We start from the raw sequence: 72089 nt of genomic DNA, 5'->3' as shown, positions 1-72089 counted from the left end.
TTGGGATCTTTAGAAAAAGGACAGAGCAAACTACATAGAAAAAATGGGAATTGTGGGAACAATATATGCAAAGAAGGATCGAGGTTTAAGAGGCAGGATTTGAATGAGCCATGTAATGCTTAACTGACAATGACTGCATAGATTATAAGTGATGTATAATGTTTGCTACTACAGCTGTTTCAATTGTGTCTGTGATGTATAATGTTCACAACTAAAATGGTGTCAATGCTGTTTGTTTTTCATTTATATAAATGTAAGATTGCCTATGTCCTACGTGATGATTTAATAAAGATGCTTATTGACAAAATAAATCAGACTGGTATGACAAAATGCTGAAAACAGGAAATATTTTAAATGTTATGCCTGACTTTGGTGCACTAAATAACTCTTTTAACCAACCTTATTCTTTATCCTGAAATAACATGTTTAATGTACTGTTTTGCAGAAGTCAGACTTTTTTTATCATACAGAAACCAAACAATTATTTTCTTGTATAAACAAATTCTTTTCCATTTGTTTATTCTTGGGGCCGTTATTTGAAAACATCAAAACAATAACAATGGGTTGCAAATGTGGTCATTATACCAAAAGAAATGGCAGCTTGTGAAACATTGCAGTTTATATTTTACATGTTCAAATTCAGATTTTGATAAACACCTGAACTTTTGCAATAACAAATGTGAATAAACTTGACATTTGCAGTCTTGGGCTTCTTTAAATAATGCAGGCCATAAGAATGCGTGGGATGAAGGTTTCTTAATCATTTATTCTTATTTGTTTCCTAGTCCGATATGTTTAGCCTACTAAAAAATGAAAAAGGAATGAAAAAGGCAGTATAAATCCAGCTGAGGTTAATGGAAAACTAGTAACAAACAAAACATCACAACCACTCTACCTTCACAAAGTCATTCTTTTTTAACACCTTTGCTGAATTAATACTTAAACCATGGGCAAATATACAGTTATATAAAAGAAAACAAATTATATGAACATGTTCACAGTTACAAACATTATATTTCACATATATTGTTTAATACATTTATCATCAAACCAACATTGCATAAATTGCTCAATTTATCTCACTCCTCCAAAACATTATTCTGCATGTATTGCTCCCACAATTTCCATTTTTTCTATGCACTCTGCTCCTACCCATTTCCAAAGATCCAAGCTTCTAGTTCTTTTATCTCTGGCATACTATTCACTATTTCAAATACAGTTGGTTTAGACTTTGGTTTCCATTTTTAGTAATTGCTTTTTGGCAGCCACCAAAATTAAAATTAACAAGGCCTTACTATGTCTAGGCAATTCAGATCCTGTGTCCCCAGCTCAAAAAATCATTTCCTTTGTTAAACCCAGTTTGCTCACCCATATTTCTGACAGCTTACTCTACAGGGTATTTTTAAATTCTGCCAGCTCATTACACTCAGAAAACATTTGTTCCCAGTTATCTCTTATCGGTTCATAGGTTGGTACTAGGCTATCAGCCCTAAGGCCTATACAAGCCTAGCTATAACAATTCCATGGCTATTTCTTCCCACACTATTTACTTCCCTGGACCCCTGTCTAGCAGGGCAACTGACGTGATCCCTGGGGTGAATTTCCTTTCCCCCATCCAGTCATCAAGGTTCCTTTTGAAGAGGCCCAAAGAGGTGCTCTGCTTGACATGTATGGGCAGTCTATTCCGGAGTCTGGGGAGTCTCTGGGCCAGGAACCTATCCCTCCAGCATTTTTTGTTTATTGTGATGACAAGGTTTAGATCCCTGGAGCGTGTGGCTCTGAGGGATTGGGATTTCTTTAAGTATATCATGTCCAACAGCCCTGGGTTTGACATGGCCTTGTATGTTAAGCAGAGATCGCCTCGGAGTAGTCGCTATGCGACAGAGTATAGCTGGAGTTTTTTAAGGTGGTCAGCATAAGGCATCTGCTTTAGGTCTGTGATTCTTTTAGTGAGGTATTTCTGCGGCCTTTCCAGTTGTTGCAGATGTCTGAGAGGTACATACCAAATGGGGCATTGTATTCTATAATGGGTCTAATGAGGGATGAGTACAGTGGGACAATGACCTCTTTTTTCTGGATGAAAAGCCCTTAGTGATGAGGTGTGTCACATAGAAGGATTTCCTGACTGTTGTAGCAATGTGGTTATTGAAGGTGAGACCACTGTCCACCTGTGTCCCTAAGTCTCTTATCACACTTTCAGTGTTTAGTGTACTGCCACCTATGTGGTAATTCACGGGTACATGTTTTTTCCCAAAGGGGATAACTATACATTTCTTGGCATTGAGCTTGAGCCCATGGCTTTAGCACCAAGCATCTGTTTCTGTAAGGCCCTTTTGTAGAGTATACACATCATTTGGGGATTCAATAATGGCTCCCAGTTTGCAGTCATCTGCAAACTTTGTTAGCCAGAGTCCCTTAGTGTTGGCCTGTACTTTAGAGAAGTATGTAACAAACAAGAGAGGTCCCAGGACTGAACCCTGAGGTACTCCACTTGTCACTTGTCTGGAGCTGGATTTGGAGTCAGCTACGTTTACAGTGTGGGTTCTGTCAGTAAGCCAGTTGGAAACCCATCGAGTGATGTAGGGATTAATGCTCAGCTTAGTAAATCTATCTATGATTCCAGAGTGAGGGATGGTGTCAAAGGCCTTGGCGAGGTCAAGATAGGCTGTGTGGACTGCCTTACCCTCGTCCACGGCTCTGGAGATTGATTTAAAGAAGTCAATCAGGTTCAGGAGACAAGATCGGCCCTTCACAAACCCAAACTGGGTGGGGTCCAGTGTTTTAAGGTTGCCAATGTCTTTGTTTATAAGTTCCATGATAATACGTTCCATGGCCTTGCAGATCAGGCTTGTCAGACTGATGGGGCGGTAGTTCCCTGGATCCAAGGTGGATCCCCCCTTGTGGAGTGAGATAACTGTAGCTGTGCGCCACTCAGTGGGCATGAAGCCTGAGGTGAGGGTATAATTAAACATGACACTTAGGTGAGGTGCCAGTTCATTTTGTAGTTCATGTAGTACGCAGCTCAGGATGTCATCTAGTCCCATGGATGCTGTATTCTTAGCTTTGGATAGTCCGTTTTTTACCTGTGTTACTGTTATTACTGGAATTTGGCAATCTTCCGGTATTGAGATGGGCCATTTAGGGGGTGAGAGGGGGGTGAAGTTGGCACTGAATCGATCTGCCAGGATATTGGCAATATCCTTGGGATCAGTATATTTAATGCCATTCTGTTGTAGCTCAGAGCAGATCTGAGCATTGCCATTTAGATTCTTGACATAGTTATAGAATGCCTTGTGGTTGTCTTTGGAATCTTTGGCAAATGTATTTTCTTTCTTCCTCATTACACCTCCAACCTTTGTCATCTACCTGAGAGAAAATTATTTGGAGTCTGCTTGGGGTATAAAAATATCTACACAAATGCTTCCAAGCAAAAATCCTAAATCTTTTAGACTTTGTTGTATATTTGAGAGGCATACATATGTCCTCCCATTGTTTCCTTATGAATTGCATAGCCAATCTCTCTTCTCAATGTTTTGTAACCTCCTCTGATGGTTTCTTATTGGTATCATGCAGTATTTTATATGTCCTACTAATTATCCTATTTTAGCAGAAGCTTCTGTTCTAGATTTGACTAAATACCATAGCAGTGCTTTCATTTAGGATTCCCCTATCCTTTTCTTTTTGCCTATTTTCTGATATCAGACCCTGCTACAGAAGGCTTTCTCTAACATCTAGTAGAAATGTCTTCTTGGCCTCTTCAGATTCCATTACCTTTCTCTCTTTCTCTCTAGCTATCTGCTCCCAATCTTTAAGTTCCTTTACCAGTTTTCTCCAGTAAATTCCAGCCCCAACCTTGCCTATTCTCTGTACTCCTAATTGCAGTCATCCCTATCTGCAGAATCTCCTTTCTCTATTCCCATGTTGGTTTTGTTCTTAGAATACTTTCTGCTACTTTATGAATATAATGTTCTGTATTACTGTCGTTATTCTCCTTAAGGATATGCATCCAAAATGCCACTCTCTCTTTATTTCTTAAATTTCCCTCCACTTCGTCATCCCTTTATACTTTGACTTATATCTTTCTAATTGTTCACAAAGTCCTTCTAAATAAAAAAGCTTACTGCTTTCTTCTAAACAAAACAACTAGACTGCTTCAGAATAAACATACCTTCCAATCACAAACTTAATAACAATGGCCATGTGATGCACAACAACAAATGAAGCTGCATGCACAATTTACCCACCTACTAATGGAATTTCCCTAAACTTTTATGCAACAATTTATCATCATTTTTCCATTGAATGCACAGACAATATTTAAACTCACAGAATTCATTTTCTATATACTTTTTACTGAAATGTTTGTACCTGCAGTGTGAAAGCACTAAACTTTCTAATAGTGGTTGTGGAATTCTGTCTGTTCCTTAAAAAAATTACCAACTTTTAGGAGCAATTGAAGCTTTTAACAGAGTTTGAGTTTGCTTATTACGAAGCCTATTTTGTTAATAGTTAATGGTATAAAACGTAGGCCAATTATAACATTAACAAATTCAGTGGCTTAGCAAGTTGCATACGTAAAAGTAATGATGCAAAGATCAAAAAGCTGTGGACTCTATTCTTACAGCTAGTGTTTATGTCTATATCAGTACTGGCACTGCATTGCAGTCCTTCAGATACACTATAATCACACATAGGCACAGGCTAGACCCCTTGCAGTCTGTCCACCCACCACAACAGTAGGCTCTATATAAATGTTCAAAGCAGCTGTAAAGGGCCCCAAATTGTATTATTTTTTATTCTTTGGAGTATGGGGTTCCATTTATCAACCACCCTTTCTGTATTTTATAGTTTCACAGTGCCTTCAAATGTTTGATCAGTCTAGCTACAATGTAACAAACCTTAATACAGTTCTAGGTCACTTTACAAACATTTTGCTAGAATTGCAGGAATAGATTGGGGGGCAACTTCTGCCCGTGGATAAACAACAATTAAAAAAGATCAGGAAAAAAGTTGAAGCAGGACCTCACAAATGATCGGGCCGACCAAACTTTTCTAGAGCTTAGAAAAAAAGGCAGAATGGCCATCAATGCTGTCATGTCTTAATATCATAGATGAAAGCATCAATATCTTCCCTTCTCACCCTTATATATCTGTAAGGCTCTAAAGTAACTAACAATACAACATAAAGATGCCTTAAAGATGCCATCTTTGCAGATGGCAAACCAGTATGTCACAACTTTTGCAACCCTAAAGACTTTCCTGCTTAATATAGTATAATATTTAGAGGATATTCTCTACTCAGAGACATTAATGCTGAAGAGCCCCATTAACTAAAACACTTGGCTGAAAATTGCCTGACATTCTACTTTAGGAAGATTATCAACTAAGGAAACAAAAGAACAACTTACTAAGCTAAATATCAGTCTTAGAATAATATTTGAGAAACTACACCCAGTTTTCTTATGAAAAGCAATGATCTCCAGTGCTAAACCAGTTACTCACATCTCGGTTTTCACTCATTATCAGCATTGTCCCTTCATCTTTCAAACACTGTGTTATAATCCCCCTATCCAAATACCATCCCCAAAAGAATGTAAAGATTACAGGTTAATATTCAATCTATGTGCAATAAATAAGGTATTTGAAAAACTGTTGTAGAAGCAAATCTATGACCATATATACAACTATAGTTTCCTTTGTGAGCAATAGTATGAATTTTACAAAGCCTTCAGTAATATAACAGCACTGTATATATCTGCCAGTGCTATTTACAGCAGTTTGAACAATGGTGTTCTCATCGCTGAAAAGGCCATCTGAGACTGGTAATTTCATCTTACTCATTAGCAAAACAAATTCATCTTTGGTTCAGTGATTGTACAGTAATTTAAAAATTATGTATAAAATTGAACCCTTCAGGTCTACAGCAATGCTTTCCACTCAGATGTAAGAATTCTTAATTTGGATGTTTGCTAAGCATCTGATTTACGTCCTTTGCTATTTTCTGTTGTTTATATGTGATATAACAATGGCGTCCCTCACCTCAGTATATTCATGTATACATATGATCTCCTACTGCTAACCTCTAAGAAAATCATAACGGAGAAACAAGACAACCGTTTCAAATTTTGTAACTCGAATACTACCAACAGACAAAATCCTGTAGAATGATATTTGCCACCCCACAACAGCTTAAAAATGTTGGCATTGCCATAGTAAAAGATAACTTCAATATCTCAATCCCTAATGTAACACAGCCAAAATATCTTGATATCCTGCTAGACTTATCCCTATCCATTACATAACAGACATATAACATGTAAGCAAAACATTTACTCATTTGAAACTGCATTATAAAATCTCTCATCTTCCTTCCCTTTGTGCCAGCCAGTCACTTGCTAGAAATATAATCATTCCAAAGATCAAATATACAGTCCATCTTCTTGCATTTTTTAAGAACAAATGCTACTTCAAGCAGAGGTACTACATTTCAATTGGAATTTGTATAATAGCCATGTAACAAAATGTTCATATTAATATTTAGCACATATATGCTCAATAATGTAAAATAAAATAAATTCCAAAGGCCACCAATGTGTTTACAATACAGGAAACAAGAGGTAAAGATTATTCTCTCTCCAACCTTCAATTCAGCCACTGACATTTGGATTCCCGTGCATATGATATCAAGGTCTTTGCACACAACTTTTGTAGAGACAAGACCCATATGAAATTACACTACTCCATCATTAACATCTAACATTTTCAAAACATCAGCAACATCTGCTCAGTCGTCCATGAAATAAAATTAGCTTATAACTGTAGAATGCCATAACCCTCTTCAGTTGTCCGTTTCATCAAGCATTCCGTTTCTACTTAGAAATTTGTTTGCTATAATCACAAAGAAGGCAGGCCACCACCATGTTTCTGAAGACAGTACCAAAACTCTGTATAGTATGTAAGGATAGGCAACTTTGTATTTTGTTAAGTGAGCCACGTTTTTGTTTAATCTTTTGCAATTCTGTGATATGACCTTGGAATGTTATTAAATAGTCTTAACGTCTACATATTAATAATGTTGTACAGTATTAGTCAAGTGAGTTCATTTTATATAAGTGTATTTTGATGTATCATTTCTGGACAGTCAGTGGTTAAAACTCAATAGATGAGTTTTCTTGCCATTGATTAACTCACTTTTGTTCAGCTGTGAAAAAAAGAGCATTGACTGATTTTGTGATAGAGATTGTATAAATTAAAATGCTTTTCCTCAAAATTATACTGTGTGTGCAGTAAAAGAAAATATACAAGGCCAAACAGCAGTTTTCAAAAGAATATGGCTTGCTTTGCAAGAGCAGTTAAGTGATGATCTTTTATTAAAAAAACTATCTGAAAATGATCAGACAGACAGTCTAAATAGCATGACAGAAAAAAAACAAAATAATGTTTTGGTCAGGCAAGATGTCATGCTGAAGCAATTCCGTCAGACAGTTAATGACATTCTGCAAAATAGAGATGCAGCTTAAAAATCAGTTTCTGCCAGACAGATAGATACAAACTCAGAGATTACATATTTCAAACTCCACCTAAAACAAGACAAAGCCAGAGTGCTAGTGAGTTTAAAAGATGTACGCAGTATTGCAAATGCACAAAAGAAATCTGCAAAACCAGCTTGTAGACTACAAAAAGCAACTTGATGCTTTAAAGTCTAAAGACATAGTTATTGAGAGCTGTGTGAGCACAAGGCACGCTGATGGGATAATCAGCATGTTACATCAGTTTTATACACCGGAGTTGTGCTGTGGCGACCCCTAACCGGGAAAAGCCGAAAGTCACATCAGTTTTATACTCAATCAATTGTTATGAGGAACTTATAATAAAATACTACATTATCTGGTTCTTAATCCTCCATTTTTTTGTTGAATCTTTGAAGTTCAAATCGCGGAACTCCAGGAAACGTTGGGCAAGTGTATTGGTACATGAGTAGTTTTCCAAGTTAATGGAAGGGTAGTTGAAGTTGCCCAGTATGAGAGTGTTAGGTTGGGCCCTAATATTCTCCAGTGTGCTTAGGAATGTGGAGTGTGAGTCTTGAGACATGGCTGGCTGTTGAAACCTCAGGGTTCCTTGCTTCCTTGCCCTTAGTCCATCTGACAGCTGGCTGTTGAATCCTCAGGGCAACTTGCCTACTTGCCCTTGAGCCATCTGATGCCTGGCTGCTGAATCCTCAGGGCTCCTTGACATGTACAAAACTGGGAATAGCTCAGAGACATTGGGTGGAGGAAGGCTGAGGCTTTTGTTTTTACTTGCCCTGAACTCGAGTAACATGTTGAATGGGGATCTCTAAACACTGCCAAAGAGTGAAGCATGACTTGGAGAGGGTCATCCCTGCTTAATGACTGTACTTTTGGATTAGAGCACTTATTTTTCAACCAGTAGGCAGGATCTGCACCCTTATACCCAGACTAGGGTCATTTTCTTTAATGTCAGGTCAATGCATCATAAACATTCCATTGTCTCCTATCACCCTTTTGTTTACAATACAACCTTTTATTATAGAGCCCTAGTTGGTGGCAGGGTTCATCCACATCTTGAGGCTTCTATATATGCAAGTTTCCATGTTATTCACTGTTCTAGGAAGGGAAAAATACATACCCTATAATTGGGGTCATGATATGCATTCTTTCATCTTAGATTTGTTCAAGTAGAAGCTGGAGCATCTAGCTTCTCTGAATAAGCCTTAGAGTCATGAGTGACATGCAGATTTCTTTTGGTACATTATCCATCAAGTTACACTGGGGAATTTTTACAAGAGTTCACCAGTTTCCTCTTCTACATAATTCATAGGTCTCAAATGAGGTTAATCCTTTATGACTTTAATCAATTGTCAACAATGATATAGATGGTTTTGAGATAGAATGTCTTGCCTTTTTAGAGAGGTTCAATTCAGTCAGATTGCTTTCAATTTAGCCAATACATTTTGTCAGTATTTGGCTTTGATGTTCCATTGACTTGAAACTAGGAATGTGGTGGTGGAGCTAGGCTCCTTGACTAACCAACATCTGGACGATTTTAGACTTGGCTTCCCAAAATTGTCGCTTTCTGAATTGGAGGCTTGACAAATCTGAACAGAGAAGGTAAACAATTTGACTATGTCTCCCTTACTTTATTAACTCATTGAGGGATCTTGTGCAGAGATCAAAATCCACCCATAGCAACCTAGATTTCAGTCATTGTGGATGCTGTGGATATCCTTGTAGCAGCATGGATGCCTCCCAGGTCAGCTGCAATGAATGACCATAAGCTGCATTCATAGGTTTGGATGCAGGTTGAAGCAAAAGTAACACAGCATCAGTCTTCTTGGTACACAATTAACCTGGACTAGCATTACAGAATATTCCAGTCATGGATTTCATGTAAGAAGGTTTTCAGGTCCAGTGAAATATCTGCTACATTGAACAACCAGGGTGCATTTTCTTGGGGATGGGCTGTTCACTGTGCAGCCCAGTCTGCATTACTGCTTTGAGAGTTTTTAGCTCAGATTATTGTGATGAATTTGCATGGTTCTTTCTGGACTATGTTTACAGGATAAGTCAATCACTCATCACTGATTCACATATTGGGTTTTCTAGTATTTCAAGTGAATTTTTTTTGGATGGATTTCAGCTATGGGAACTATGATGAGGCCATTAAAATTCTCCTGTGCATCCTACATAATGCCAGTTGTACCTTGTCCATACAAGTTGTTTCTTTTTTTTTTTTTGTCTGTCATGAGTGAAATTGTGAGATACTCTTTGTGACTCAGGGTGCTTCCTACATCCCTTAAGGAGGCATCAGTCACTCCTGTTCTAAAGTAACCAGTGTTGAATTCAGAATGGAGAATTACAACTTGGTATCTGACCACCCATTCACTGCAAACATATTGAGAAAGTTGTGCACATACAAATATAGTCTTATCTATGTCTCATGACCTCCTAGACCCTTGTTAGTCCTGTTTTAGGTCAGGTCATAGTACTGACAGTACCCTACATGACAGTACCCTCTCAGAAGCATTTATTATTATGGAGCTAGGGATCTTTATTTGCCACCTGAAATCTTGTTTTTTATTTCACTTTATTTATATTTACTTATTTATCGTTTTTAGACCAGATTAGTTTCACAGAGGTAATAGCTTCTTTTCAATAGAGACCCAAGACAGTATTTATACTACTATGAGAAATTTGTTGAGGGAATTGGGAAACTTCTCCCTAATCTTTTTTATATGCACTGTGGGATTTTTACATCCACTTGAGCAACCAACGTCTCGGTTTAGCATCTTATCAGAAGAATGACAAACTCAGCAATGCAGCACTGCCCTTATATTGCACTACAGCATCAGCGATCAATCTACATAGCATGGGAATAGAACTCACAGCCTCCTGCACCAAAGGCAAATACTGTTGTACCACTTGTTGTGGTTCTTCATGGATGTGCTGGAGTAGTTTTCCACGTAGCTCTTCTTCCACTTCCAAAAGATGGTGTCTACAGTTAATCCCACTATTCATTTCTCTCTGGAGTGCAAACTGCTCCAGGGTTCCATTCTGACTCTCTCGTTACATGTTACTGTTGTGGGAGGTCATTATATTGAGAAGTATTATTTCTCAGTCATATAATGATACTGGGTGATGCCAATCCTTTTTTATTTATCTAATTTATGACTTTATTACATTTTTGGATAGCTTGGGTTCAGTAGCTCAATGATTCCACATGACTGTTCCTAGGCTTGAACTGTCAAAGATCAAGGCCATGCTGACTCATGCCACTGTTTGCCCATCACATCTGCCACTACTCTTGCGTTTACTAACATATCAGATTAAAATAATGGAATTCATGTTTTATGTGTGAGAGTTGAGTGACAAGCTGTCACTAAGAAACAGGGTGTCAGCACCTGTCATGATATCCCACTTCCATCTTAGGAACAATTCCTGGATCAAATCTCTTATACCATCTTCAAACCTGGCAACAGCTGTAAGTGCACTTGTCACCTCATGCTGGATTAGTACAATACCTCCCACCTTGTGTTCACAAATGGTGGTTTGGTGTCATTGTGGCAGCTGTAAAATTCTATGGCCAGTTTATTTCCTGGCACTTCTTGGGCCAATCACATAACTTTGGTTCTGTAAGATTTGCCCTGGCCTTTTGTTGCTTCAAGATGTATCTTTAAGTTCTTGAACCTTAACTACTTTTCTCTTCACAACCTGGAACCTGCTTACCTGATAGAAGTAGTGAGATCCTATGTTCTGGCTGGACATCACAGGTCCTTTGGTTGAGGGGCTGCTCACCATTCCGTGAACTAGAATAAAAAGGTCTGGCAGACTTCCTTTCACTTATGTGGCTCTATGGCTCTAATCCTGTGGAATCTGCTGCCATCTATGTTTCGGGTAAGTCAATCTGGAATTTTGTTTTTAGTAGGCCCCTTAAATTTAACCTATACAGTAGGATTTATTTAAATCCACATAGGGCAGATCCAATACTTCTAGATGACTAAACATCTAATAAGATTGAATATCTAGATGATTTGCCTGCTGTCTCCTACATATTTATATTGAACTGGTTTCCTGTTGTCTTGTTTCTAAGTAAGTTGTTTAGGTTTAACCATTCGAATACTTGTAATACATAAATAAGTAAATAACTCAGTAAGGGATACTGAGAAGTAAAATGAAATTGGACGTTACATTGATGATTCAAGACTCTAAAGAGATGTCCAGCAGCTCATCTGTTGTGTTAAAAGTGCATTTGCAAGAACTGTTATAGATCTAAAGTCAGCAAATGTTTTTTTCTCTCTTTCCTTTTGTCTCTTCACAGCTGACCATTGACTGCCTCTAAACCCTTTCCTCTTCCTTTAAGCTCTCATAGGTTGATAGGTTGTTACTAAGGTAATGACCTCTAGGGCCCTTACAAGCCTAGCTTCCTACTCACAACCATTTGGTTCCCAAGTATCATACAGTGGGGCATGTTCATAGGCAAGGAGCTAAGGATTTATAAGGGAGTTGTTAATTAGGAAATTACCTTTCTTATTGATGACTGCTGTCCATAAGGGACATGGGGGGCCAGACTGGGGGTCAAGCTATGACTTCCCATCCAATCGTCAATGTTTTGTTTGAAGAAGTCAGAGATGAACTCTGTTTTACATGGATGGGTAGTCTATTCCAAAGTGCAAGGTTCTTTTGGGACACATATCTGTCTCTCCAGAACATTCTGTTTATGGTTTATGTTATGTTATGCTATGTTTTTCTCTCATTTCTCCATCATTGTGTAGAATGTCATTACAAAAATAGTGGAAGGGAGTGGTGGGATACTGACCAACTGTATGCGTCAGATAAACACACACACACGCGCAGACACACACACACACACACACACACACACACACACACACACACACACACACACATATGCATGCACAAACGCACACACACACATACACACACACGCACGCGCGCACACACACACACACACACACACACACACACACACACGAGCGCGCACACAGGCAGACAGAGAGAGAATCTGGAATCATGAACTCTTTTATCTTAGTAATAAAGGGACAGTCTTAAGAAAGAACCTAGATTCTGTAAATTAACTGAAGTATGTATGACATCAGTAGAACTGCTATAAGTCTTACTAAAATGTTAATGCAGTTTTAAAGAAAATGTTATGAAAAATAATACTGACATATATTTTGTTATTTTTAAATATTTATCTATTACTCTAGATCACAGCAGATTACCTTTACTGCTTGTATTTTTCTGCTAATGCTGGATAAGTGACAGCATTCTGCTCAAGTCTGTTCTCAAAAAATTTTATTTGGAGTATGAATAGGTGTTTTAAAAATTGAAAAGTTACTACCTTGGTATAGCATCAGAACATTTTGTATTATTACAGAGAGAAGATACAGTTTTCCACTTAAAGTTTATAAGTAAAAGTAGACCCACCTAAGCATGGCATACAAAATGAGTGTGCAATGTGTGCTCTCCTTTACCGTGTTGACAACCTATAACATGCACACTATTTATACATTCATAGGTGCATGTTGTGTGTGTGCATATATACATATACATATGGGTCTACTTTGATTCACTGAAAATCATTTCACTGAATTTCAATTCACCCTCAAAAATTTGCTGAAAGCTCAAATCACTGAAAACTCATTTCAGTGAATCACATTTCACTGAATGTAAGTACTGTTGGGCAAATAAAACATATATGCCCTTTTCCCCACTGTAGTGTGATCTTGGAGTTAGTGTAAATAGTTAGGGGGGTGTGGGGGGCATAGCCCCCACCTACTTAGCTTTTATATTTGTGAATCTCATTTCACTGAAAGCTAACAATATAAAACCAAAAGTAGGTGTGGGACTGTGCCGCCCACACACCCCCTAACTATATATACTAACTCCGGGATCACACTGGGGAAAAGGGCATATACATTTTATTTGCCCAACAGTACTTACATGCAGTGAAATGTGATTCAGTGAAATGAGTTTTCAGTGATTTGATCTTGTAGTGATATGGTGTGTGTTTAGAAATTCAGTGACATGACTTTTCAGTGAATCAAAGTAGACCCATATATATATATATATATATATATATATATATATATATATATATATATATATATATATATATATATATATATATATATATAGAGAGAGAGAGAGAGATCTGTATATACACTGGGGGAGGCTGCAGTTAGTCATTTTCTACCCTGGTAAGCAAAACACAAATAAAAAAATAAAATTATCATAAAAGTATTATGCAATGGTGTACGATGCTTTGATATATGATTGTGTTTGATATCTTGACCTTTAATGCTTACTATATTCCTTTGAAAATGCATTTAGGTCAAAAATACATGGCACATCTCTGAAAGCATTTCATTTTTCTTGCTGTATGCAGGAACTGCAAGTAAATTCATGGAGATTCTTTGCAAGCTATGAACTTCACTATATAATTATGCAGTGCATAAATGATTACTTTTTCCATAGCAGCATGGTGGAAAAGTTGCAAAATAATTCAGCCTGTTTTGTTGACTGGACCATGTGATGATCTGAGAACTACGCTTTTCTGCATAAGCAGAACATATGGGTACCGCACCCTCCCACATGGTGTAACACAAGCAGTACAGGTATATTCCATCATCCCCTCTCACTAAATAAAGTATGCATATATTTATTAAAGTGCATGCTGCGTAGTGTGTGGTGTCTTACTTTCCTTTGGGAAATGTTGTTTTCCAGGGACGCCCCTCCCCATTTACCAAATGTTAAGTCACTACAAGTTGTGTAGAGACAACCCCACTGCCAAAGCCACCACTTAACCCCCTGGCATTGTTATTACAGGTGGGTGTTGGTTCAGAGGTACCATCTTCCTCTAACTGAATGTATACTTCTGTTCACTGGTTTGGGGCACTCGGCCACTTTTGCTTATATAAGTGTAATGAAGTCTCATATGTATCTAAGTGGGATTAGAGCATGCAGTGCATTCATACCCTAGCTCTACCCAAACGGAAGAAGTTACATGTACCACTACAGAGACTCCTTGTAAGTTCTTGTACTAACTTTAATTCATATTCAGCACAGATTATAATCGCCTCTGGAGCTTTACTCTCAAGGTAGATTTAATTAACTAGCAGCCATTCAAACTTTTAACTGCATAGCAAATTCCAGACAATCATAACCTGTTATAGTGTGCCTAAACTGAGGCTATTTCTCTTTGAAAAGAGACATTTTCAAATCTTTTATGTCATCAGCGTGACATCAGGTTAATGCTGTACTACTCAACTGACATTACAGAAACAGTGCAATGTCTCTACATCCTACATCAATCATTCATAGTTGTGGCAAACTCAAGCAATGGAAAGAATGTCAGTGGCTTTCAGAAAAAAAAGTAATATAAATATGTATATATATATATATATATATATATATATATATATATATAAAATAAAATAAAAATGATAATATGAAATAATGTAGTTGCAGTATCTACAATGATCCAGGATACATTTTTTCTCACACAAGGATGATACATCTTTATTTTCTTCTCAGATATTCTTTGTGCAGTCTTCTGTCAAGTGTTGTATATATTGTTCATAAAATGCACACATTCACTATTTACTCTTTATTTATTTATTTTCACTCGGATAAATTAAGATAATAAAGAAAGGGGAAATAGCAGAACTCCCACTGGTGTTGGACAAAGTTATACAGCAGAAGTAGATTCCTAGCAGTTATCTTGCCATCAGAGGGAAGTATTAACTTTGCAGCAGCAGCAAGGCTTCTACACATGCCCGGTCCCGTCTACAAGGGAAATCCAGTTCGTATTTTCCATAAGAAAAACATTCATTTCAGATTCCAGTCCTCGGTGCGCTGAAAATCTATGTCAGGTTTTGTGCCCTGCTTGCTCGTATTTGAAATAGGAAAATTGAATAATAAAACAAGATACTAAAAAAATCAGGGATCGGATAACTTTGAACACGCATGCTCCCCAAATCTCCATTCTAAACGCACATTTTCCTTTAGTTGGAAAGTCACCCAAACCAACCCAAGTACAGGTAAGACTTGTTAGCTCGCCTCTTTTTTATTCCATGTCTGCAGGCTCACTTCATGCAGGGAGGTGTCAAAGTCTTGAACTGCTCATGTTACTGCCTTTGCTGCGGGGCTTGCCTGGGGTGCCCTTTGCGGGTTTTGCTGATAGGCTTTATCAGTCCACCCACTGATCAATCAGTTTAGGATAGCTTGAAGGTCTGACTGATAGCTATTTCGGCGATCAGTTGCTAGATGTTATCTTATAAATCATAAATAACTTGCCAGTCACTGAGGTGGGTACAGCATGTGGTCTGCCTCCTATACGAGCTAATAGAAACTTGGCAGAAATAGGTGGCTGGTAGTTACTTTTTCCGGCCAGGGATCGAACCTTGAGCACCACCCACCGCCGACAGCACTGCTATTCAGGCTGGGTTGTGAGTTTTAGCACAAGTTAAGGTATTGTTGAAGAACGTGTAACCAATTGCGCTGGTGATTTCCTTACTTAAAGATGTTCACACACTCTCAAAAGTTGCGTTGAAAGCACAGAGAACTACACTCAGAAAGCCTATATTTTTTTTTCGGGGGGGGGGGGGGGGTCGGTTAGTCTTATATTTTGTTGTGACATTTTTTTCATAATGAGCAGCGTGGTTTTGCAATGTGCGCCTCTAATTTCAATGGAGCAAATTGCAACTAATTCATCTTGTAACAGGTTGTTAGCACCCCAAAAGTTACTGCTGGGGGGGGGGGGGGTCAGAAGGAAGTTGGTTGGTGATCTGCCATAAAAAAGATACCTGGGGCGCACCGAATGCTATCCAATGACAGCGTGACTGCACCCATCTCCACACCCACACCTTTAACAGCCATCATACTGCTAGCTGTCGGCTGTACCTTAAAGGTGTACCCAGCTCTTCTGCTGTATCGGTTTATGGAGGAGCCCTGCAAACCCTAGAACTGCACGGCAGTCCCTGCCTATCCGTAACCTTACAGCTGGCCATGGGCACGGACGATGTTGCGCTGTCAGAGTACATTAACTGGATTCCTGTGGGCGTTAGTGGGTCCATCAGTATGCCTTAAGGTGGGATAGTGTGTGGTCCGCCTGGTGCAGGGTAAATTAGCTAAGAACCTGTGGTGGCAGGCTGTCTCAGTGCCAGAAATGCTTGTATTTTATGTAAAACTGATGGGAAAAGACTTACAGAGACAAAAGTTCGACGAACAGCCACCCCAAATCTCTTGTGACGTTTGACCTCCTAGAGCTGTCAGCTTTTCTCGCCAAAATACACGAAGAGGAAACTGTCAGAGACAGGAGCAAACGAGACTGTATGCAGCCCTCTTGAACCATAAGTTTAGGTGTATGTGTTTCCCACAGCCTTTAAAGTAGTTTTTTTAGAGGAGGTCTTTGTGTTTTTCTGTGTTATTCCAATTTATCCAAGTTCAGGAACATAAGACAGCTTCCCTTTTTAGTCTGTTATGTGTTTGGGATAAGGTGCTCAAACTCATCGTGGACTTGGAGGAAGGACAATAAGGTGTCCCCAGTATTCTGTCCATACCACTGTGATTCCACTTTCCCTTTTGGACCCTGTTTGCAGGAAGGCACAGTTTCATTGTCTTACCATTTAAAATGGGTAATTACCATACTTACGTATTCAGATTTCCTGCAAGAATTTCCTTTTCCTTTAATTTATAGAGGCATATTTATTTTGGTGATTATAATGTGTTTTGAGTTTCTATAGTGACCTTATACCATTCCTCGTATGTAATAAAAGTTTCTATGCTGCACACCTTGTAAGTTGCAGTACCCTTCCTCTGTTGTTGACATACGTTTGCAGCTCCTGTAGCACAGATACCCCAGAACCTGGGATCCTGTACCCTCAAATCCAACCCTCCTTAACCCAAAATGCAATACCTGTTTCATGCTTAAAAAGCAAGATTTGTCCAACAAATGCAACACAATGCAGAAGGAATTAATGAATCCATGAATGTCTACAGTCTCTCTCTGCATTTATAAATGTCCCTTATAATATCAAAGACATTTTCAATATTGTGTGAGGGGTTGTTGGCCAAAACCCTTTGATGTTCAGCCTCACCTATAAACTTTGCCACTTACCATCTTTAGAAGCCAGTTAATGGGAATGACATTCATAGAACAGTATTTACAGATTTTAAGATATTTACTGCTTTTGTCATTAAATAAAAAAAAAAGTGTTCTGAAGAATAATAGGTTTTGCAAAGCAACATGCACTGGATCCCTGGAGTACTGCAATTTTTTCCTCTAACCATATTAAATATATGATATGCTGTTTTGTATTTACTGAGCTCAGTACTTGTGCAAAAGAGTATTTCTGATCCGTATGTGGTTAATCTGATGTACTGTACAAGCTCCCAGATGCATAATTCTTTTCATTTAACTTTCTTTGCTGTTTATTTTTAAGAGAACTCCAGTGCAGACTTGAAATTGCATAATGTGCTGTATTATTTTCATCCACATAGCCTGGATTCTGTGCTTTTCACTATGATATCTAGTTAATGTTTAATTTTACATGGCTGTATTCTGCCGAAACTGACAAATAAAAAGGCACTGTGGCTTTAAACTCAGGAGTTTGCATATTCTCCTTGGATCTTTCCCCTTTGCTAATTATTGTGTTGTTTTCAGAGCAAATATGTCATATCCATGGCGACCAGGCAGGTTTATTGTCTTTCTGAAGCAATAGCTCACATAAGTAATTAATGACTTCTTCTTTTTTTTTTTCCTGTGGCTTAGGTTAAACAGATCATTCAAGGAAAGTCATATCTTTTTTTTTAACCTGGTGGTACAGCAGTATAGATGAAAAACACTTCTACAAGAAGTCCGTAGTTTTTATTATTTTAATTTTCAACAAATGTAGTTTGCTATATCAGTTTTCCAAAAGATGAAGCATTTTCCTCGTAGGATTTAATAACTCATTTTCTAGAGCCTTGAAAGATAATTTGTTTGATTGCTTTCATTTGTTAATTATATGATTGAAATGGAGGCACTTAAGAATGAAATGTAAAGGACCTGAATTTTATGGTGTGCAATGTATGCAGAAATAATTTACTGTAAAGCGTCTGATAAAAAAGCATGACGGAGGTCATTTTCAGGTAGCTGGATATTTCTTTCCCACATCACACAGGCTTGATCATAGCTGTAATTCTGTTAGGAAAGTTTTATTTCACATAGAATTCCGAGGATGAGAAAATTTGGCTCTGGAAGCAGAACTTGTCTCATGATGATAGCTGCTTTCAAGTGCTGGACTGTAAATTATAAACCAAGACTCTGAGTGATATGGGATCTACTCTTAATTCACAGAAAAAAGGAAATAGAGCAGTAATATGAATTTATTGTGTAGGCCTAAACAGAGCAAACACTGTAATGCAAACAAATTAAATGAGTTTGTTTTATACAGTCAGTATTTCATAAAATAAAAAAAAAAAGACAGGAACTAACATGGTATAAGAAAAGGCTGGAGTAGTGCTAGGCTGCATGCTATGTATTTATTTATTTTATTTTAGTTATATTTGTTTCGCGAGGTAGAGCAATTCTCATTATTGACCTGTTTGAAGCAAGTATCCTATAGTTTCACTTCTGCAAAAAAAGTATATACACATGTATATTGTAAAATAATTTCTGAAAAAGAAGGATTAAGAAACAAGAGTCTTGTTGTGTAAACAAAATGCCCATTGCATATTTTCCTACTTTAGTAACATTTAAGGAAGATTGTGGTACAAAACATCCTACACATAGGTGCTCACGATCTGCAATATTCTTTTGCCTAGCTGGGACTAGTAACAAGAAGAAAGATTTATAGAAATCAAATCCCTGATGCCCTTGATCAATGATTTTCTTTTTGTCTGATTGTCCTGTGTGTCTTTGGAGAGAAAAAAAAAACGGCACGTATACCCATGAAAGAGGAAGACAGACATGCTGTCCCCTCAGAACTCATTCTCATGCTTAATAAGTCTTAAGGAATGAGAAATGTAGCATGTGGAAATACAGGGTAATCCTGACACTCGTCAAGGTGAGACAAGGCTTATGGATGGAAAACTGATACTTTCAGGAGCTGGCCTTCACCACTGAGGGAAAGACAGGTAGGTTAGCTGGCTGTGGGAGGGTGAATGAGAGGGAGGGGGCGTGGGAGGCAGTACACATGCATTTAGCATTCAGGATGTTCTGCGTTTTTTAACACATGCATGCAAGTTATTTATACTCTTAACTCTGCAGTTGTATTAGCATAATGTCACCCTCCTCAGTTTTATGCCTATTTTGATGACTTTAGAGACTATTTTAGTCATAATGTATGTGATGCTTACAAAGGTGATGCACAGGTGTGTTCACTACATATGTGTTGTGTTAAGGGGAAGGCTCCCATAATTCTTTAGTTGAATACAGGAAGATTTTTTAATGAAAGGTTGTAGCAGTTAAGAATATTTCATGTTTTTGGCATGGTATATAAGGACAAAAAAAATAAACTGTTCTAGTAATTGATATTTTTCATCGAAGTACACAGCAGACTTTATCTAGACAGTCTTCTTGGCTAGCCAATACTCAGGGTCAGGAGCAATTTGGTTATAGAATCCTTTTGGATTATCAATGCACTTTATTAAATATAGGGTACAGAAGAATTGTTAAAACATAAAGTGTAACCATGTGCTTTTGAAGTGCAAAATATTTTATTAATTGCATATTTTCTTCTAGTTTTCATACTGCTTAATTTTCTGAATCTTTTCTGTCATTGTGATTTTATGTTACCCAAGGAGATACCGCACCTGCTTTTGAACATTTTGTATAAGTGCATATTTTCTCAGCAGTTCATATTACCTCTAAAAATATTTAAAACACCCTACAAATATTGAAGACATGTCAAGGTTTCTTTCAGGCTGTAAATTTCACATTTCATGATGATTTCTGAATTTTGTCAGTAGAGCTTCAGTTTTACATGACTTTTAAAATAATAATATCTAGACAATAAGCATCTTTGTAAAAGTGATGTCTAACAAATTTTTTTTAGCACAATGTGTTGTATAGCATTCTGTCGAACATTTACATTAACAAAAGTATTTAAAATGCCTACAAAAGGGCTTGGTGCAGACCAATGTGTATTAGTAATGGAAACTACAGCTTTATTTTTTTGAACTTCTAAAACTTCTTGTTTGTAAAGTTCAACTAAAAGAAGGTGGAGTTCACAATATGACTTAATTCCAGTTTCAGGCAGAGTTCCTTGTTTTCATTTCAGTGAAGGTGCACATAACTGGTGCTTCTGTTGGACTTATTGAGACTGTGGCGTGTGTGGAAAACAGCTGATGCTAATGATGAAAGTCTGGTTCAAGTCAAAGTAAAAGATCCTTTGTAATTTCTGATAATCAACTTGTATGCTAAAGAACATTAAAAATATGAAAAGGATATTATTTACTTAAGAGTGGCGACAGCAGTCTGCAGTATAAATTAAAAGTAACATGGAAGAAATTGTCATTTTGTCATACAGTGTGAGCTCTCAAGAAGAAAAAAAAAAATATATATATATATATATATATATATATATACATCTTTTATCTTTGTTTGAATTACTTTCCATCATTGTGATCTTTTTTATTACAGGAAGTAAGCAGGGGCAGATGTTAGGGCAGACATACAGTCCCTTCTGTTGCTTATGTGGTGGATTAATGACTTTGCAACACACTACCATATCCTTAGCTTAAAAGGCAGTTGGTGGAAGTGTTTCCAAGTGGCTCCATACCAGATATCACAAAATAAATCCATGTTTATTCCAAGCTTCATTATTTAAAATACATGGCACCGAGTATTAGATTTATATCATGAAACAGTTATGTACCTTATATATTTTGTTTATTTATTTGACATTTGTTGACTGGGATAGTCCATCTGGGCTAGTGCCCTTTTCTTTTTCAGCGGAGGCCCGGGGAGAAAAGCTCCACAGTACAATTAAGCAAAAATTACAGAAATTGACTTATTATACAATAACAATTCAATAAAATTTGCATGATTATAGAGTAAATGAGCAGCTGTTCTTTTAGGTACAAGTTAAAAAGATCAGTAAGAAATACATTGAGTATAAGATGTTTATCTTGAGACAGGTAGTGACAATAAGCTAGCAAAAAGAAAATACCATAAGGATAGTCCTCTGTGGAGAACTGCTTTTCAAATGCTTATGTTTTGCAGCAATAGTGTGTGAGGATGTTAAGTATGAGGCAGATGCAGGTGGGATATGGGCATCATGTGCATCAGGTGGGATACAGGCATCGTGTACCTGTTCTGTGAAAATCATGTAGATTTACACCAGTGGTTTACACCAGTGGGTAAAGTGTTCTGTTTACTAGAATGGAATGGGTTTGTGACAATTTGCTATTCCTGAGATGATTTTTTTTTTCATTATTTAAAAGCAGGGGAAGGTTAAATATTAGTTTGGATCCTACCTACTGTACATATTTATGTAAGAGACCCAAGAAAGGCCATATTATCGATATGCAATTATGTGTTTATGTCACTTGTATAGATAACAAGACAATCCACGTTATTGGATGTATAGTTTTTGTTTTAAATGTCAGCCTTGTTTTTTGGGTGTAGCTACTTTTTAAATTATAGTTACTTAAATTACAAGCTATGAAAGCTTTTTTTCCATTTAGTTTGTGACAGTCAATGGATGGATCCCCTTCATAAAATATGTTAACAGAATGCATATATCAAGGATATTGTAAGAGAACAAGCCAATGAAAGTGTGGTGTTACAATCAGTCTCAGGTGGATTGTTGCAGTTTTATAATGTTCTGCCTGTGAGGACAAAAATAAATAATTTTATCGTGTACTGCCAGATGGCATCTGTATATGTTGTCATTCAGGCTAAAAGCTTCCTTGGATCTGGAAGTGGCAGCTGTGTGTGTGTGTGTGTGTGTGTGTAGTTATTTATATATATATATATATATATATATATATATATATATATATATATATATATATATAATAAATAAAATGTCAAATGAATTTATTTTGAAAATAAAAATCTTATCTGTGTTTTAAGTCTTACATGAATATACAGTGACACCTTAGTATAAATACTTAGGACAAGACATTGATGAAAAAATGAGGCAATAAATTAAGGACTCTTCAGTAAGACACATGTCAACAAATAAAAAAATAAAAGTTTTACAAAGGAGGGATGTTTAATTATGTGCTGAACTGACATTACACCTCAAAGGTCTAAGGAACGATTTTGACAAGACATTAATGCTGTATGGAAAAAATCCAGAGATGGTTGGGGGGGGGTGGTTAAACATGGTTCATAGATCAGTACTAGGCTAACTGCACTTATGGGCCATTTTAAGCCTAGCCAATTACCCTACGTAAGATTCAAATGCCGTACCTTCATTTTGTTTATAAGATAAACACTTTTACCATTATGCCAACCTCAGACGCTTTCAGGAGTCTGTAGGACAGGGACAGTAGAAACGTGATATTAAAGTTCTTTTTTTGTTGTATCCTGGATTGAAATGTTTGGATACATTTGAGTATATTATAAATATTTTGCATCAAAGTCGGTTACATAATTTAAAATGATGTGAAGACAAATTATAGACTGTGGAATGTGCACTATGCATTGGACAAAATTTATTTAATGGTCCTTGTTTTGCATTTTCTCCTATATCTGTGTTTTAGACAATAATGTGTACATTTTACAATTTATATAAATATTTATGATTCATGTGCTGCAGTTGATATGAAAAAAACAAGTAATAGTAGTTGCTCTACATAATTATACTTTTAAAATCTACAAAACATTGTATAGTCAGTTGCTGATTTTTATGTGTGTGTCTGATGAAATTAATTGTTTTTGCTTTTCCTTATTTTTAGTTGTGTATCCAACGTATTACTGTACAGGAGTGCCTATATTTCCATCCTGGTTAACAAAATAGTTAGTCCGTACAATTGCTGACGTTTTACTGACTTGTGAAAACAGACTTGTCTCCCCTTTTACTTTTATGGTACTTGATCATTCAAGTTTTTATCGTAAAGCAGAGCATTTTTTAACTAAAGCTAATATTGAAAATATTGATAAAACTGCATTTTTCTTGTTTTATATATATGATGGATAGAGGGAAAGGTTTATGATGTTGACTTTCTGCTGCTATTTAAAAAACAGAAGCCAAAAAATATCAGCTGAAACTTTGAAATCTGTTCAGGTGTATGTTTTCTGTAATTTATAGTAAAAACTGCTTTTTATTTTGCAGAATGCCACTAAACTGTAGAATTTGTCAGATAAAATATTTAATGCATGTAACTTGCATACATTTTGTACTGTGACCTTTGTCAACATATGGGTTGTTGAGCTGTGCTAAATGTTTTTTTTTTTATTTAATCTGTTTGTTGGAGTTGATCAAAGTACATCTAGTGGAATATGTAGCAGTTTAACAGGTGGTATAATTTGTAAAGAAGATTCAAGGAGGTAAAAAAACAGAATGAAAAGCTGCAACTATTTTATTTCTCTCTGCAACTTGTTCATAGATTAGTACTAGGCAAACTGTCCTTGTGGGACATTTTAAGCCTGGCCAATTACCCCATGTGAGAATCAAAAGCTGTACCTTGCATCTCTAAGGTAACACCTTAACCATTATACCAACCTCCCATCATCATGTATAAGTGATTGCATGACATCTGTTTAAAGAAGCAATTCTGAGTGAATTATGTTAAGGCCACTAACATGTCTTTTGTCCATCACTGCTTGCATTGCAATGTTCCTATTTTCAGAAACTCAATACTATGTGTTTTTACTGAGTGGCTGAAGCAATCTCGCTTTTTACACTTAATTTACCTCCTACATTTTTCAGGTGCACTTCATTTGTCTGAGATGTTTTAAGGAGCATGACACCCTTTTGTGAAAATTTATTCCAGCTGCCATTGTTAATTTAGTTTTAAAATAATCACAGTCAACTGGGTCTGGTATTTTTTCCCCTTTGAAAATGACTTCATTGTTACATCTATGTGCACTAAAAGGTCACAACATGTTTTATTTTTATTTAGATGTGTTAACTGGGATACTCTGACTAGGCAAAGGCTTGGGGAGAAAGCTCAAGTTTTTTAAAAAATTCAGATTATACATAAGATCATAACAATAAGCAAGCATATTTAATTAGCGTAAATAAGAATTGGTGGAAGAAAGAAGAGGTAAGCAGAAGAAAGGAATACGTGATGGGTAGGGTAGAAGGAAGAGAAGGAAGGCAGAGGTACAGAACTGGGTACATTGTGATTAACATGAGAGCAGAAAGTGGAGTGAATAGGGGTGCAGGAGGAAAGTATTGGAAAGGCATGATAGTATATGAATGTCTGAAGAGAAACATTCTCTGAAAAGTGTTACTGTGGATAGGTATGAGGCCGTTTATCTTGAAGATGTGTTTTTAACATGTCAGTCAATTTATGTTTGAATTAGCTTCATTTCTAAGGTCAGGTGGAATGGTGTTCTGTTGTTTGGCAATACAGATGCTGAAAAGAGAGTCGGTGTAACAGTTATTTAATCTAGGTAACTGGAGAATGTTCCGAGTTTGAGTGGAGATTTCTTTTAGGGGTATATTTGGATATTAAGTTGGTTAAGGATGGGCAGGTATCTGGTTTGTATAGTCTTGTAAATTTTTTCTTAATGTATCTTTTCTTGCACTGTGTTCTAACCAGTGCTCGGGTACCATCCCTCTTAGTGGCAGTCTTCCCCAATACTGTCCAGCTTCAGACATGCCTTGCTAGGTACTCTGCCACCTAGAGGTTATTAAGGGAATACCATTTAATTTTAGTTCTGGACAAGTGCAGAATAACAGAACAGGGGCATGTGAAGTCATTTTTTGGCATTTGCCCAGTGGCCCCAGAGTGTTCACCTCTCTTTGATACTTTGCAATTTATTCCACCCTCTGCTGAGCTCTTTCAGATCCAGAAATACTTTATTTTCAGATGGAAAGTGTATCAAACAACTCATTAAATTGTCATAGCCCCACTCTGGTGCACAAACTGTCAGCCACTTTTGAAACATTTATACTGGTGTGGATCAGTAAGATACTGGCTAAGTTTTAAATGAAAGTTAGACTGTCAAGCGAGTTTCAGGTGGCAAGGCAATTTTTGTAAAGCTTCTCTCAGTAGTTGCTAACTTTACAGATAGCCTGCTGAATATCAGAGCTACCTGAATTTTGGCTCCCTTGTGGGTAGTATTCATAGGTTCATAAGTAGGTACTAGGCTATCTGCCCTAGGGCATTTATAAGCCTAGCCAGATTTTGTTGGCTTTCGCCTCCCTTTTAGACTAGATTCCTGAGCCTCTGTCTAGCAGGGCCATAGAAATGATCTCAGGAGCAAATTTACGATTACCCATCCACTCGTCAAGATTTCTCTTGAAGAGGGTCAGTGAGAAGCTCTGCCTAACATGGACTGGGATTCTATTCCAGAGTGCAGGAAGCCTTTGGGATATGAATCTATCCCTCCAGCATGTCCTATTTATTGTTGTGTTAAGGTTTAAATTCCTGGAGCGTGGAGCTCGAGTGGATTTGGTTTTCTTGAGGTGTAGCATGTCGAACAATTCCGGGTTGGACATGGCCTTGTATGTCAGGCAGAGATCACCTCTGAGTAGGCGGTAAGCAACTGAGTAGAGCTGGAGTTTCTTTAGTCGAGTTATATAGGGCAACTGTTTGAGGCCCACGATCCTCTTGGTGAGGTATTTTCGAGGTCTCTCCAGATGTTGCAGATGTCTGGTAAGGTACATCCCAAATGGGGCATTGTACTCAATTATGGGCCTGATAAGTCATGAGTAGAGGGGCACAATGACCTCTCTTGATCTAGATGTGAACCCTTTTGTGATTAGGTGGGTTATATAGAAGGTCTTTCTAACCACATTTGCAATGTGATTGTCAGAGGAGAGGTCACTGTCTACTTGGGTCCCCAGATCTCTGATTACTTTTTCCGTAATTAGTGGATTTCCTCCTATATGGTAGTTTGTGGGCTCTTTGTTTTTCCCAAAGGGGATGACTATACTTTTTTTGCATTTAGCTTGAGGCCATGGTTCTGACACCAGGTATCAGTCTCCGTAAGGCCTTTCTGGAGGATGCTTGTGTCAGCCGGAGAGTCGATTATGGATCCTAGTTTGCAGTCATCTGCGAACTTGGTCAGCCACAGTCCTCCCATGTTTGCCTGTACCTCAGAGAAGTAAATACCGAACAAGAGTGGTCCCAGGACTGATCCCTGATGCCACTTGTGACTGGTTTAGAGTCAGACATGGCACCCGCAACTCTGACCATGTGAGTTCTATCCCTGAGCCAGTTTGCAACCCATCTTGTGATATATGGGCTGATTTTTAAGCTGGTAAGCTTATTTATGATACCTGAGTGGGGTATTGTGTCGAAGGCCTTAGTGAGGTCTAGGTAGGCTGTGTGGATTACCTTTCCCTCGTCTAAGGCTTTGGTAACTGTTTTGAAGAAATCAACTAGGTTTAAGAGGCAAGATCTGCCCTTAACAAAGTCGAATTGGGGAGGTTCCCAATGTCTTTGTTAATGAGATCCATGATGATGCGCTCCATAGCCTTGCAGACCAGGCTAGTCAGGCTTATAGGGCTATAGTTCCCGGGATCCGTTGTGGCGCCACCTTTGTGGAGCAGGATCACTGTTGCTGTACGCCATTCTTTGGGTACATAACCTGTGGTAAGGCTGAGTTGGAACAGTGAATTCATATGAGGGTTTAGTTTGTTTTGGAGCTCATGTAAGACGCAGCCTGGGATACCATCTGGTCCCATTGATGCTGTGTTTTTTACTTTGGAGAGGGCTGGTTTCACCTGTGTGTCTGTGATGTCTGGGGGACTGCATTCTTCTGGGATAGACACAGGCCCTTTTGGGGGGGAAGGGGGGGGGAGTTTGCACTGAACCTGTCTGCCAGGATGTTGGCAATGTCTGTGGGTTCAGTGTATTTTGTGCCATTATGCACCAGCTCAGAGCAGATTTGAGAGCTGCCACCCAGATTTTTGATGTAGCTAAAGAACGCCTTGTGATTATCTTTAGAGTCGTTGGCGATTTTTCTTTCGAGCTGGCCTTTGATGATTTTATGAGGGATCGAAGTTTCTTACTGGTACTGATCAACATGCCTTCCCTTTATGGGATTTTGCCTTGTCATGTAATAGCTTCCTCCTTCTGTTGCATAGCTTGTTTATGGCCGGGGTCCACCAGACTGGCCTCCTGTTCTTGGAGGAGTGAGTCTTTGTTTTACTTGGGATGGCACGATCCATGCATTCCTGTAGGTGCTCATAGAATGCATTTGTAAAGGATTCTGCGGTTTGGGTACCATTTTCCATTAGCCTGGGGGCTTTAAAACTTTCCACCTCGGTCTTGAGAACTGTGAAGTTTGCTTTTGAGAAACTTTTCACAGTGGTTTCCTTTGCTGGGGGTGGGGTCAGGATGTGGATGTCCATTGTGATAAGTTTGTGGTCTGATCTTACCAACGAGGGATTTACCTCTGGTGTGGAACATTGAGCCCCCATGTTGGTGATGACCAAGTCCAATATGTTGTCCCCTCTTGTGGGAGTGGTGACCAGTTGTTCCATGGCATTTGAGTTTATAAACTCCAGGAACCATTGGGCAAAAGAGTTGGGACTTTAGTAGTTTTCCCAGTCAATGTTTGGGTAGTTGAAATCCCCCAATATCATTGTGTTTGGTGAGACCTTCATATTCTCTAGTGTTCTCAGAAATACTGAGTGGGGTTCCTGAGACAAGGTGGGTGATCTGTAGCAGGCTATGAACTGAAAAGCAGTTTTGCCTACTGTTAGTTGCACGTGGATGGTTTCTGCTGCCTCATGCAATGCCACTAACCTGGAGGTGTGGGTATCCTTGATGAAAATGGATACTCCCCAACCTTTAGTAGTCTGGTCCGAGTTCTGCGGCCGAAAACAATGGTATGAGTTGAATCCTAGTAGTGCTGGGGTGCTCTCTGGAGCCTTGAACCAGGTTTCTGTTACTGCACAGATAACGATTTTCTCCATACTGAGGAGTGCCTCGAGTGCATGCATCTTGAGGTTTAGACTTCTGGCGTTGAGTAGCATTACCCTTAGTTTTTTGTTTCTGGTATTGTCTATGGAGATGGGTTTGTCTTTTGGGCTTTGCCTAAAAAAGGCACTATGGGGGTGGCAAGAGCCTTAGCCAGTATTCGAAAGCCCAAAGGTGACAGGTGCAAGCCGTCCCTGGCGAAGCAACGTGGGTTGTCTAGCATGCCATCCCAGGCTGACAGACACTGGATCCCCTTTGAATGACACCAACAGCTTAGCCAATTATTAAAATTGATCATTTTGTCTTAATACTGCGGCATCATTCTTGATGAGGGCAATACGCTACTCAGGGTCAGGGTCATACCGGCCTGGGCTACATGATCAGAGAGCGCCTCTATGTCTCTTTTCATGTAGTCCAGGGAGGTACGTCTCAGGTCATTCAGACCAACATGGACAATGACAGAGTCATATTTATACCTGCTGTGGATTGACCTGAGTGCCTGTGTTATGTGGCGGATCCTGGCTCCCGACAGGCAACTTACAATGACCTTCTCCTTGTTCAGTCTGGTGAGTGGGACGTCAGTGTGCCTGACTATAGAGTCTCCAATTACTAGTGTATTAGGTGTGTTATTTAGCATTAGGAGGTGTGACTGTGTGGCACACTGACTTTGTGAAGTATGTGATACGTGTAAGTTGTTGTGGGGTGGCGGTTGCTTGGGTGTCTGCTATGGAGGTCTCTGCTACTTTGGCAGATTTTTATTTAGAGCCTCCGAGTATGTTTTTGTGAGTTTGTGTCTTGTTTGCTGGTGCATTTGGTTTTGTGGTGTGAGTGGTTTCCTTCTCCTCCTGACAGAGTTTGCCAGTCTTGGATTGAGAGATCTCGGCCTCCAGTTTGGCTGTATAGTTGCATCTCTCACAAATATTTGAGTTTGTTGGAAGAAGGAGAGGGTTGTCTGTGCACATAAGGCAATTGTAACATTGCCTCAAGATTCCCAGATTCACCAGCTGGACTGGAGAATATGCCTGAAACTGCGCTTTGGACATGCCTGGATAGTTTAAGGAACTGGTTTATTGACTGAATGGAATGGATGAATAGGGGACCTTGTACTTCTAGATAGTATCAGGGGGTGTAGTGCTAAAATTTGTTAGTGCTTACTGAGAAATTTGAGCAAGTGCTGGGCTGTAAAATGAAGGTCGAGTGCCTACTTTCAGAGTTTGACTAGTTCTAAGGGAAAAATTGAAGAGCAGACTTTGTGGAGCTGGGAATTGTTTAAAACTGCTTAAATGGCACTGCGCGACATTGCGCAATGCACAAAACCGCGCTAAAGCGGGTTTTAAAGCAGGGGACTTGACAAAGCTCCCCACTCTCACTGGTGAATAGAGAAACTTCCTCCTATCCAAGTAAGGATATGGTCAACACAGGAACGTACTAAAGCCCAGAATTCAGCAAAACCTGAATTCAGGACTATTCTAGCTCAGAAAAGGCGGGAAACAAGGATATATATATATATATATATATATATATATATATATATATATATATAATGTATATATCATTTTTTTTTTTTTGAAACAGTAATAGATATCAACAGGGAAACACAGTAAATGCTTTCCACAGGCTAGCACACTTGAGTGGGCAGCCTAAAACAGTTAAATTAAACAACAAAAATGACTTTTAAAGTGCGGGTAAGCAAAAATGCAATAACAAGCTTTTTAAAGTAGTAGAGCAGTTACAAACTCGCTTTTCGGCAAGAATAAGCAGTCGCTAATTTAAAGGCAGTAAAAGAATACTTTATCTGGTAACAGTCACTCTTTTTCATCACTCTGCTGCTAGCACCACTCTGCAGGACCACTAGGAACTTTGCTGAGTCGGAAACAAGCGCAAAACCGCGCTTAAGCGGGTTTTAAAGCAGGGGACTTGAAAGAGCTAGGAATTAGCCCAAAACAGGCAAATAAACAACTAGTTTCTGTGCTGAGACCACTCCTCCAGGGACAGATAGGCTGCTGAAAGCTCCCCACTCTCACTGGTGAACAGAGAAGCTTCCTCCTATCCAAGTAAGGATATGGGCAACATTATTGATTGTCGATTTTTTTGCCCAGGAAGAGGAGGTACTCAAAATAAAGTGGTTTAAATGCTAGTAATCCAAGTATCTTGTGTTCTAATTGGTATTAGGTGCATTTTTTTTGAAAGATAATAATGCTGTGCTAGAAATGACAGGGGTATAATCTGACAAATTTTATTAACCATTGTCAGAGACTTACTGTGCTATAGTAGAGTTTGCTTATTCTAATCTGAGTATTATAAAGTTAATTCTCAGTGATTTGTTTATTTTGCTTGAGTGAGGTGGAAATTTTATAGACTAACCTAAGATGTTTGAGAAATTTCTCAATATTTATTTTGCCATGATATTTGAAATACAGAGCTGGGTTGAAGCATACATTTATGCATTTGTGTAAGTGTTGTTGTGTCAGAGGTATATTATGTGGACTAATAACGTAAGGGTGGAGAGAACTCTAGCTTGACTGTTGGCTACACTAACATTTCAAAGTTCTGCAGCTGTGCGTACTGGATTATTGTTATAGGATTTGCCATTTTTTTATTTTACCTTTTTAATTTGCTATTTAATAATGGACGGCACAGTGGTACCATTGTTGCCTCATAGCAAGAGGTCCTCCAGTTTGATTCTCAGCTAGGGTGCCTTCTGTGTGGAGTCTGCATGTCCTCCCTGTGTTCATGTGGGTTTCCTCCGGGTGGTCCGGTTTTCTTCCACATTACAAAGACATGCATCTGGAGTCTTTCTCCCTGGGTCTCCGCTGAAAATTGTCTTGTTCCAAGTTTGACTTTCCTAGTTAACAAATGTAAAATAAATAAATAATTGAGTAAGCACACTAGGCAAAACTGCCTATTTTTCAGGGGTGACCCAGAAATCTTTTTTGTTTAAAAAGTCCTGCAGAGTGTCACACTACAGACAAGTGCACCTTCAATAAACTTCAGGACTATAGGATGAACCTTGTTAGCAACTCATAACCATACTTCATGGAGCTAAGCAGCCAGACATTTTGATGATTTTGCAGGAAATGCCCATAGAATTATAACAAATTATACCAATAAACAAAGATGGTTTATAGGATTGCTGCAACACGTTTCTCCAGTTTGCCTGTAGTAGATCTTTCAGAATCACAGCAGCAGTTATTCTTACACTATGCTTAATGTTGTGCAGCAGAATTTACTGAGAGAGACAATCCAATCTAGCCTTTTTTAAATGATGGCACAGTGCTATTCTGGTGATGTGATAGATCTTGCATACAGAGAAGGTTTCCTTTATAAATAAATCACAATGCAGGTACTTCTGAAAGCAGCATTCTGAGACGTCATTATGTATGCCACATTACGCCCGTTTCATAATAAAGATGATAATGATAACGCAGCAAATAAACTGCTAAATCGGAGCTCGCCAAAACTGTGCAAGTTGTAAAATAATCCCCCAAGTCTTCATTCAACAGATAACATTATTCAGGTACTCAAATGTCTATTAAGCAGACTAGAGATTCACCAGCGTACAGTTTCTAGGCAATGGTCGTGCTGATAGGAGAAAAATTATTGCCTATAATGATTATTTTGCTGCCATTTTAATGATGTTCTGAGAAAGGTGGTAGTGTGTGTTTTTTTTGCTAGCTTACTCCTGCTGTATGTCTGTTATCAACACCTTCTTGATGAATTGGTCCATTTGTTCCACATCTCCTGGGTGAGACTCAGTAGGGAAGAACCATCATTCAGGCAGCCATCAGTAGTGGTTTAAGATGTTTGGTTGTTTTTGCAGCTCTTTCCCCTGAACATACTTGGTGAAGTAAAGGGGAAGAATATGAATTGCATTGGATGTAGAGGATGTCTCCGCACTTCCACAATGGGTATTCCCCCTGCTCAAAGCATTAACATTGGTTACTCTTATCTCCTTCAGGGGAATTGCATCTACCAAGTGTAACTGAGTGCACATAACCCTCCTCACCCCCTAGAAAATGTAAGCAGGCCATACTCTTTCCTCCTCCCTGCCTGACTTCACTAGTGGCAGGCTAACAATTGAACCTCTATCACCATGGTGAAAGTCAAGGCTACATCCCTGTGTACCACAGAACTAGGTCTGGTAGCATGCATTTTGACATAGCCATGATTTCATCATTAGATTAATAAAGTGAAAAGGTTCATAATTAAGTTCATAGGTAACTGTTAGGCTTGGAAAATGACTGAGGACCCTGGGCACAGTTTCCCCTATTTCCCCAAAGCACTGCCTGATCATGTGACTTGCTAAAGGTCACACAGTAGGCAAATAAAGGCTTGGGGAATCAAATCCTTTTCCACACAAACAGCTTATTAACAGCTCATAGCCTTAATCCTGTGCGCTAGCAGCTGATAAACTCACATGCTGTCCACTGAATAGGTAAGCCTATGTGTAAAGTTTTGCCTGTTTTACTGGAACTTATGTCAACTTTGTCAATGATAAGCTAATAAAAGGGAAATATGTTTATCAAGTAAGTTGTACTGAATCTGGGCTTGAAAAAAAGCTTTGACTGTACTCTTAAAACACTTGTAGTACATTGAGCAATATGATTATGTTCTAAAATGGGGAAAAAAAGGACAAGCTTGTTAGGCACCTGTCTAATGTTAGAAGGGTAGTTAACAAGATTTTGTTAAGAATCTCAAGCACTGTTAAGGTAATGTCTCATGCTAGAGTTTAATAGCAGAAAGCGACATGCAATAAAGATCATTTATTACATCAGTCTGCTTCACTTATAAACCAAACGTGGCAGAAAGAAATGTCTAACAAGTTTATAGACATTCATTCTTCAGAAGGAAACATCATTTCTGCTTGCTGTCTGCTTTGCAGCATTAAGTGTTTTACCAGTTTGCAAAAGTTTTGAAAGTCAATAACACAGTTTATACTTGTATACCATGCCTTCTGTAACTCTCAGTACATGGGATAATTATGATTGGTTCTCACAAATACTAATGCTTATTATGTGTTCTTAACATAGATTCCAAGATTTACCCATCGAGCTTAGCTCTTGAGGCAAATTTCCTGACATACATGTCTCAAACACATAAGTTGGTTATTTATTTATTTATCTTTTGTTGAGTATGTTAGTCCCACGAGATTAATGTCCTGTTTTCAAGGGACACTCAAGGTGGCAGTTCTACTTCTGGAGGAAATTTAGCTAGGGCATTGTAGAACATCTTTTCATTAGGTGCCATAGGATCTTTTACTTTTACCTACGACCACCAAATCAGGATGGAACCTTGGTTTAACTTCTTATCCAAAAGACAACACATTCAGGACTCTCCTCCCAGAATGTTGCACTAGAGTGTTAGTAATCAAATGGAATGGGAACAGAACCCACAGCCTTTTGGTCTTCTAGCAGCAAAGGTGAGTGTGCTACCAGTTGTGCCACTAGCGCTGCTTATGATACTCTGCATGTGGTCAATATATTGCAGTTTACTGTGGCTTGCTTGTCACTGAATCCTTAGTGGACAGTGACCACTTTTCTGAATTCTACTACTGCAAATCTAAACCAAGGCCAGTGGATGTGTGGGTCACTTAATTCCTTTGTTGAGAATATCCACCTGTCTGGATGCTTGATGGCTACTACTGCAAATCAGAACCAAGAATAATGTGGGACACTGAAAATATCTAGAAGAGAACCATTTGACAATGACAGGTGCCCTGAGTTGTGGCTTTGTGGTAGGAGATAAATAGAGTTGCCACACACAAACACAGAAGTATAGAGTATCACGCTTCTGCAGTTGGGCAGTTTACTGTAGAGTATCTGTGCCTGCACTGGGGTTGACAAAGCATATAGTGTTATATTCTGGACAAAAGGAAAGTTCCAACCTGTGTTGTCAGTCTGCCAGAAGATAAGTGAACATCACTTTAGTTGTTCAGGTCTTCTTCCTCCTCTCACCAGTTAACCTGAACCATGTTCATCTGTATTTGTAATTAACTTTTATCACTGGCATCACAGACAAAGAGACTCCAGTTCTGTGAGCAGGCTGTCTTGATGTGACATTTCATGGCTGGTGAGTGGATTTCAGATTGTATTAAAAACCATGAGTGAAGGTGACTGAACGTCCAAGAATAAAGGGACTCTTACAGGATGACCACCACAGATAAACAAACATTTGCAGAAAATTATGAAAAATTTGGTAGTCACTTGTCTGATCCCAAAAATGATGAAAATGCATCAGCGTCCTTATAGAGCAGGAAATGGATTGATAAATACATTTCCTTATAGAGCAGGAAATGGATTGATAAATACAGTCAATAGTGATTTTGGTTAATGTGGTACCCTGAAGCTGACCCACAAATGATCTGTAAATAGATTTAATCAATTTGTACCATTAGTTAAACCTTCTGGAAAAGCATTGTGGTGTTGTACAACGTCTAATGATGTTTGAGCAGAATCGTAGCCTGTGACAATACTTCTGAACTCGGATGCTCTCTTAAGGCTTCTCACTTTAAAGAATGTCTGTTTTATTTTTTGAAAATCATTCTATTCATGCTGTTGACTGTTCACAGAGGCATGAGCAGCTGAGTGGTGTTTTGAGCCAGATAGTGAAAAAACAATGAAATACCTCCTAAAATATTCATGCAGTTAATATACAGCTTCCCATTGGTGGACTATTATAGAGTATTTTGAAGATAGAGTTTGGAATGCAGTGTGCCAAATGGTTCAGTGATCTATTTCAATTTATGTTTTTTTGTGGAAATACAGAAATGCAGAGTTCTGTGGTAAAGCATATAAAAATACACTATTTTAAATAATGTTCATTCCTGGACACATTATGGGTATAGCAAGTCTGCCTTAAGTTATGTCTTTGCTGTATTTGAATGTATTCCACTGTTATGGCATGAGTGGAACCATTGAGGGTACATCTTTCCATATTTAAGATTCTAATCTTATAGACATGACTGTGTCCCAGTTATGCTACTGAATGTCCTTTGGTCCTGAGGCCACCATTTGTCTTTTGTTTCCCCATACACCCAGCGTTTTCTCAGCTTGAAAATGCGTTAGTATTGTCTTCAATACCTTGGGGCACTGACACCAGTCAACGTCATAGTGTGCTTGCATACTCTACCTCAAAACCTATGCAGTGTGGTCACAGCAATATCGCGTCTTTTTCCTCTGATTTGCAGAAATAATACATATGCAGGAGTTGCCCTATAATAATAGGGTATATTCTTCCTATTGCTCAAGTCTGTTTTAACAAAAAGGATATGGTTTCTTTTGTTCCTTTGTATAACAGAGTTATAGGAGGAGTCTGGATGTTCACTGTGATACCACATCTATCATTCAGCACTAATAAAGCATTATTTTCAAAAGCTTGCTTTAATACTTATTAAATATTTCTTTCTGGGGTTTCATATTGGCTTGCCACTTTTTTGTTTTTTGGATTCTTCAACTGTTTGGTTTTACTTGCTCTACACACACTACGTTTGTAGATGAAGATGGTTTATGTCAAATATTAATTATGAACATTTACATAAATTATTTATTATGACCATTTATATAGTTACATGGAGTATGTCTCAGATTTGTTTTATCTGTGAAAGGTAGATGATAGTGATTGCAATTATGAGGCCTGAGATACCGTTACATGGCAGTGGTGTATCTCATAAGTTAAAAAAAAAAATGGGGGGTTGATAAGATGGTTTTGAGACAGAGGGAAAATAATAATAAGAAGAAGCATTAATATGCTAAAATGTGGAAGAGGGGTGAAGTTAAGGAAATAAAAATAAGTTGGATTTATTATGTATTAAACAGAATCAAGGTTAATGTAACATGAGTAATCAAATAGTGTTTAAGTAGAGAATATGGTATGGTATTTAGAGCACTTGCAGTTCAAGTTAGATGTTATACTTGTCTGTAGTTTGTGAATAAATCTATTTTGGTTTGTTTTTCCTTTCAGGTCTAAAAGTATAGAGTTCCAGAGTCTGGCTACATATCCCAAGTGTAACGAGTCCCTGATGGTGATTACATGATTTTGTAATTTCTGACATAGTTTAGTTTTAGGACTTTAGTTGTCTGGGTGGATTGTATTTGTTGACAGGAATGACAACAGCATGTCATTTGCTGGATCTGTATACAATGTCGTGTAGGGTTTTTATTTAGTAAAACTTACAGTGTGTAGAAATTCAAGACTGTTGCTCTGTAATGTTGAAGAATGACAAGTTTTATTTGAGATATTGGCATCATGTTTAGCAATGTTCTTATACATTTGTTTTTTTAGTTAATAAAGCTATGTTTTGTGAATGTTTCCTAAAACTGAGGATGAGTACAGAAAGTTTAGTGGTATCAGGGACTGGGCTGTGTTTAGCTGCACTGTTTATGTTAGGTAGGGTTTGGACTTGCAGAGCCCACACATTTTTATTAGTTTTGATGTGCCATAGACTATATCCTATCAAACTATAGTTTGTGATCTGGATGCCACTTGTAAGTTTAGTAACTTTTTCAATGGGTGTATTGTTTTCTGAGTCATTTAAGTTGTGTACATTTTATTAGACATGTTTCATCCAAATGCAATTTTTTTTAGCACTGAGTAAAAGTTATGAATTTATTTAGTAATTGTTCTATCCCGTGGAAGATTTGTTGGATAGTTTGTTGTAGTCAGTTAATGCTGTTTACAGAGTAGATGAGTAAGGCATGGTCTGCATAGTGAAGTAAATTAGCATCATCAGCTGTGGTGTACGTATCACTGATGAAAATATTAAATAAATAAGGTCCAAGGATGTAGTCTTGAAGAACACCTATAAGAATATACATGTTCCCAATGGTATGACACTTTAAGAGTTATCTGTGGTGGTCTACTGCATCGCCCCGATCCCCAGTACCCAATATTGCCATTAGTGCCGTTGTGGCACTTTAGGAGTAAGTAATGGTGGTCTAGTGCCCCCCCCCCATCCCCAGTCCCCATACTGCCATTGGTGCTTTTATGGCACTTTAGAAGTAAGTGATGGTGGTCTAGTGCCCCCCCCCCATCCCCAGTCCCCATACTGCCATTGGTGCCGTTATAGCACTTTAGGAGTAAGTCATCCATGCTGCCACTGGTACCAGTACAGCACTGCAGTGTTGACTAATCCCTCATAGTCTATCACATCCCCCCATGTGACCCCCTCATGGTAAGTAGACGAAGATCGCATTTTTGTTATCTTCAGTACCACGACGTGGTGGAGATGGCCATTCTGATCTAGACGACTGAGTGATCTCTTGGTCATTGAGATACCTCCATAGAGATGATTCCAGTGAGAAAGCACATGTTTAATTTGATGCAGGAGGCTACAGGTTCTACTCCATCACCAGCTAGGTGGATTGTTGGCATTGCTGTGCAGCATAAGGGAGGTTGCTGCACTCCTGAGTGCGCTGTCCTTCAGATGTTATATTAAACCAAAACCCCATCTGCCTGAGTTGATGGTAGGTGAGTGTAAAAGATCCAATAGCAACTGTTGAAAAGAGGAAGTTCCCCAAAGTTGTAGCCACAATTCCATTAGATGTATAAATACCACCATGGGTCTCCCTTAAAAAGAGACTGCTACCCTAGTGGGATTAATCTGGTTAAGAAAAGTTAACAATTTTTCAATGGCTGGGCTATTCAGAATGTTGACTCTATACACGGGAGTTGCATTCAGTGATCCCATGCAAGTTTGTGATGTAACAGCATGCTTATCAAATGTAACAAAGCACTTATCAGCAACTTTATCAGTGACCGTTTTCATAAAGCATGAACCCTTATCACATTTTTGACATTTTTTGAATTTAAGGGGGGTTGCAATTAAATTTAACTGCTAAGTGTGTTGCTTGTGAGTGTTTGTAGGGGTGTAGGGGGTAGCAATATACTAAATGATTTATAAATTACATTTTCAGCAAAACAGACACAGGTAATTGGGTTTCAGCTATGACCTTTTTTGTGATAGATTACTCAAATGAAATGTCTAACATGCATGCAGCTCGTTATTTGCCTTATTTATCACTGCATTTAATCAATCTATACATGATAGCACATCGGTTTAGTAATTGCAGGATAGAATAGCAAAGTTTGAGTGTCGTGACGTGGGTACTGAAGCCCACAATTTTTCCTCAATTTTTGTGAAATATTTTCTCACTTTTGATAAAACATTCTACAATTTACTAATTGTCATGACCATTGGTATTTTCTGATATTTTCATATTGGGTTGTTTCATAGCTGAGGTATCTACTTATATTAAGTACTTGTTAGGTATGCAGACATGGTTATAATCAGTTTCTTGAAGAGACGTCTGGTTTACTTACCTAGCTTTAAAAAATTACTGATACTGTCCCAGACTTTTAAGTTTGTTTCTGTTATGTTGCACTTGGTGGAAGTAATAATGTTTGCCCTTCTGCAGCACGTTTTTGACTTGGTTCCTAAGCATTTTGTAGGTTTGTTGTATTTGTTTAATTTGGTCTGCCTTCCTTTTCTTCCATACTTTGTCTCTTGGTCACCAGTCATCTAGTCTTTAGAGTAATCTAGGCTGTCAGTGTGGCATTTTCTTTCTTTCTTTCTTTCTTTCTTCCCTTCCAGGAATTTAATCCCCTAGGATATATCAAGTACACATCCATTAACTGGGAGACTTGCACATCCTCAAACATGTATGCCCAGAAATTTCTGGACTTCATGAATGCAAACTCTCTGGACCGATTACTCAGCACCCCAACCAGGGATGATAAAATCTTGGACTTGGTCCTTACCAATATTCGGCAGTTTTGCTCCCAACCAGTTGTAACTTCGTTCCTGGTCAAATGAAACCACAGATCAGTCACATTCACCTTAAGACTGAAGTCAGTTACAGAGATTATGTCAAGTCTAAGCAACTAAAGCTGAGTGATGACCTGTCAAAGTCCTTTCCATCTTGATGACCCCCCCCTGCTTAAATGCAATCTTTACTGACAAATTCTCTTCACATGTAACTAGCTGCATAGATACATATGTCCCCCTCATAAGTCACTACAATGCCAAATTTAAAAATAAGCACTTAAAGTGAAACCCTAATATAAATTGGCTATATAATAAAAGAAGAAAAAAACTCACTGCATGCAAAATTAAATTTAACTCTCAAGTTGGCTATATAATAAAAGAAGAAAAAAACTCACTGCATGCAAAATTAAATTTAACTCTCAAGTTGCCAATTATGCTCTTGCTAAACTTAACAAGGAGCTTAGAACCCTGATCAAATCCAGAAAAGATAGATATGAGGTAAAAATAGCCACCCAAAATGATAATCTCAAAGCCTTTTTTAACTATCTTAGAAATCTCAGAAACTGTACACAGCAATGTGCATAGCTAATACCAAAGGATATGACCCAGAGAACGTGGCCAATCTTTTAACCAATGCATTTAGTTCAAACCTCAGTCCGCTCTCCCCTTCTGTATTCCCAGATATCTGCATCTAAACCCCCTCCTCAAATTTCCCAAGTATGAGTTCCCAAGGCACTATCCATGGTGAAGAACACTACTTCTATGAGGCCAGATAACATCCTGGTCAGTCTGAAGAATGATATCTCATATCATCTATTAAGAGGCAATCTCTGTTTGACTTGCAAAGCCATGCCTGACCCAGCCTTGTTAGAAATGTTACACTTTAAGAAATCCCAATTCCTCCACACCACACACTCCAGGGACCTCAACCTCATTACCACAGTCAATAGAACATGCTGGAGGGACAGGTTCGTAACCCAGAGACTGCCCATGCTTTGGAATAGACTTCCCATACATGTCAAACAGAGCACCTCACTGGCCCTTTTCAAGAGAAATCTTGATGAGAGGATGGGAAATAGAAAGTTCACCGCGGGGATCACTCCAGTGGCTCTACTTGATAGAGGCACCAGGAACTAATGGCAGTGTGATGCCAGGGCACTTCTATGGGTTAGGCTTGTAAAGGCTCCAGGGCCGTTGGCCTAGTACACACCTATGAACCTATGACATGTCAGACTCCCTTCAGAGGTAATTAATATCAGCCTATAAACTGGTTTCTGCTAGACAAATGTAGGACAGCAGCAGTCATCCACTTGGGCAAAGATGGGACATCAACAGATCAAGAGTAATTCTAAACCCATAAGCCTGCGGTAATTTTATACCCATAAGCCCAATCAGCCTCATATGGAAGGATATGTAAAGATTATAGAAGTAATAACCAAGGATATTGGTAAGCTAGGAACTCTTGATCCAAGCCAGTTTGGATTTGTCAAGGGCAGATCCTGCCTGCTTAACTTGGTTGACGTCTTTGAGATTACTGAAGCAAAGGATGAGGGCAAATCAATACACACTGCATATCTAGCTCTTATACAGGCAATCAACACCATCTCACATTCAGGTATCATAAATAAGCACTCCCAGTTAAATATAAATCCCTTTGTAACTCACTGAATAACAAACTGACCCAAAAGTAGAACTCAGAAGATTAAGATTGGTGATGTACCACCTTGAAAAATATGGCTACTAGAGGTGTAACACTAGGTTCAGTCCTTGGGCCACTCTTGTTTGACATTTACTTCTCAGACATCAAAGCAAATGATACGGATTTATGGCTGACCAAGTCTAGAGATGACTGTAAATGTGGTGGCATCATAATCTGCCCAGAGGGCACCAGAATCCTGCAAAAGGCCCCTTCCCAAACAAACAGCTGGTGTCAAAATCATAGGTAGGTACTAAGCTGTCTGCCTGAGGGCATTTATAAGCCTAGCCAGAGAGTGTCGGCTTTCGCCACCCCATTGATTAACTGATCCTCTGTCAAGCAGAGCCAATGAAGTGATCCCAGGGGTGCATTTTCTGTTACCCATCCACTCGTCAAGGTTTCTCTTGAAGAGCATTAGTGAGGGGCTCTGTCTGATGTAATTTGGAATTTTGTTCCAAAGCATGGGGAGTCTTTGTGACAGGAATCTATCCCTCCAGCATGTTCTATTTATTGTTGTGGCGAGGTTTAGCTCACTAGAGCACGTGGCTCGCAGTGCCTTGGATTTCTTTAGGTGGAGCATGTCCATCAATTCTGAGTTGGACATGGTTTTGTAAATCAGGCAGAGATCACCTCTGAGTAAGCGATATGCCACTGAGTACAACTGGAGTTGTTTCAGTTGGGCTGCATAGGACATATGTCTGAGACAAGTAATCCTCTTGGTGAGGTACTTTTGTGGTCTTTCCAGCTGTTGGAAGTGTCTTATGAGGTACATCCCAAATGGAGCATTGTACTCTATGATGGGTCTAATGAGTGATGAATAGAGGGGCACTATAACTTCTTTATTTCTAGATGTGAACCCTTTAGTAATTAGATGGGCCACATAGAAGGATTTCCTAACTACTTTGGCAATATGATTGTCAGAGGAGAGATTACTATCTACCTAGGTCCCCAGATCTCTTATTACCTCTTCTGTATTAAGGGGGCTGCCACCTATGTGGTAATTCATGGGTGTTTTGTTTTTCCCAAATGGGATGACTTTGCATTTTTTGGCATTTAGCTTGAGGCCATGACTTTGACAACAGGTGTCCTTCTCAGTAAGGTCCTTTTGGAGGATGTCCGTGTCAGCCGGAGAGTCAATTATGGCTCCCAGTTTGCAGTCATCGGCGAACTTGGTTAGCCATAGTTCTCCTGTGTTTGCCTGAACTTCTGAGAAGTATATGCCGAACAGTAGGGGTCCCAGGACCGCGCCTTGCAGAACACCACTTGTGACTGGTTTAGAGTCGGACCTGGAGCCCGCTATTCATACTGTGTGAGTTCTGTTTGTAAGCCAGTTGGCAACCCAGCTCGTGACGTAGGGGTTTATGTTCAGACTGGTGAGTTTTTCTGTAATACCCAAGTGGGGAATGGTGTCAAAAGCCTTGCCGAGGTCAAGGTAGGCTGTGTGAACCACCTTTCCCTTGTCTATGGCCTTGGTGACTGTCTCAAAGAAGTAAACCAGGTTTAGTAGGCATGAACTGCCCTTAACAAAGCCGAACTGGGTTGGGTCAAGTATTTGGAGGTTCCCAATGTTTTTGTTAATGAGTTCCATGATGATGCACTCCATAGTCTTGCAGACCAGGCTAGTCAGGCTTATGGGGTGATAGTTAGTTACCATGGTCAGTCTTGGCCCCTCCTTTGTGGAGAGGAATAACCGTTGCTGTGCGTCATTCTATGGACATGTAGCCTGTGGAGAGGCTGAGGTTGAACAGTGTGTTTAGGTGGGGGGTTAGTTCATTCTGTAGTTCATGCAAGACGCAGCCTAGCACACCATCTGGTCCCAATGACACTGTGTTTTGGCTTTTGAAAGGACTGTTTTCACCTGTGCATCTGTGATTTTTGGGACACTACACTTTTCTGGTATTGTGGTGGGCCCTTTTGAAGGTGAGGGGGTGAAGTTTGCACTGAATCTATCTGCCAGGATGTTGGCAATATCTTTAGGTTCAATATATTTTGTGCTATTTTGCACTAGTAGTGCATATCTGCGAGTTGTCACTAAGATTCTTAACATAGCTAAAGAAGGCTTTGTGGTTATCTTTTGAATCCTTGGCTATTTTTCTTTCAAAGTTAGCCTTGGATGATTTCATGAAGGACCTTAGTTTCTTACTGATACTGATCAGGGATGTCTTTCCTTCTTGGGATTTGCCTTTTTTCTGAACTAGTTTCCTTCTTCTATTGTATAGCCTGTTTATTGCAGGGATCCACCAAACTAGTTTCCTTCTCTTAGAGGAGTGAGTCTTGGTTTTGCTAGGGATGGCATGATCCATGCATCTTTGTTGGTGCTCATAGAGTGCATTTGTAAAGGTTTCTGCATCTTGGGCAGCGTTATCCTTTAGCGTGGGGGCTGTGAAACCTACCACCTCTGTCTTAAGTAAGGTGAAGTTTGCTTTAGAAAAGTTTTTTACTGTGGTTTCCTTAGTTGGGGGTGGTGGTGGGTTGTGGACATCCAGAGTGATTATTTTATGGTCTGATCTAACCAGTGACAGGTTGACCTCTGGTGTGGAACTCCTGTCGCCCATGTTGGTGATGACCAGGTCCAACATGTTTTCACCTCTGGTAGGGGAGTTTACCAGCTGATCCAGGGCGTTTGAGTTGATGAATTCCAGGAAGCGCTGGGCCTGGGAATTTGTACTCGAGTAGTTTTCCCAGTGAATGGTAAGGTAATTGAAATTGCCCAATATCAGGGTGTTTGGTAGGACCTTCATGTTTTCCAGTGTCTCCAGAAAGGTGGAGTGGTGGTCCTGGGTCATGGAGGGTGATCTGTAGTAGGCCACAATTTGCATTGCAGATTTGCCCGATGTTAGTTGCACATGGATGATCTCAGAGGTACCATGCTGCGCCACTAACCTGGAGGTGTAGGTATCCTTGATGAATATGGATACACCCCTCATTTTGTGTTTCGGTCTGTGTTCTGTGGCCGAAACGTGTGGTATGAGTTGTAGCCCAGTAGTGCTGGGGTGCTCTCTGGAGCCTTGAACCAGGTTTCAGTTACTGCACAGATATCGATGTTCTCCATACTGAGGAGTGCTTCGAGCACGTGCATTTTGAGATTTAAACTCCTGGCGTTGAGTAGCATAACCCTCAGTTTTTTGTTAATTATGCTGTTTATGGAGGTGGGTTTGACTTTTCAGCCTTGCCTAAAAAAGGCACTATGGGGGCAGCAAGAGCCTTGGCCAGTATTCAAAAGCCTAGGGGTGACAGGTGCAAGCCATCTCTTGTGAAGCAACGCGGTTTGTGGAGCATGTCGTCCCAGGCTGACAGACATTGGATCCCCTTTGAATGACACCAGAAGCTTAGCTAATTGTTGAAATTGATCATTGTTTCTTTATACTGAGGTATCATTCTTGGTGAGGGCAGGATGCTACTCAGGGTCAGGGTGATACCAGCCTGGGCTACATGATCAGAGAGCTCTTCCATGTCTCCCTTCATGTAGTCCAGGGAGGTACGTCTCAGGTAATTCACACCAACATGAACAATGACAGAGTCATATTTGTACTTGTTCTGGCGTGACCTGAGTGGTTGTGTTATGTGGCGAATTCTGGCTCCCAACAGGCAGCTAACAGTAACCTTCTGCTTGTCCAGCCTAGTGAGTGGGACGTCAGTGTGCCTGTCTATAGAGTCACCTATTACTAGTGTGTTAGGTATGTTATTTTGCCTTAAGGGCTGTGATTGTGCGGCACACTGATTTTGTATTTTATGTGTTGTCTGGTTTATGAAGGGAAGTGCAGGTTGTTTGGGTGTCTGCTTTGGAGGTCTCTGATGCTTTTGCAGGTTTTTATTTAGAGCCTCCGAGTATGATTTTGTGTATTTATGTGTATTTTTTGCCAGTGCTGTTTTAGTAGGTCTGTGTGCGGCTGGAGTTGTGATGCAAGTGTTAATCTTCTCCTCTTGACTGTCTGTTCCAGTCTTGGATCGAGACAGCTTAGCTTCCAGTTTGGCTGTATAATTGCATCTCTCGCATATGTTAGTGTTTTGTGGTAGGAAGTGAGGGTTGTCTGTGTACATGAGGCAGTTGTAACATTTCCTCAGGATACCCAGATTCACCAGCTGGACTGGAGAGTGCACCTGAAGTTGCCCTTTGTTCATGCCTGAATAGTAGGGTGAGCTGCTTAGTCACTTGGTTGGTGAGGGGTGAATAAAGAGCCTTGCCCTGCTGGGCAGTCAGTGTCAGGGTATATTAGTGCTTGCTTTTAGGTCTGAGCAAGTGCTGGGCTGTAATATGCTTTTTGAGTGCTTAGGTTGAGAGTTAGACTAATTTCAAGGGAAAAACTGAAGAGGATACTTAGTGGAGCCGGGAATAATTTAACCATAGCTAACTGGCACTGCCCAGTGTGCAAAACCATGCAAACGCATTTTTTTTGTAGGGAAATGAAAGAGATAGAAATTAGCCCAAACTGGCCAATGAACTACTAACTTCTGGGCTGGAATTTTTTGCTTCATGTGATAGTGCCAATCTCATTTATTTGGCTTCTTGCGTCCAATGCCAAGCATTTTATGTTGGTATGACGATAAGAAGGTTTAAAGATAGGGTTTATAATCACATATATGAAATTAGAAAGTCTAACCTACAGAATGCTTTAGCTAGACATATTATGTCTGAGGGACATGAATTTAGGTTTAGAGTGTTGCAGTTAGTAACCCCCAACAAGAGAGGGGGTAACAACATGAACCATTTGGAGACAGTGGAACTCCAATGGATTTTTAAGTTACGAGCACACCAGGAGTCTGGTCTTAACCAATCAATAACTATTAAGTCTATACTTGAAGCACGTAGTAACAAATGACATCATTCATACATATTTTATATTTCATATTTTACATTTTATTATTATTGAATTTTGGGGTAGATAATTACTTATGAATCATATTTAGAATTTATTAAGATGTGTTGATTTATGTTTCATTATGATTTTTTCTAGGACAGAGTTTTATATGATGTTATTATATGATTTACAGATTTACACATTTACATATGTATACATATTATGTATTTTAGACGCATATGTCTTTTGTACATCTTATTTAATTGTATTTTTAGTGTGTATTTTTGTTTAGGAAGGGGTGATTATTAATATTTATTTATTTATTTCATTTCATTTTATAAATGCGTTATTATATTTTTGAGATGTAGTGTATGTCCGCAGATTTGCAGCTGTGGTTAGAGCGTTTATAAATTATTTAGTGTATTTGAGCAATTGTGATTGCAATATATGCCTGCAGATTTGCAACTGTGGTTAGAGTGTTGATGAACTACTGAGTGCATCTAAGTAATTGTGATTTTAAGCAATTGTTTGATTAATTAATTAATTGGTTAATATGAAAGTTTTTATATAAAAGGAAGTTTGAATGGATGTATTTTAAGGGGTCTACTTCTTTTGACCTAACTTTCATTTGCCTGACACTCATTTGCCTGACCCCATTTGACTTTAATTTAATTTGCCTGACACTTCATTTGCCCGACACTTCATTTGACTGACAAGTATTATTAGCAAGAAAATGGAATATGCCCCCTTCCCCACTGTAGTGCGACCCTGGAGTTTAAATATATAGTTAGGGGGGGTGTGGGGGGTGTGGGGTGCGAAGCCCCCCACTTCATTTCATATGATATTGTTAACGTTTGATGTAATATTGCTTAGTAAAAGAAAAGTAAGTGGGGGGCTTCACCCCCCCACCCACCCCTACCTATATATTCTAACTCCAGGGTCGCACTACAGTGGGGAAGGGGGCATATTCCATTTTCTTGCTAATAATACTTGTCAGCCAAATGAAGTGTCGGGCAAATGAAGTGTCAGGCAAATGAAATTTCAGTCATTTGGTCTCAGGCAAATGGGAGTTAGGTCAAAAGAAGTAGACCCATTTTAAGATCTGATGAAGCGTACCTGGTAGTACACGAAAGCGCTCATCTTTTTTATTTGTACTGTGCAATAAATGTTAATAAATTCAACAGCCATGTTTATTTAATTATCGTGGTGGCTACTCACTCGTATTATTATTATCATTATTACAGTTTGCTCGGTTTGAGTTGACGAGTGGATCTTTAGATATTTAGCGGCACCTACATTCTCCAATATCTCTCGCATATGTTAGTGTTTTGTGGTAGGAGGAGAGGGTTGTCTGTGTACATGAGGCAGTTGTAACATTTCCTTAGGATACCCAGATTCACCAGCTGGACTGGAGAGTGCACCTGAAGTTGCCCTTTGTTCATGCCTGAATAGTAGGGTGAGCTGCTTAGTCACTTGGTTGGTGAGGGGTGAATAAAGAGCCTTGCCCTGCTGGGCAGTCAATGTCAGGGTATATTAGTGCTTGCTTTTAGGTCTGAGCAAGTGCTGGGCTGTAAGATGCTTTTTGAGTGCTTAGGTTGAGAGTTAGACTAGTTTCAAGGGAAAAACTGAAGAGGAGACTTAGTGGAGCCAGGAATAATTTAACCATAGCTAACTGGCACTGCCCAGTGCGCAAAACCATGCAAACACATTTTTTTTAGTAGGGAAATGAAAGAGAAATTAGCCTAAACTGGCCAATGAACTACTAACTTCTGGGCTGGAACCACTCCTCCAGGGACAGATAAGTTGCTCAAAGCTCCCCTGTCTCACAGATGAACAGAGAAACTTCCTTCTATTCAAGTAAGGTATGGACAACTCAGAAACTAGTATAACAGCCCTGAATTCAGCACTAGACTGAAAACTGGACTATACTAGCTTAGAAAGGCGGGAAATAAAGATTTTGTTTTTGTTTTTTTTGAAAAGATAAGGCAAAAACAGTAAAAAATACAATTAAAACAGCTTTAAATGACTGCAAAAGATCAGAAAAGGCTATCACACTTTAGTGTGTAGCTTACAGCAGTTCTACAAATTATTTAAACAAAAAACAACTTTTTAAAAGTGTAGGCAGTCAAATAAGTGCAATATGTGAAAAAAACAAGCTTTTAAATCACAATAAATGCTGGAAAATCTGCGTTTAGGCGAAAAACAGTTAAGTACAGCAAGAAAGTACAGAAAACTAGAAAACTGATACGTAATCACTCCAAAGTCTCTCTCCTAAGCTAGAAGGCTTGTATCAGTTTAAGGCTTTCTAGTTCTACCCAGTGGGTTAGTTACAGGAAAGATGGGAAACAAGCGCAGATGTTGTCTATTAAACCAGAAAGTTGAAAGAGACAGACAAACTGTCAAAATGGTCAAACTACAATTTCTGGGCCAAGAACCTTTCCTCTCATGGTAGACAGGCTACCTAGTGCTTACCACTCCCACTGATAAGCTAGAAGGTTTCCTCCAACACAGAAAGGCTTACGGGGCTCAGAAGCTTACCAACTGTCCTGGATACAGCAACTCTGTATCTGGACTAGGCTAGTTACAGGAAAGGTGGGAAACAAGCACAAGTGTGGCTTTTAAACCAGAACATTGAAAGAGATGGAAAAAACTGCCCAAATGGCAAATAGCTACAATTTCTGGGTCAGGAACCACTCCTCTTGTGGTAGATAGGCTACCTAATGCTTACCACTCCCACTGATAAGCTAGAAGGCTTCCCTCCAACACAGAAAGGCTTGGGGGGCTCAGAAGCTTACAAAGAGTCCTGGATACAGCAAATCTGTACCTAGACTAGACTAGTAACAGGAAAGGCAGTAAACAAGCGCAAACACAGGCTTTTAAATCAGAAGGTTGAAAGAGATGGAAAAGGTTCCCAAATGGCCAATAAACTATAATTTATGGTCCAGAAACCACTCCTCCTGTGGTAGATAGGTTACCTAGTGCTTACCACTCCCACTGATAAGCTAGAAGGCTTCTCTCCAACACAGAAGGGCTTGGGAGGGCTCAGACGCTTACCAACAGTCTTGGATACAGCAAATCTGTACCTGGATTACACTAGTTATAGGAAAGGCGGGGACCAAACACAAAACAGGCTTTTAACCAGAAAGTAGAAAGAGATGGAAAAACTGCCCAAATGGCCAATGAACTACAATTTCAGGGCCAAAACCCACTCTTCCCATGGTAGATAGGCTACCTAGTGCTTATTACTCCCACTGATAAGCTAGAAGGCTTCCCTCCAACACAGTCATGGACTAAAACTAAATGCCAATAGATGCATATTTGTATCCTTTGGTAATTATGGCTTACCTTGTAACTATCACATTGGCAACACACCCCTGAAAGTTGATGCAGTGGTCAGAGATCTGGGCACCTATGTTGACAATGCACTATTCTTTGGTTATATTTCACTCCATTGTCAGCTTGCTAAATCAACATAAACTACATTGACAGCAAATGTTCAAAACTCAATCAGTCAAAAGAAAAGAAGCAATATTTTATGCAGGAGGCAAGATCCCCTTCACTCCCCACACCCCCTACTAATTATATACCAACTGCAAAACCACAAAATAGTGGGGAGGTGGCAAAATTCCACTCCCCAGTGTGTTGCAGTCCTGCAAAAGAAATTTCAGCATCCTGTGAACCAGCAGTTTGACAAAACAATCCTCCTAACTAAAGGTTCAATATAATGAACATATGATCAAACACACTGAACACCCTTTGATCACCATGTATCCACTATTATAAGGCAGTCTTTCATAATTACACAACTTTTATATAAAGTTATAGAGTCCAAATGTAGGGATGTAATCACCCTTTGATCACCATGTATCCTCTATTATAAGGCAGTCTTTCATAATTACACCACTTTTATATAAAGTTATAGAGTCCAAATGTAGGGATGTAATCATTCTACTGCACTCGGTTTTCATCAGGCTGATCATTGAATATAATGTGCCATTCGGTAAGTACTTGTCAAACACTTGTCACAACTGGACTAACCACAACACATGCTCATTAAAAAAAATAAAGAGCCTGAATCACAAAAACTATGCAGACCATCTCAAAGCCTTATCCAAAGTCTCATTATCATCCAGGTTACTAAGACGCAACCCCTGCCTCGCCTATAGAGCCTCAGCAGACCCTATTCTGTTACACCTATTATTTATTATTTATTTATTTTATTTATTTGCAGTTGGTTTACCAGGATAGCCCATTGGGCCAAAATGAACCCATTTTCAATGGAATCCTGGGGAGAAAAGCTCCAAACAATCAAGGTTACAGTAGGTTATGTATGATAATTATACAAATGTAAAAAATTCAAGCAAACAATTACAAATAGTACACAAACATTACAAATAATACAAAGTAGTGATGATACAAACTAAAAGGAATAGTGCAAAGTAAATACTGAGAGGTCATTTTGTCCTAGGAATCATACACTTGGGATGAGCAGCGTTATATATTCTTGCAGATACCATAATAATAAGAATGTATTAGTTAGGAGAAATGATAAAGGAAAATTGCTGGTGTAATCAGGGGAAGGAAAGGAAGACAGGAAATGCCAGTGCTAGTTATGTGGGATGGGAGCAAGAGCATTCCCAGTGGGATACTAGATGTGAGTGAAGAGATTTTTTGAAAATAAAATGGTTAGAGATGATACGAATGGATGGTGGCAGGGAGTTCCAGAGGCGTGCTAGACCATAGGATAGAAGATTTTTGCCTAGGGGACGAGTTGGTTTGTACACTTCTAATAGATTTTGGTTGTTAGACCTTAATACTCTATCAGGAAGGTGAATTTTAAAGGCAGAAGAAAGGGAGGGACAGAGGGAGGGGTTGAAAATGAGCTTGTGAGCAAGAGTTAGTTGAGTATAGGTGAGAAGATTGGGTAGTTCTAGCCATTTTAGTTTTTGGAGAGAGGAGCAGTGGTGGGTGGAGGACTTTTGGCTGGTAGTGAACTTGGCAATTTTGTTGTAGCAAGAGGAAAGTTGTGTTTTCAGAGAGGACTGTAGATTAGTTAGAAGTGGAGCTCCGTAGAGAAGGGAGGGGATAAGAACGCAAGTAGAGAGAGTGATTTTAGTGGCAGGTGTAAGGTAATGATTTTGTTGATAGAGCATACCTAGTTTTTGATGGTTTTTTTTGATATTTAGTTGTAAATGGGACTTGAATTTGACCTGGCTATCAATTTGGACCCCGAGTAATTTGGTCTCTGAGACCAGTTCCAGAGGTGTGTTATTTTGACTAGTAATAGAGAAAGTGTTTATATTGAGGGAGGTGACTTTAGAGGGTGTAAAAACCATTAATTTGGTTTGAGGCATTGAGTGCTAGGTGATTTCTTTTCATCCATTGCTCAGTGGTTGAAAAAGCATCTTGAGTAAGCTTTAGGAGTGTAGGGATAGATGTGGCAGAGCAGATAATAGTTGAATCATCTGCATATTGGATGATGTTTGAGAAAGGGATAGAGATGCGGAAATCATTTATAAATATATTAAAGAGGAGGGGACCCAATATGGAACCTAGGGGAACCCCGTTTGGGGTATTAAGAAATGAGGAGGTGGCCTTTTTCCAATTTACTGCTTGAAATCTATTGGATAAGTAGCTGGAGAACCAGTTCAAAGATGAATGAGATAGGTTAAGAGTTAGTTAAAAGCAGGCTGTGTGAGATAGTGTCGAAGGCCTTAGAGAGGTCTAGTAGTAGGGTAGAAACATATAGACCAGAGTCCCGGGCTTTGTTAATAGTTTCAAGGAAGGAGAGGAGGGCTGTCATAGTGCTGTGACTTGGTCTGAATCCATGTTGTGTGGGAGTTAGTAGATGATTATCTAAGAGTTGTGGTAGGAGGTGAAGTTGGATGCACTTTTCGAGGAGTTTAGGATAGCCATGGGGTGGAAATTAGTAACATTGTTATTGTTGCCTCCTTTACGTAATGGTATGATAAAGGCCTTTTTCCAGATTTGGGGTACTATACTTTCTTGGATAGAGTGGTTGATTAGAATGCAAACAGGGTAGGCAATTGCTTCATCAGCTATGCTAAGAAAGTAAGAGGGGATGTTATCAGGAGCATTAGTGCATGGCTTCAGTTTCAGAAGGAGTTTTTTGATAGTAGAAGTGGGTATAGACTTTAGTGAGAATAGTGGGGAGTGGGAAGAGGGGGTATTAGGGGGTGAAGATGAGGAGGAAGTGAGAGTAGGAGAAGAGGTGGAGGGTAGAGAGTTAGTGGATGAGAAAGAGGGAATGGTAGCAGTGCAGGGTAGAGTGTTGGTGGGGGGGTTTAGGGGTGAATTGGAGATTATGGTGCTGTTAAAGAAAGAAGAGGTTAATTTGGAGATGGATTCAATGAAAAAAGATTTAAATTGGGTAGCTAAGTCTGTATCAGGAGGATTAGGGTCTGGGGTGGGGGTGTCAGGTTTACTGGGGTTAAGGAGAGTAGAGATACCTTTCCAGAATTTCTGAGGATTTGTTTTGTTATTGTTTTGGAGTATGGAGAAGTAATTTTGTTGATCAGAGATGATGAGCTTTTTTACTTTATTTCGTAGTGTTTTATATTCATTATGGTTGAGGGAAGTCCTATTTTTCTGGAAGTGTGCCCAGGCTTTATCTCTGTGATGCATGGTTGCTAGTGTGTTTTTGGTAAGCCAAGGGGCAGTTTTAATTTTTATTCTCTTTGTCCTTAAGGGAGCATGGAAGTCTAGAAGTTGTAAGAATGTTGAGTTGAAGTGGGCAACTGCGTTATCTAGAGATAATGTTTTTAGACAATCCCAGTTTATTGCTTTTAGGGAATTGGAAAAGGTTGATGGATTAAAGTTTTTTTGATTTTGGATAGTAATAAAATTATGGGTGCGATGTGGGAGTAAGGGGAGTCGATGAGTGAAAATAGGTATGTGGTCACTAAGAGGGTCGGGAAGAGTACCACTGTCAGAGAAATAATGGGGATGAGAGACTAAAATCCAGTCCAGAATACTGCCACTAGAGAGGTTTTTTGAGGGGCATGTTATAGAGTTGATTAGCTGTGAAAAATTGTAGAGGTTGATGTTAAGTGGGCTTGTGGGAGACTGAATGGAGGCCCAATTAATATTCATGTCTCCTAAGATTATTGTTTCATTGCTAATGTTGTTGGAGAGCCAGGAGAGGATGTCTTCGAGTGTAGAAATGTTATCACCTGGGGGGATGTAGAGGGAAGCTATACATATGTGCTTGTGTTTGTTGACTTGAAGTAGTGTTAGGAGTAGTTCAGCGTTATTAAATTGAGGAGTAGGTTTGTTATAGGGAGTAACAGACAAGGAGGATGAGTATAGGAGAGCTACTCCACCCCCTTTTTTGTGGGACCTGTCTTTTCTAATGATAGAATAGTTTCGAGGAATTATTGAATTATTTCAGAGTCTTTTATGTGGGGTTTTAACCATGTTTCTGAGATGGATAGGATGTCAGGTTTATTATGTATGAGCCAGGCGTGGAGGTTTGGGATTTTGTTAACTATACTTTGGGAGTTTAAGAAAGTAAGTAGTATGGACTTGTCTGTAATAGTTGAGGTGGGGGGGCCTGGAATAGGATGGATGTCACATGATAATAGACAGGTAACCAGATATAGGATTGGGCTAGAGAGGTAATTGGACAGTTTAGAGAATAGATTAGGTTCTATTATGATTTTGAAGCATTTACTAGTTACTATGGGGGTAGAATGTTTGTGAGAGGTGATCAGTTTATGTGGAAAAAATATCAGTTTTTTTATAGGAAATAGATGAGGAGAAATTGGGGTGTGTGAGTTTGAGGGAGAGGAGGTAAGATGGAGGGTTGTGATTGGTAGGACTTAATGGGCTGGGTGAGGTAATAAAGATTGGATAAGTTAAGAAGTAGAAGTAATGAAAGGGAGATGAGTGAGGGTTTAGAAAGCATGATGAAATGGGGCTACTTACAAGAGAGATTTATGTGTAGAGGAGCTGGTAAGTTCCTAAATAGTGGTGAAAGAATGGAGAGATTGAGTAAGGATTGGTGGGGGTGTGGTTTGGGAGTTGGTGTTGAAGTAATAATGGAAGATAATTGTCTAGGTGGGATAGTCTAGGAGAGGTGAATGAGGGTTAATTTGGGCGGGATAGGGGAATGGGTGTTCCCAGATAACTGGAGACTGATTGATTGGTGTGGAATGGTAGTGGAAGTGGTTATGGGGTAATAAAGGTAGAGGTGCTGGGGGCGGGTGAAATTTGGGGGCAGGGTAGGGGAGCGGAGTGAGCCCGCAGGGCGAACGGAGCAGGTAGAACCAAGGAGGGCAGGAGAAGATCGAGAACCTATCAGTGGAGTGTTGATTTGCTTAAGGGTAAGTAGAGGGGACCTGGAAATAGTAGGTTAGAATGGACTATAATGTTTGAAGAGAGAGAGAGAAAAAGAAAAGTTAGAGCTTAAAGAGAATACAAGAAGTAAGTGAAAGTAAGTGAGAGGAGCAAGAGTGAATCAGGGAACTAGATGAGGGGGAAGAACAGAGATACAAAAATAAGAGGGGTTTAGGCTGCTGGCTTTCCTGGCAGGGAGCGTACTTAAACACCTAGCAGGGCTTAAAAACTAGTAGTAGTTCAAGGCTTAGCAGCAGATGCACATACTTCCTTGGATTCTTCTGGGAGAAGCTTGATTCAATTTCCAAAAGGGGATGATGCAGCAGTTTGTTATAGTTGCATGGGCAGTTGGCTGAGCTTGTAGTAAAATTTAGGTTAGGTCTAGGTATCCACCCAGGCATAGTCACAGGGGATAATTCAGGGCAAAAAGCTGGAAAACAGGAGAGAAAGTTGAAAGAGAAATAGCACTTTAGTAGTATAAAAACACATTATCTCATAGTAGTGTAAAAACACATTATCTCATAGTAGCAGTGAGCAAAAATCAACAAATTTCAAAGAAGCAGTGAGTTGAAAATAATTCCCTCTGGCTAACAGTTTGCTTCAGTTAAAGGTAGTTGTTGAGAGTTTACAGACAGATTTAAGCTTCTACTCGCTTATCTAGAGATACATTAGCAAATAAGAAGGTATTTTACACATTTAACACTACTAATGAAGGCAATTGTTAGACATAGGTCACTAATAAGGATCTGCAGTGTGACCCAGAGTTAGGCGACAGTAACCCTATGGTTGGGGCTTTTAGTTGAGATCAATGCAGAGCAGAAGACACTTAGCATTTAATTAGGAATTTAATAAAACCACAACACTGGAGTATCATTACTTAGATGGTCCACTACACTAACACTGGTACAAACCCCTAGTTGGAAAGGTTATGGTCTATAAGGAGCTATAGTGGACACAGGAGCGACTAGCAGATAGCATGTAGCAAACATTCAAAAATCACTCAAATGTACAAAATAGGCACAACAAAATAGGCTAAGTAGTATTGCAGTAAAATGTACCTTATAAACAGCCTTTAGATGGGACTATGAAAGAATAGGGCCTTTTTTGTAATCCACGTGTGAAAGTTGGCGTAGCAGAGCACATTTAAACATTTCAAAAGCGTCTATAGCAATCCGTTTTACATATAGGTACTACTAACTATGCAGGGCATTGTCGCAGTATTTAAACAGTTGCTTTTAAAACACTCTGGCAATGTCGCAGTATTTCAAATAGATTCAACTTCTAAACAGGTAACTTCTAAAACAGCTTCTGAAAACACTCTTGTAATAAAATTACATTACTAAATAGGCAGGGCAATATCGCAGTACAAACAGCGTCTAGCTAAGCTCATAGAGAGGGTATTACTTTACTTTGTAATACGCATATGGACATTGGCCTTTGCAAAGAACATATTACCAGCATACTCCATGGCGTGTTCAGATTACATAAACCAGTGAACTCCTCAAATCAACAATACTAGCTTGTAATGAGAATACAATAACCTAGCACAACTGTTTTTATAGTCAGTGCGTTAATGAAGGCGCATTCCTGATACCACTCTTATAAGATAATGCAATATACAGATTATAGGTAGCAGCATGTCAGTAACCGGCACATAACTATTATACAAGACAATATTCAAAGTAAAGTCAAAGTTAGCATGTCAGTAACCAGCACATATGTAATATACCAGACAATATTCAAAGAAAAGTCGTAACTGTTTTTGCGCTTACTCAATAGAGGACGCGATGGATTTAACAATGAAAAACAATGATTCAAAGTACAAATAGGTTTTACTTACTGTAGGTGTAGATGCTCTGCCAAGGGCACACAGCAGCCGAGAACGGACAAAGTTTAAAGATAGCGCCCAAAGGTTGGGAGGGGTTTTATAAACTCCAGGAGGATGTTCTGGAAAGAGGGGGAGGAGCAGGGATAGGTGTTAGCAGGTATAGACCAGAAGAGCTGAGATTCCGTGGCAGGGATGGGAGTTGAGGAACAAGCAGTATCTAAAAAGATAGATAGATTCAGGAAGTGAGGAGAGATCCAGAGAGTATGGTTGGGTAGTGGAAGACAGAAATATCACGGGCTGGAACAATAGATTAGAATGATTAGAATTAGATAGAATTAGAACACATTCACAGGTCCAAAGGTAGCATGAACACTCGCTCAAGGATTCCAGGCTGTTTTGCAACATAAATAGGGATTGGTGTGTATCATTTTGAGCATACCCAGTTGTACATTATGTTTTTAGGGATCTTTTTTGTCTCCAAGATAACGAAATGCCTATCATCCTACATCATGTTAAGTTTTATCTGGAAGGGATATTAATAGTTGGGTGTTATTAGTATCCAGTCAAGAATGCTTCATTACTGGTGGTTATACTGGGTCTTGTAAGTTCTGTTATTAACTGTACAATCCCATAGAGGATGATGGCTGCTAGTTCACATTGATAATGAAGGTCAATTAAGGGTTTTGGCTAGTCTGTGTTTACACCTCCCTGTATTAATGTTTTATTTTGTGTAATCCAAGATAATGTATCTTCTAATATGTTAATGTTTTTGTTAGACAATTGTGGTGAGATGTGAAATGTGGCTGTATGCATTCTTGAGTACGAGTTTACAGTTACTGAGTAGGAGTTTGACTTTATCGAATAAAACTTGAAAGTTAAGTAGGTTAAAATGATTGGAGTACATATTCCTCTTGCTCTTTCAACAAGTCTATTGCTTCTGATGATGATATATTCATTGAGAATATTTTTTCATCTGATATATTGGGTTTTATCTAGGTTCAGTGATTGAGAGGATGTCTGGTTTATGGTAATCTGCCTAACTGTGGGCTTTTTTTAATTATCTAGACTTACTGTCATAGATTTTTAGTCCTTCAAGGACAGTGAATATTGGTTGTGAATTTTGTGTTTTAAACTGTGAGTTAGATAGGGCAGGGGGATAGGTTGGATTTCTACATATAAAAGGAGATCTGTGCAAGCAGATGTATAGTACAGTATTAGTTTAGGTTTTACCTTTTTTACTAATGTGATTTTTTTTGAAGGTTTGTTTACTGTGTAGTATTATTGGTTGAGTATGATACAGCATGTATTAAGACATGAGTGATACTTTGCAGGTAGGTAAAAGTGTGAAGTGTTGTAATTTACTTTGGAAATTATTAAAGTGAAGATAGTACAGTGATGAGCAGTATTCTGTTACAACAGTTAGTAGCATTTGCGTATTAACCAATATTGTTTATATAGTAATTATTAGACTGTATTGTTCCGGCATGTTTGAAAGAGAGATTTTTTTTTTGCTTTGACTGTTTAAAATACTTTGCTGTTATCTATTTTTGTAGCTCACACAAACATCTTACAAGAGGGTCTAACACAGAAAAATGACTGGTGCCAAAGTCACGGATTAAAACTCAATGCCAAGAAGTGCATTATAGTGCCTCTTAGGAAAACAGCTACCCAGGCTAATTACTTCATCAGTAAGACATCCCTAAGAGTTGACACATTATTTAGGGATCTGGGAACATATGTAGAGAATAATCTGGGCTTTGACCAACATGTGATCAATCATTCTGTGTTGCCCTACTTATAAATAAGGGCATGAAATCCAGGTCCATGGAAGTCACAGTGCCACTGTATTTGACCCTTATCAGACAGATCATTTTGTGTAATGCCCCCTTCATCATATATCTGATGAGACATGTAAAACTGTTGGAATGCACACAAAAATCCCTCACCAGGAGAATCCATGGTATAAATATATTATCCTGTATGGATCGCTTTAAAGCCCTGTCTCTATCCTCAGTCTCATACCGGTTGTCGACAGATCCAGCTGTGATGGACATTTTGCACATCTGCAAAACAAACAGCATTAGAACCAGTAGATCCAAGGATTTAAATGTTGCTTGTGACATAAATAAGATACGTTGGTGTGACAAATATGTGTCTCCGAGGATCCCCATGCTTTTGAACAGGCTGTCCAACCATGAGAAGCAGTCTATCCCTAACCGTATTCAAGTGTAACATTGACAAATGGATGAGAAAGTGTAAATTCACCCCAGATCTGGCAGATGGTAACTGTTCCCAAACTAACATACCTCACCCCCACATAACCTTTAGAAACTTCATAACTAGCATATCCTGTCTTAATAAGCACCCATGATAGATAGGTACACAGCTGGGTTGGGTTGAACGAATAGGCTTACAAAGGCCCTGAGAGTCGCCTAGGATATACCTATGAACCTATGACCACCTGGTGATGGCCAGAGAGGGGGCTGGGATGGGAGGGAAGCTAGATGCAACAGGGTAGGTGCTAACTAATCAGTGCATGCACGCACTATCCATAGAATTCACAAAGGCCTGAAACCAGATTAAATATAAACACTTACTGTGGTTTGTTTGTGTTTGTTACACATCGATAGTGTGTAAAGCTGAAGGTTTTTTTTTTGTCAAATGCCTGATTGCTGCATCTTTTGACAATGAAAAAGGGTTATGTCTGTGTAATAGGAAGTGCTGTTGTGCTGTTTGAAGGATCATTGTATCTGTCTGGTTGACCACAGTCCTCTGAAGTCTGCAGTCATCTCAAAAAAGTGGCTCAAGTTTGAACATTTGAGAAGATGCCAAAAAGGAAAGGCCCCAGGTCAGATCCTTGAGGGACTGCAGTGGTAACAGGGGATGGTGAAGATAGGAGTTCTCTTATTCCTACGTTATTTACAACAGCTTAGCCAATTGTAGTCTCATGTTATGGCTTCATTTATCATCTGATTATCGTGTTATGTATGGCTCTGTCATGGGGTGTAGTTTCAAATGCCCTAGTAAGATTATGGCAAGCTGTATGACATGCAAACCTTCGTCCTGGGCGGCATTCACACACTCAAATACATGAATGAATTTAAACATAAGACTTACCTTTGCTAGAGCTGTACTCGATTAGGTTGTGTGTTTGTGTATGCATGTAGATGACATGGGACAAAATAAAATGTAATAAATTATAATATTTTAGAACATTCTATGATATTTTATATGATGATAGGTGACAAAAAATGAAAAGTATATATTTAAAAGTTATTAAAGAAGACTGATTAGTTTCAGTTAAAACTATCAAAATAAAGAAAGCATTTGGCCCTCATGAACTGACAGCTGCAACGCATAAAATATTAGCAGAAAGTCCAGGCAATTAAAATATGTAATGTAGTAAAGCAGGGATACCGTCTCCCCCTTTAATAAATTCATATTCTAGAAATATAATTATTTACACCAAAAACAAAAGAAATAATCAAGAAAACAGTGCATGTATATTCTGGTAATATAATGCTCTTTATAAAAGTACAAAAATCTGAACTGTTATAATTATTGGCGTAGAAAGGAGTTTCCACATAGTTTCGGGTCTAAATGTCCACTACAATTTCGCTTTAATTGTGCATAGCTTGGTAATGTAATCAAACATATTAATGTAATGGGAACATAAAACTGAAAACTAGAATGCATTGTTCATACCTATTGAGAAGAAACTTTGCAGTAGATTGTGTTTTCTTTGGTTATGTAGGCTGTGTTATATATATTCCCCCAAAACCCAAACAATAGAACAAAAAATAGTCAAATTTATGTGGCTTCCACCGAGACGTAGATTAATTCAATGGCAATATGTATGCTCATTCAAAATAGAGGGTTACATTTTGAAATATCACAGAATGTAATGCAGCATTGTTAGCTAATACAGTTTAATGGCTGCATGACAAACATCAGGCCAAATGGAAGACAGAACAAATATAATAAACAAAGGTGGCCTGTGCAAGATTTAAGTTGTATAATGGATGATACACTGTTTCTGATCTGCATACCTAAAGTATTAAAAACCTCCATGTTACAGAACACATTTAAATACCTTGACAGTCACATGGTTAAATAAAACTGCTTTGATTGATAATAATAATTCTATTTGTTAACCAGATTGATGCACTGGACACAAAGTCCCTTTTCAGGGGCAATGTGGGAACAATGTTTGGTTAATTGACTTACTAAAGGTCACAGGCGAATGGGAGCTGAGCAAATCAAAACCTGTAGCACAGGAACTTAAGTCTGGAACCTTAACCTCTTAACCAACCAACTGCCAGTAGAAAAAAAAAGGTGGCTGTCCAATTTGTAGTACTCAAATCTGATTTGTGTTTACAATCTTTAGTTTTGGTAATTACACCACTCATAGGCTCAGAAACTGCCAATCTTTTTGCGCCTGTTTTGAAGACATAGTTTTAAAATGTGTGCCTTTGAATGCCAGTGTTGAGGTTCCTTCATATCTCTCAACCTCTTGGCACAATCTGGTCAAAGCCTGACATAATTGCTGGACAAAAGCCAAAATAATAGAGACAGATTTTAGATATTGCTCTTATAAACTTAAAAAGTTTCTAGAATAAGATGATTTGTCTTATCATACATTTCTCTGAAGGATATGAAGTCAGAAACTCCAATACGTCATTATTTACTGGCTTCAATCCTCGGATCATCCCAGCGATTTGGAAGAAAAATCACACATTTTATGTGGAACAGACAAAATATAAGGCAAAAATCTGGACTTTCTGTGAAAATCTGGAGTTGAGAGGTAGAGGCTCCTTCCCTTTCTTAATTTTTCATTAATGGCTCGTGATGGAAACTGCCAGCATATAATCACCCTGTTGGTATAAGATATTAGATGAAATTCTTGAAGAGTTTCTGCATGAAAGTAAATACAGTGCAAGTCCCTTACTTTGCTTCACTCTGTTGCCAAAAGTATGCTAATTCCAATTCATAAAACTTATCCTGAAGGGGAATAACATTGAAAAGTGAAACACAGATAGTCATTCTTTTGTGTCACGTGCAGCCCTTCATGCAGTTCTTCAGTGCCTGAGTGCAGTCACATTCGGTCAGCTACACACCCTAAAACAGAGTGTATAGCAGTCCTACTGGTCTTGATTACCTCCTGGCCACTGTTATTCTTACATAACTGTACCGTCAGTGGTATAGTCACATATTAACAGTTCTGTTTGCTGCTTTTCCTCCATTTCATACCCGTAAACAGTTGTCTTGGGATATGCAGATGGCTTTACTTTATCTCGTACTTACAAAGCAGAATGTTACATATATTAAAATCAACTTCTTAAGAAGTATAGAATACCTGGTATTATAAGGCAGTTTCATGTATAACGTAGACTGTTTATGTGTAGTAACAGAGCTATTGTCAGCGTCAGGAGGTAGAAAGGAGCCATCCCTGGACAACAAGCATACATCAAGAGCATTGTTGAGTATGTGCTATTTTAGAATAGAGCATTGCATTGGTGGGAGACACACCTGGGAAAAGTAGCATTGTTGCAGTCATTATAGAAGGAATGAAATGAAATACACTTTAAACAAACAGAAGGTAGTACTCATGGAAAGCTGCAATTGTATGTTAAGAGATACAAGGCCCCTAGACAACAACCACTATGCATTTAGTCCAAGGGTTAGGTAGTCAGCGCGGAAGGAATTGATGAATACTACGCAAATAGTTCACTAGTAAATATTTTGATGCCATTACAGGGAGTTTTAGACAAAGGCATTATTGATGTACATTTCATGTGGATTCATTTCTTTTGGTACGACTTAAGTGATTGAATTGGCCAAAAGTATGTACTTTGCTTTGGCAGTAATGTTTTTCTCCACATTTGCCAAACAATGGAGAAATATAAATACTTAATACTTTTTTGTCAAAAAATATATGTTCCTTTACTCTGAGTAATTCTGATCTCTTTCCTTTCAATGATTATTTGAGGTGAAATGTGTGGTAATATTTGGGAGACCATCTACTTGAGCAAGGTATTAGCAATACAAGACTATGCAGCAGTATGCTTCACCCACGTAGATCTCACCCTCTTAAAGCAAGAAATCTGAGCAAAACCGTAGATAATGGGGGGGGGAGGTGGAGGCCCAAACAATAGGAAGAATTTTTAAATATTGCACTTACAAACTTAGAAAGTTGATAGACAAGTTTTGTATTAACAAATCTCAAATCTCTGAAGAGTATGAAGTTTGAATCTCAAATGTTTGTCATTATTTTCTGATTTCAGTCCTCAAAGATTTGGCAATGATTTGCCAAAAAAACACCATTTTATGAGTAACAGGCCAAAAATATAAGGCAAAAATCTGGACATTGTGCGAAAATCTGTACAGTTGAGAGGTATGGTCACCAAGCATTCATTAATGTGGTACTAGTCAGAAAACATACCGCCCTTCTTGGATTGCAGTCTCCAGACATATGGTTAGATGTAAAGTTCTTTGTTTAATCAACAGCTGTACTATACAGGTGGTTAAAAATTAAAGACAGTGTTCATGCTAACCCTGTTAGTTACGGTAGTAGTGTATAAACACCCTTTTAATGTCAGGATGAATAAATATGTGTTATTATTTCTTGTTTCTGCCAGTCAGTTTTCATTGCTAGTTTTCTAGGTCATATTGAAACACTTGGATCATTAAAACAACTAGGTTCTGAACTTAGGTGTAATGTAATTTGAGTTACTGGTACTTATCTGAATATGAAATTATGTAAAGATGAAAATGACCCCAGTGAAACAAAGAAACTCACAATAGAGCAAGTGATACATCCATTTAATAAACGGGCAGCAGTACACAGTGAATTGACGTCACCTGTGTGATGCAATATATTTAATGACTCCTAAACTTAGTACCACGTTTAGAAGTGTTTTTTGTCAAGTCACTGTCTGAGTGAATCAAAGTACAGTGCCACTGTGTGGATCAAAGCAAAATATATGCTCTTCTGGACAATATAGGGATCTGTTTTACAGTCCAGGGGACTCTGTTAGTGGTCTTGTTTGCTGGTAGTCTTTGCATCATGTTTTAAATATCTTGAAGTATGACATGGACTCCTTCCTTGTTTGCAGGTGATATTTTGAAAAATAATGACACAATAGTTCCACCCAACATCTTAAATTTTGCAAAAAAATCAAAATGTATCTCCTCTGTGCACTGGTTTTACCATTTATGCAAGATCTGTAGTACTCAAACTTAGAAAGTTTTGCAATGGAATTTGTGGTTTCACTGAGCAGGCCTCAGTGAAGGAAAATCATTGCTTGCTTTGAAAACGTTTCTGGTGACTAATGCTGGAAGATGATATTTTGATTTACTCAGTAACACACAAACTGTTCCACAAATATGGCTGCCTTTCAATTGGCAGAACACTAAAGCAAAGACGAAAGCGACAAATTTGCTAATATCTGATGGCCTGCCATGACATTTTCTAATTCTGTGTAGCAAAGTAGACAAAAAAGAGTAGAGGGATGTTTCAGTGATTGAGCCCAAATTGTGGGATTCTGTACCGCCATAATGACATGAATCATGAAGTATAAAACCTTCAGTAAAATGTCACTCTTATGCTGGCAAGAAGAGACCACCCTTCTGTGATGACAGTCCTCAGGAATATCGAAGCTCTATTTGTAACCTATGGTTGTACTTTTTGTCCATGTTCAGGATAAATGTGTGTAAGTTTTGGCTGTATTATTTTTATTTTTATTTTATTTTACATTTGTTGACCGGGATAGTCCGACTGGATGCATGTCCATTTTCAGTGGAGGCCTGGGGAGAAAAGCTCCAAGGGTAAGCAGATACAGCATTACATAATACCAGCATTACATATTACAAACAGACTATTTACAGAGATTGCATAACATATTACAAACAGACTATTTACAGAGATTGCATAAGTAAGGAAGTTAAACAAGTTCCACAGGTTACAGTTAGTCCTGAGCACAAGTCAGGATTAAATTACACAGTAAACTGGTTAACAGATTTTTACACATTCGAGTTAGCCAGGCTTGATACATTGACATAGCCAGTTAAGTGACAAATGTTGTTTGAGTCTAGTTTTAAATTGACCTAAGGTGGAAAGTAAGGTAATATCAGCTGGAAGTGAGTTCCAGGATCTACTTACAGAGTTTGCAAAGAGAGAATCACCGGCTGTGTTATTAATTTTGCTAGTCTGAATTAGTAGTTTGTTAGAGGATCGAAGTGGTCTAGGATTGTTATAGGGGGTGATAATATTTTTAAGTGCAGGAGTATTGTCTGGATTATAGAGGATTTTATAGGCCATAATCAGTTGGTTCTACTGGATTAGGCTAGGTAGTTCAAGCCAACCAAGCTGATTTAGATTGATGCAATGATGTGTCCTAAAAGGCAGCCCAGTGGCAAACCTGGCAATGTGGTTGTAGCAAATTGAGAGTTTGTTAAGGACAGTCTTGTTCAAATTCGAGAGTAGAGGGGATGCATATAGAAGGGTTGAAAGAAGGTGAGAGTGAGCTATGGCAATTTTAGCTGGAGGGGTTAGGAAGGCTTTTATTCTGTAAAGTGACCCTAGTTTTTTATTGATGGTTTTGATAGTTTGGTTAACATGTAGGTCAAATTTGAGATTATTGTCTATGATGACACCTAATAGTTTTGTAGATGGGTCGGGGAGATTATTGTGCCATCATTTGATTTTATGGTAAAGGTGAAAGCGGTAGACCTACGTGTTGGTGAAAATAACAGCATTTTAGTTTTTTTGGGATTTAGGATCAGACAATGTTCAGAAAGCCAGTTTTCTATTGTATTAAAGATGGTCTGGGTAGCTGACCATAACTCTACTGGAGATGTGGCTGAGCAAATCAGAGTAGAGTCATCAGCATATTGGATACAGCTGACTTTTGGGATGACAGTATAAAGGTCGTTAATGAATATGGAGAACAGCAAGGGCCCTAGTATAGAGCCTTGTGGTACTCCAAGGGTGTTAGGTAGAAGGTTAGAGAGTTTGTTCTGCCAGGGGACAGCCTGCTGTCAACCATTCAGGTAGGATTGAAACCATTGGAGGGCTCCAGTATCTAGACAGAATGTTTGCAGGGTGTGGATTAAAAGTTGGTGATCAACCATATCGAATGCCTTGGAAAGATCCAACAAGAGGGCTGAGGATATATAATTATTGTTGCGATTATGGTTTATGGTGTTAGTAAAGGCTAGGAGGGCTGAAGTAGTGCTGTGATGAGGACGGAAGCCATGCTGAGTGTCTGCCATAAGGCAATTTTGGATTAGGTGGTGCATGAATTGTCTATGAATACATTTTTCCATAATCTTTGCAAGTGGAGAGAGTATAGCTATTGGCCTATAATTGGAGAATTCAGTAGAGCTGCCTCCTTTGTGAAGTGGGATTACATAGGATATTTTCCAGATGGTGGGAATTTTAGCTTCTACTATGGTTCGATTGATTAGTATTGAGATGGGGTAAGCAATAGCATCAGCTGATTTTTGTAGGTATTCGGCAGAGAGTTGATCAGCACAAAGTGCGCTGCGCTTTAATTTTTTGATCAAGGTACGGATAAGTGAAGTGGCGACTGGTTGGAAGCTGAACGCAAGTAGATTTCTAGGGGATGCTACTTTCAGGACCAGGGGAGCTAGGAGGTAGTTGGCTAGCTAGGGCTTGAATTGTCTCAGTAAAGAATTGGTTAAAACTATCAGAAACATCTTCAGGGGTTTTATCAATAGTAGCAGCAGGGATTGGGGTTGAAGTTTGTCCAGGATGTAGTAGATTATTTAAACCTGCCCAAAACCTCTGAGGGTTATTTTGATTTACTGTCTGTAAATTACAGTAGTATTGTTTTTTGTCTTGTAAAATTGAATTTTTGGTTTCGTTCCTGGATTGCCTGTATTTAATGTGATCTTGAGGGTCTTTAGATGAATGCCATAAAGCCCATGCTTTGTTTGTTTCTAAGAGTAATTTTGAGTTTAGACTCTCTGCCATGGTGCAGTTTTTGCCTTGGTTCTCTTTGAATGAACAGGTGCATGCAAATCAAGGATCTCAAGGAATTTGTTAAAGTATGCTACTGCTTCCTCTAAGGGGTGGTGTTTTAGAATAGACCAATTACATGAGTTTAGTTCTTGTTGGAATTTGGCAGGTTCAAAGTTTTTATTGTTTCTAACCTTTCTGAGTAAGGGTTGTTTGGAATTAATGGTTTTGTGCTTAATTACATATGTGAGAAGGTGATCGCTTAGGCCATTAAGGAGGGTACCAGAGGTGTACAGCTGGGGGTGACTGTTTATGAGTACCCAGTCAAGTATACTTTCTTTTTGGTTGGGTTTACCTATCCTGGTAGGAGTGGATATGATTTGTGTAAATGCATGCAGGTTAATATGGGTGGTTGGGGATTCTAAGGAACAGGTGCCCCAGTCTATGTTAAAGTCTCCAAGTAGTAGGGTTTCTTGGGGGTAGTGACATGATAACCAGTGCAGGATATCTTCAAATGTAGATATATTGTTACCTGGAGGAATGTACATACAGATGATATTAATGCATTTATTTTTATTAAGTTGCAATTTGGTGGCAAGAATCTCATAGTTATTAATCTGAGGAGGTTGTATTACATCTATGGTGACATTCAACTCAGATTTATAGAGTACAGCTACCCCACCCCCCTTCCTCGAAGCACGATCCAGCCTGTGTATGTTGTACCCAGGTGGTAACACTTCATTGTCTTTAGTGTTAGGTTTTAACCAGGTTTCAGACATCCAGAAGTGCATGCAATTCATGTATCTTGTTATTAATGCTTCTAATATTGAAATGACAGACTAGGAGAGAGTTAGTTGGCCTATAAATTGTAGGTTTGTAGCTTAGATTACAAGTAGAGGGGGTATGTGTATCTGAAGTGAGTGGGCCAGGGTTGGGGTGAATATCACCCCCAAGTATTAGATTGAGTCTATACTTGGTGATGAACTTCAGGAATTTGTTTATTAGTTTGTGGTAGTGTTTGGATCTAGAGCTAATGTGCCTGGGGTTGAGATGTTGATAGACTGAACAAGATGTTGGATAGGATCTGGTACTGTAAGTATGGTTGAAGGTGGAAGGATTTACAGCTGGGGTGATGGTATGGCCTTTTGGGACCTGAAATCCCATAAGAAACTGGTTTTCATACAAGGTAAGGAGGTATGGTGTGAACAAGAGGGCTAGTAAAGAGGAATATATCGTTATATGTGATTCAGCTAGTGAGTGAAGGAACTGTTTTACCTGGTGATGCAACACCAGAAGATAGAGTGGTGAGGTAAAGGTACTGGTAGGGGGGATGGGAGAATGCCAGATGAAAGCTAATAGGTGCTATTAAATGTAGGTAGTAGAATAGGGGTGGGTGGAATTATCCCAGATGAAAGCAGATAGGATCTAGAAAGTGGGGGAGTGGCTATAGTACTATAAATTTAGAGGTACTGGGGGCGGGAGGTAATTGTGGGCAGGGAGGGGAGCGAAGAGAGTCCGAGCGTAGCGAGGGCAAATGTAGCGGGGCTATTGCAGTTTACAAGGTTTCCTAAGGTGTCCTAAAGCTATAAGGTAAGTATTACAGCTCTAACGTAAAAGTCAATTCAATTGGGAAGGAGGCAACCACTCAAGTAGAAACAAAGAGCCCTATGGCTGACCAATATGGTGACCTGCTTAATTACAAAGCACTGTAAGTGAAAGCTTAACAAATGCTTTTTGTGTAACCTACTTTGTTTAAATGTTGAAAACAACTGATTGCAGTCCTGTAGACACCGATTTGTAGGGAACTGTAGAGTTCAGTTTGTTTAAATGTTGAAAACAACTGATTGCAGTCCTGTAGACACCGATTTGTAGGGAACTGTAGAGTTCAGTTTGTTTAAATGTTGAAAACAACTGATTGCAGTCCTGTAGACACCGATTTGTAGGGAACTGTAGAGTTCAGTTTGTTTAAATGTTGAAAACAACTGATTGCAGTCCTGTAGACACAGATTTGTAGGGATAATTTATGGATCCATCCTGCTACTTTTTGTGTGAATATGTGTTATTACAAGCATGCAAAATCTGAAGGTAATGCTACTCAATACTAGAAGTCTAAACCTCAAAATACACTCTCTCGAGGCACTCCTAAAAATGGAGAACATCGATATCTGTGCGGTAACTGAGACCTGGTTCAAGGCTGCAGAGAGCACCCCTGCAATACCAGGCTACAACTCTTACCACACTTTTCGGCCACCAAACCAGGACCGAAACACTAAAGGTGGAGGAGTGTCAATATTCACCAAGGATATTCACACCACCAGGCTAGTTGGCCAACACAATGTGTCTGAAATTCTCCAAGTGCAACTAACACTAGGTAAGACTGCAATCCAAATTGTAGCTTGCTACAGATCCCCCACCATACCCTAAGATTCTCACTACACCTTTCTAAACATACTGGAAAATATTAAGATAGAACCAAACACCCTAATACTGGGTGATTTTAACTACCCTGCCATTAACTGGGAAAACTACTCATGTCCCAACACCTTTGCTAACGGTTCTTGGAATTCATAAATTCCAATGCCCTGGATCAACTAATCCATAGTCCCACCAGGGCTCCAATATCCTAGACCTGGTCATTACCAACATGGGAAATCAATGCTCCATACCTATGGTCACCCCCTCGTTAGTCAGGTCTGACCATAAGCTAATCACCCTTAACATCCACATTCCCCCCCCCCCCCCCCTAAAGAAACCACCCTAAAAAAATTCTCCAAAGCCAACTTCATGCTACTCAAGTCAGAAGTGACAAACTTCATAACACCCATGCAGATGGGAACTGAAAGTTCAACTGCTGAATCCTACACTAAGGCACTGTACGAGCACATCCACTCATGCATGAATCGTGCCATCCCAAATAGAACCAAAATGCTCTCATCCAAAAAAAGGAAGCCAATCTGGTGGTCCCCTGCCATAAACAAACTTTACAACAAAAGGAAGAAACTTTTGCAGAAAAGAGGAAAATCCCAGGATGCAAAAAACTCCCTTACTACCCTCAGTAAGAAACTGAGATGCCTCATAAAATCCTCCAAAGCTAGTTACAAAAATAAAATTGCCAAAGATTCCAAAGACAACCACAAAGCATTCTATAACTATGTCAAGAATCTAAATGGCAATGCTCAGATCTGCTCTGAGCTAAAACAGAATGGCATTAAATATACTGATCCAAAGGATATTGCCAATATCCTGGCAGATCGATTCAGTGCCAACTTCACCCCCTCTCACCCCTAAATGGCCCATCTCAATACCGAAGATTGCCAAATTCCAGTAATAACGCCACACAGGTACAAAACGCACTCTCTAAAGCCAAGAATACAGCATCCATGGGATCAGATGACATCCCGGGCTGTGTACTACATGAACTACAATATGAACTGGCACCTCACCTAAGTGTCATGTTTAATCATAGCCTCACCTCAGGTTTCATGCCCACTGAGTGGCAGAGCTACAGTTATCCCAATCCACAAGGGGATCCACCTTGGATCCCGGAAACTACTGTCCCATCAGTCTGACAAGCCTTATCTGCAAGGCCATGGAGTGTATTATCATGGAACTTATAAACAAAGACATTGGCAACCTTCAAACACTGGACCCCACCCAGTTTGGGTTTGTGAAGGGCCGATCTTGTCTCCTGAACCTGATTGACTTCTTTGAATCAGTCTCCAGAGCCATGGACAAGGGTTAGATGGTCCACACAGCCTATCTAGACCTTGCCAAGGCCTTTGATACCATCCCCCACTCTGGAATCATAGATAAACTTACTAAGTTGGGCATTAATCCCTATGTCACCCAATGGGTTGCTAAATGGCTTACTGATAGAACCCACACTGTAAAAGTAGCCGACTCCAAATCCAGCTCCAGACAAGTGACAAGTGGAGTACCTCAGGGTTCAGTCCTGGGGCCGCTCTTGTTTGGCATCTACTTCTCTGAAGTACAGGTCAACACTAAGGGACTCTGGCTAACAAAGTTTGCAGATGACTGCAAACTGGGAGCCATTATTGAATCCCCAAATGATGTGGATACTCTACAAAAGGGCCTTACAGAAACAGATGCTTGGTGCCAGAGCCATGGGCTCAAGCTCAATGCCAAGAAAAGTATTGTTATCCCTTTGGGAAAAACATGTATCCATAAATTACCATATAGGTGGCAGTACACTAAACACAGAAAGTGTGATAAGAGACTTAGGGACACAGGTGGACAGTGGTCTCACCTTCGATAACCACATCGCCACAACAGTCAGGAAATCCTTCTATGTGGCACACCTCATCATGAAGGGCTTTTCATCCAGAAAAAAGGAGGTCATTGTTCCACTGTACTCATTCCTCATTAGACCCATTATAGAATACAACGCCCCATTTGGTATGTACCTCTCAAGACATCTGCAACAACTGGAAAGGCCTCAGAAATACCTCACTAAAAGAATCACAGGCCTAAAGCAGATGCCCTATGCTGACTGCCTTAAAAAACTCCAGCTATACTCTGTTGCATATCGTCTACTCAGAGGCGATCTCTGCTTAACATACAAGGCCACGTCAAACCCAGAGCTGTTGGACATGCTACACTTAAAGAAATCCCAGTCCCTCAGAGCTACACGCTCCAGGGATCTAAACCTTGTCATCACAATAAACAAAACATGCTGGAGGGATAGGTTCCTGACCCAGAGACTCCCCAGACTCTGGAATAGATTGCCCATACATGTCAAGCAGAGTGCCTCTTTGGACCTCTTCAAGAGGAACCTTGACGATTGGATGGGAGAAAGGAAATTCACCCCAGGGATCATGTCAGTCGCCCTGCTAGACAGGGGTCCAGGAAAGTAAATAATTTGGGAAGAAATAGCCAGGGAATTGTTATGGCTAGGCTTGTATAGGCCCTGGGGCTGATAGCCTAGTACCAACCTATGAACCTATGAACCTATGTTGCTGGCTTTACTTTGATAATTTTGTTGCTCATGTTGAACCTGATAATGAACACTGTCACTTATCTGAATAATCTCCCAATGTAACACAAAACAAAGTCAAACTAATGACAGAGCAAGTAATAGTACATCTCAAAAATGTGTAGGTACCAACAAATACTCTGCTCATCTGATACTGCAGGTGATTATGGAACCTCATCGGATTACCAGTGAAATCCATTCAGAATGCAAACTCATTTAAAATGCAACTAAAGCTTCCCTATGAAATCAATGGATCTGCTCATGTATATCTATAGGATAAATGCCACACTGCCTGCTTCAGCTTGGCATATTGTCAAACCGTTTCTGTTCATTTAGAATCTTATGCCCGACATCCAAACTTCACAATAATAGTTATACTAGCACCCCCCAGCCATATACATAGTTTTGTCACACTGCTCACCCCTACCTCTATACTTGTTATATAAACCTAGTGATGGCCATATGCATGTGTGTATATACATGTATATATGGTTTACTATCATTGTGTCAGTTCACAAACAATAGAGTAGGAATATGATTCACAGAGGTGCGTCAAAGTCAGAATATTGAATTCTGGCATACCCGACACAAATACCCAACATCAAAACTCCCTACAACTCTGGATCCGGGAACAAACATTACCATGAGCCCAGAACAAGGGCAAGGTTGGACAGTCAGGAATGTTGGTGTTCGACATTCTGTCATCCGGGATGTAGGACATTGGGCAGGTGGAGTCAGCCACCTATGAGATGACATGATGTTATCTATATCTATCTTCAAAATTCAAATGTAGGTTTCCTAACTGTCACATCAGGACAGTAGGCAAGAGAAGTGCATTAAAACAACAGACTGATTTCATCAGTGCTAGTAGGCAAGTTCAACCCAGAAGGCAGTGGCGGCTGGTGACTTCAAATCAAAGGGGGGCTGCAGGAGACAGCTGAATGGGTGCAGTCAATGGGAAGGGGTGTGGCCAACTAGAAAGGGGAGGAGCTATTCTCAAAACCACAAAAACTAACTAAATACACTGCCCTGGGTGCCAAACCGTCATTATGAAAGTACAATCAAGACAAAATGAAGTGTAGAAGAATAAAAAT

This window comes from Protopterus annectens, chromosome 2.part1 (assembly GCF_019279795.1).
Source record: "Protopterus annectens isolate FY-2018-M chromosome 2.part1, PAN1.0, whole genome shotgun sequence".
NCBI classification, from domain to species: Eukaryota; Metazoa; Chordata; order Ceratodontiformes; family Protopteridae; genus Protopterus; species Protopterus annectens.
This window is presented reverse-complemented; position numbering follows the sequence as displayed.